At 34.4% G+C, this 61,521-nt stretch overlaps 2 protein-coding genes and 1 pseudogene across 7 annotated transcripts; 1 reads left to right on the top strand and 2 right to left on the bottom strand.

The window, feature by feature from the left end:
- Positions 1-22,662: 22,662 nt before the first annotated feature.
- On the bottom strand, positions 22,663-37,359 carry LOC142607942 (putative LRR receptor-like serine/threonine-protein kinase At1g06840). 4 transcript variants are annotated; one of them, XM_075779630.1, is made up of 21 exons: positions 37,262-37,359; positions 36,688-36,878; positions 36,169-36,319; positions 35,562-35,633; positions 35,324-35,395; positions 34,905-35,048; positions 34,753-34,824; positions 34,602-34,673; positions 34,311-34,385; positions 33,174-33,242; positions 32,931-32,999; positions 32,707-32,778; positions 32,418-32,504; positions 32,098-32,166; positions 31,396-31,907; positions 30,656-30,814; positions 26,108-26,391; positions 25,297-25,348; positions 24,788-25,062; positions 23,647-23,781; positions 22,663-23,234 (listed from the first exon to the last, which is right to left on the bottom strand). In XM_075779630.1, the coding sequence occupies exons 2-21, from the start codon at positions 36,791-36,793 to the stop codon at positions 22,893-22,895; spliced, it is 2,889 nt and encodes a 962-aa protein (XP_075635745.1). In that variant the 5' UTR covers positions 36,794-36,878; positions 37,262-37,359; the 3' UTR covers positions 22,663-22,892. The 4 variants fall into 4 exon arrangements, with proteins under 4 accessions (XP_075635745.1, XP_075635746.1, XP_075635747.1 ...); XM_075779631.1 differs by having other exon boundaries at positions 37,147-37,274; XM_075779632.1 differs by lacking the exon at positions 37,262-37,359 and adding an exon at positions 36,989-37,020.
- Positions 37,360-42,672: 5,313 nt separating this feature from the next.
- Positions 42,673-45,923, top strand: LOC142606233 (L10-interacting MYB domain-containing protein-like; annotated as a pseudogene).
- Positions 45,924-50,839: 4,916 nt separating this feature from the next.
- LOC142607941 (vacuolar protein-sorting-associated protein 37 homolog 1-like) lies at positions 50,840-53,992 on the bottom strand. Of its 3 annotated transcripts, none has more exons than XM_075779629.1 (7): positions 53,756-53,992; positions 53,508-53,656; positions 52,665-52,752; positions 51,785-51,824; positions 51,623-51,668; positions 51,374-51,494; positions 50,840-51,241 (listed from the first exon to the last, which is right to left on the bottom strand). In XM_075779629.1, exons 2-6 carry the CDS (start codon positions 53,549-53,551, stop codon positions 51,485-51,487), a joined length of 228 nt encoding a protein of 75 aa, XP_075635744.1. In that variant the 5' UTR covers positions 53,552-53,656; positions 53,756-53,992; the 3' UTR covers positions 50,840-51,241; positions 51,374-51,484. The 3 variants fall into 3 exon arrangements, with proteins under 3 accessions (XP_075635744.1, XP_075635742.1, XP_075635743.1); XM_075779627.1 differs by having other exon boundaries at positions 51,623-51,664; positions 53,756-53,981; XM_075779628.1 differs by lacking the exon at positions 53,756-53,992 and having other exon boundaries at positions 53,508-53,648.
- Positions 53,993-61,521: the final 7,529 nt, after the last annotated feature.

The following is a 61,521-nucleotide window of genomic DNA, read 5'->3' as shown; positions in this document are numbered from 1 at the left end:
TGGGTTTGTGCATTGAGATTAGAGTTTGGTATTGGTTTCTTTTGAATTGTGGGTTTGGGTATGATTTAGAGGTGGATCTGTGAATATGAGGTCATATGTTAGATATTTTTACTGATTTAGTAGACTATTGGTGGTGGGATTGGTATTGAACTTGGACTTGGTCTTAACCTTTTGGTATTTAACTCATGAAGACAATTTTAGGTTTTGCAAATAGGATAGGTTTATATAGTAGAAAGAAGATGAATTGAATCACAATGGTCTTTGAGATTACGTATTTGAAAGTTTAAGGGACATTAAGAAGAAGATTTGATTTTTTAATGATTTATTTCATGGTGGGTTTGTGCATTGAGATTAGAGTTTGGGATATTCTCTGCAAATTTGAAATTTATCATTGAGAATATATTGTGGGTTCAGTGAATTTGGGTCTACTTTAAAAGTAGTCTTGGTCTTAGGTTCTGTCCAAATAAAAAGGATTTATACCAGACAGCAGCAATGGCTACCACTACTGCATAAGATTGGTTTACAAAACTGAGGGGGCCATTGGAAGTTGTCATGGTTTTTAGTGCATAAGATTGTACATTCATGTTGCTAAACTCATCCGAATAGAGATTGTAGTAATGCATGTCAATGACTACATGATTGAAGTTTCCAGGAAATGAGAGTTGCTCCTTTGGATGAGCATTCCCTAACTGGTTTGAGAGGATCACATAATGTGTACTTTCTCACAGCATCATACCTAGATTTATAATAGTTTTTAAGGTTGTCTGGAGTGACTCCTGATGCATGAGGTTCATTCATTAACTCAATTGCTACAAGACTTGGATTGTGGGCATACCTGCACAAAAACAAGGTCTAATTTAGGATGTAGGGAACATTCAAAATTCATCAATTTCTCTTATTGGAGTGATCTATAATGCATATGTGGTCTGTCACTCTTAGACAACATTCTCAAACCATTTTATCGAAAAAAAAAAAAACATTAGCAGTTAATCAAAGATATGGTACTTTATAGTAAGAATAAAAGTTAAGTTTATTGAACCTTTTTGCTAGGAAGTCTATGACTGCCACAGTATCCTTTATATTGGAATCTACACATTCTTGAAATCCATCTCTTGTCCCACTGTGATCAATTCCATTATGTGATCCTCTAACTACATGCAGGTCAGCAATTACTTTCATCCCATATTTCATAAAATTTTCAAAGAAAACATCAATTTAAAGTAATTTGTTACAACCTTTGTTCTTAATAATTTGTGCATCGTGTATCTTAAAAGAGCTTAATTGGGATACAAGTAAAACTGTCTTTTAATATATATGGCAGGAAGTTAGAATATGGGAAGACTTCTGGATCATGGTCATAATTTCAAACAGATTGCTAAGATAGCTTAGTGGTTCAACAGCAAGTGGTGGTTAGTTTGCTAATTAATGCAATGAGAGGAGAGTGGGACTTGGCAAAGTTACATGACTTGTTTGATGTAGTTTCAATTTGTGCCATTGTTAAAATTGCTGTGAATAAGAAATACACCAGATAAGATTATGTGGATAACAAATTCTCAAGGGAGGTTTACTGTGAGGTTAGCATATTTTTTGCAACATGGGGTGATGTCAAGAATAGGGATCAATCTGGAAGAAGCAATGGAATTTGAAAATACTATGGAGAACAACTCAGAAAATTTTACCTACTAAATGCAGGTTACAAGAGTTGGGATCATTACTACTTAATATAAGCTAATCAAGATCTAACATTTTAGGTGGTTTTTCAGGATCATCAAGATCTATTATTGCTTAAGTTTTATAAATTTTTCCTGCTATTAGATAATGCAATTGGTCTGAATGATTGATAGGATGCTTTTAAACCCATATATAATGGCTGCATTATAATGATTTTTAGTTGTTTGAGTTCTGAAATTATCTACAAGTTAATTTGTAATTATTGAAATGATTAATGTTGGCAATGCTGTTGAATCTCAAAAAAAAAAAAAATGTTGGCGATGCTGTTTTATTTGTCAGAAAGGAATTGATATTGATATAATGCAGAAGAACATCAATACATGTTGTGCCAAAATTTTATCGCTCTGTGACCAGCAGCTGGATCAACCTACCATGCAATCACTTGAAAAAATTCAATAATTCAAGGCTTCATTAAATTCATTGACATTATAAGAGGGGAGGGGTTTGGCTTTTTGGTTCTTTGGATTTGAAGGAAAGAGGAAACATTTTGAAAATTAGCCTACTTATTAGCCTTAATAAATAGATAAATCATCAAATATTTAGAAACAAATTATAAGTTGCATGTAACTTTGCAATATGAACTAAACATTTCACTTGCATATCTCTCTTTCAACCACAAAGTGTACCAATAATGAGAAGCTCTATTTTGAAAGGGAACTTAACTGGGAAATAAATGTGCCTGTTAGAGGAGCAATGATTTATAATTTTTTTGCTTTCACAAGACTAGAATGGAATATATGAATATTAGGAATTAATCTTATAATTAAATAAATAAGTTCTTGATCATTTTTCTCAATTTTTCCGTGCATCGCACGGGTTAGTGACTAGTTTAGAATAAAGAGAGAAGATATTAGGTGAGAACCTAGGCAACTCAACTCAGTCATCATAGTAGATGTTGAAGCTTTGGTTGAGAAGAGCTGTTGATTTTGCCAGGAAACTTGGTCTCTCCTCAATTATTCTTGAGGGAGACTCTGAAGTGATCATTCACGATGCCCTTAGAATAGAGGCGACTTAATGCATTTGGGGGCCTAAAACGAAAAATTAATTATCTTGTTTTAGATGCAAAATTACTACTAACTAACATGAACCACATAATTTTTTTTTTTTGAAAGTCTATAGACACAAAAAATTTGACAAAATTTTTCACTCCTGTTGATGTTGCAGATTGATAGTAGCAAGTATAAGAGTTATGTTAATGGTGGATCTAGATAAGAACTAGTAAAAACGCAGGAAGACCAAATAAACTACTGACGTTCAAAATGAATTCTCGGGGTACAACCAAATAAAATGGCCGAGGAAGACCAAGAGAAAACTACTTTAATCACGAGCCAAGGGCTCTATTGCTACAAGGTAATGCCTTTTGGACTGAAAAACGCAGGAGCAACTTACCAGAGGCTAGTGAATAAAATGTTCAACAAGCAGATCGGGAGAAATATGGAAATATATGTGGATGACATGCTCGTCAAGAGCAAGGAAGAACTTGCTCATCTAGACGATCTTAAAGAAACATTTGCCACACTTAGACAGTACCAGATGAAGTTGAACCCCAGTAAGTGTGCCTTTGGAGTAGCCTTGGGAAAGTTCTTGGGGTTCATGGTGTCCCAAAGGGGGATAGAAGCAAACCCAGAGAAGGTGTGAGCCATACTCGACATGACATCGCCAAAGACCACCAAAGAAGTCCAAAAGCTGATTGGGTGGATAACGACACTTAACAGGTTCATCTCTAAGGTGACGGACAAATGCATACCCTTCTTCAAGACATTAAAGCAAGCCTTTGCCTGGACTGACGAATACATTTCAAGAACTTAAGCGTTACCTAAGCAATCCACCCCTCCTAAGCCCGTCCAAGCAAGTGGAAAACCTGTATTTGTATCTGGCAGTATCAACTATAGTTGTAAGTGCAGCCTTAATTCGAGAAGAGGACAAAAAATAGCTCCCATTTTACTACATCAGCCAAGCCTTCCAAGGGGCAGAAGCCAAATACCCAAGAATTGAGAAGATTGTATTCGCATTGATAGTAGCTTCGTGTAAGCTGCGATCGTATTTCCAGGCGAACCTTATCTTGGTAATGACGAACCAACCCATTAAAAAGTCCATGAACAAGCCCGAGGCAGCAAGGAGAATGGTCTAGTGGGCGATTGAGCTTAGCTAGTTTGACGTTGAGTACCACCCTAGGACAGGAATTAAAGCGTAGGCTTTGGCGGACTTCATTACCGAGTTTACCTTCCTAGATGAGGACAACCACCTCGACAAGATAGAACGTTGGATGATACAGGCTGATGGTTCATCAGCCTAAAAGAGGGGAGGAGTAGGGGTCGTCATCATTACCCTAGGCAGAGAAATGCTTAAATATGGAGTCCAGCTGAAATTCCCGGCCACCAATAATGAAGTAGAGTACGAAAGAATATTGATGGGGCTAAGGGTCGGGAAAGCACTAGGAGCAAAAAACTGCTCCTCCAGAGTGATTCTAGGCTGGTAATAGGGCAGATGAAGGAAGAATATAAAGCAAAGGAGGAAAGGATGCAAAAATACCTTAGGCTTACGAAGCACTTAACACAAGAGTTTGATAGGGTGGAATTCGCGCAGATCGCAAGAAGCTAGAACATGATAGCAAATGAGATCGCGAAGCTGGCATCGTCGGAAGAAGGATCAACAAGCATGGACTTTGAGATGGAAGTCCAGAAACACCCCAGCATTGAAGAAGTCTTTACATTTGCAATTTAGAGTACAAATAGCTGGATGACCCCGATCATATCCTTTCTCCAAGACGGACACCTCCCTCAAGAGGTCGAGGAGCCAGGAAGGTCAGGAAGAGAGCAGCCATATGCACGATCCTAAATGATACCTTGTACAAGAGAGGCTTTTCCATGCCCTACTTGAAGTGTGCTGATGAAGAAGAAGCTAAGTATATTCTGGAAGAGATCTATGAAGGGGTTTGCAGAGATCATGCAGGTCCCAAGTCCTTGGTAAGCAAAGTTATCTGAACAGGTTATTTCTGGCCTACTATGCAGGTAGACGCAAGGGAGCTTGCCATGAAGTGCGACAACTGCCAGAGATTCGGGAATGTCCAACGCCTTCCAGCCGAGAGACTGATGACGATATCCTCTTCGTGGCCATTTGCACAATGGGGAATTGACATTGTCAGTCCACTGCCATGAGGTAAGGAACAGGTAAAGTTTCTATAAGTCGCTATTGACTACTTCACAAAATGGGTTGAAGTAGAAGCATTGTTAACCATCACTGAAGCAAAAATTTGGAGCTTTGTATGGAAGAACATAATCTATAAATTTGGGATTCCACGGACGATCATATCAGACAACGGGCGGCAGTTCGATAGTCAAGGCTTTAGGGATTTTTGCTCAGGCTTAGGGATCAAGAACCAATACTCATCCCCAGGACACCCACAGGTGAACGGACAGGTGAAGGTGACCAACCAAACACTACTCAAGATCATCAAAGCTAGGTTGGATGACGCTAAGGGGGCCTGGCCGGAGGAGTTGCCCAATGCCTTGTGGGCTTACAGGACTACAGCAAGAACCCCGACAGGAAAGACCCCCTTCAGACTCACTTACGGCACTGAGGCGGTGATCCCGGTTGAGGTGGGAATAACCAGCATCAAATGAGAGACATTCCACGAAGAAAGTAATGATGATCAATTAAAGGATAACCTAGATTGCTTGGACGAGACCAGAGATGAAGCCTCCGACAGATTAACGAAGTATCAGCAGAAGATGGCTGAGTACTATAACAAAAGAGTGAAACTCAGACGACTTGATATAGGGGACCTCGTCTTACGCAAAGTCACCCCGGCAACCAAGGACCCAACCCAAGGGAAGCTCAGTCCAACTTGGGAAGGACCCTACCGGGTCGTCCATTATTTAAGACAAGGCAGTTACCACCTGGAGACTTTAGAAGAATAGAGACTTCCACGACCATGGAACATTGAGCACTTGAAGAAGTACCATCAATAGATGTAATAAACAACTGTCTTCATTTTTGAGAAGTAATAAAAGGATTATTTAGCCAATGACCTAATACGAGCAAACCTAGCAGCTTAAAAGCCCAAAAAATTGGCTAAGTAACAAGATTCCGCATAGACGGATGTAAGTTACTGACAAAGCCAAGAATGAAAAAATCTCTTAAATGGATGTAAGTCATAAGAAGAAAAATGGCTAAGTAACAAGATTCCACATAGATAGATGTAAGTTATTGACGAAGCCAAGAATGATAGAATCCTTTAAATGGGTGTAAGTCACAAAAAGAAAAATGGCTAAGTAATAAGATTATGCCTAGACGGATGTAAGTTACTGGCGAAGGAAAATGAACGACAAAATCCCTTAAAAAAGGGTAAATCACGAAGAATGACCAAATAACCCGTTTCCGCCTGGACAGAGATAAGATACTGATGGATCAAAACCCCTTCAATAAGAGTGCAAGGCATAAGGTACCAATGCAGAAAGAGTAACTAAAGGAATGAGACAAACAGAGATCACGCAAAAACAAGAGTACAGACAGGTAAGTATACAATTATAGATGTAAATAAAGGCCCAAAAACAACGAGCAACTACCATTGTTTTCATACTAAAATTAAAAGCCCATAAACACTAGGCTAAAAACATTGTTCTAAAATTAGAAATATTGTTTTGAAAATATAATCTAAAAGCCTAAAACACACTAGGCACCCAAAAAGCAAAAATAAAAAATATATATATGAAAGAAGCCATAAAGAAAAAGCAGGTTTAGACATCTGGAGGAGGCAAAGTGGCGTCCCCAAGAGCATCACCCTCAAGAGCAGTGGACTAAGAAGCTTCCTCAGTTGCCATCTCTTTATCCACCTCTTCAAGATCCAAGTTCTCTAAGTCCACTCCAGCTGGATGCCTGATGAGATACCGCCTCAGGAGCTCGAAGCCTTTGAATTACTAGCTGAAGAGGACAGTGTTGTACTCCTCTATCGTCTGGAAGGCTTCCACGAACTTCGCAGCAATTGTCTTGAGTTTTTCCTTCGCTGCCAAGAGTTGCTCATCCTTCTCCGAGACTAGTTGATTTTCCACCCTCAGCTCGTCGGAAAGTCCCTTAACTTGCTCCTTGACGGTGTTAGCCTCTCCCATAACAGTGATCAGATCCTTCTTTAGTTTGGAATTTTCTACCTCCAAAGCCTTCATCCGTGACACCGCTAATGACACCATTGCCTTCTGGGTAAGAAACTCCGAGGTAATGTGAAGGCTCTCCCCCAAAACCTACAAAAGAGGAGCCAGATTTCAAGATAATGTAAAAAGAAAAAGAAAAAAAAAAAGAGGATGAATTTGCACAAGTATACTACCTGGACGAGCTTGTGGAGGTGACAGCTCACAACCTCGTTGCGAGACGAGCTTGAGAATACTTTCATATCCTCAGTAGTAAAGGTCTCTTGTGCCTTCGCCAGCACGACTCCAACATCATCTTAGACACTGGACGAACAAGAGTGCTTTCTCCTTTCCCTTGTCATCAGTTCGCGGCCTTTTTCATTGGGGGATGATCTCTTCGACCGAGGTAGCTGGGGAGGTTGTCCTCGTCATCTCAATCCCAAGAGTGACTAGGGTACCTAAAGTGATGGAGGCCCCCTTATCCGTCACACGCACAGCCCTGGTCCTGATGTTAGAAAGGGGCTCGTTTTTCTTGGCCCTCATTCGTGCATACATCCCTTAATTAGACTTCGTCGTCATCCCTGCAGAAGGAAAACACTTGTAAAAAAAATGGAAGAAGAAGGATGAAAAAAGGTCAACATAGACGAACTCAAACAAACACATACTATTTTTCTGCTCGATTTCTATGTTTCGTAGGACAAAAGCAGACTGCTCTGGATTGAGGCAGTAAAAAGCTAGGGTCCTTGGATCAACCAGATTGTCAAAATCTTCGATCGTCCTCGCGTACTTGATGGCTTTCTCAAGCCGCTTCTTATACCCGCTCTTAAGCTTGAGCCGTCTTTTAACTACACGAGACAATGAATAGAAGAGTAAATGATGATAAAATGAACACGAAGATTAAAGGTCAAGAGGTTGGAAGAAATAACGGCGCACCTAAAATTGGGGTTCTCCACTAATAGAGCAACCTAGGGAGATCACCCCAAACTTCGTCCAAGGGAGTCTCCCAATCATCCCCGAACACAAAAAAGAACTGGGACTTTCAGTATCTAAATGACGAAGGTAGTTCCTGGACGATCCTAGTCCTCCTTTCCCAAGGTACCAGTTTGTAGTACCCATGCTTTTTAGATGGCTTTAAATGGTACAGGTAAACAAGCTCGTCCACCCTAATCATGTCCCTATCTATAGCAGCCAGCCATATCTCCATACAACTGACCACTATCCTCCACGAATTGGGCATAAGTTGCCCAGGAGCAATACCAAAATGTCTTAGAAGCTCCATAATAAAGGGGTGGTCGGGTAATCTAAGCCCACTCAGGAAGGCAGCTTCATAGAAGCACACCTCCCTAAGCGAGAAGTGGCAAGCTTGTTCCTCCTCATGAGGTAGACAAACCCTAACCCTATCTGGGAATTGCAATCTATCCTTAAATCTTGAGAGCGTCTCCCTGTCCAAACCACACACCTCCTCAAGGGCGTGAAAAGCCCTAACTACTTGAAGGACGGACACGGTGGTATTCCCCTCAACGGGGTCATCACTAGATGACAGTTCAGTCTCAAGTTCGCTCGATCTCACCTCAAACATTGCCCCTCTTTCACTCACCAAACTCTCAAACTAATTGATCAATTGACAAAGCACTGGGGATAACTCACCCAATACAACGCTTAAACCACTACCCTCAAAAACAAAATTCCCAACCAAAGGGAGAAAAGCACAGGAAGTACCTAAAGAAGCCCCCAAGCGTGCAAAAAAGAAGGAAACTGAGGGGCAAACTACCCTAACCTTAACACTATTGACCATGAAAACCAGAAAATGGAAGGAAAGAGATGAATCCTAAAAACCCCTAAAAACCAAAAATAAACACACGAAAAAGAGAGAAAAAGGAAAATCAGAAATTTGTCATAATCTATGTCCATGCTATAAGAGGGAAGAGAAGAAAAGCATACCTCCAAAGGAAAATGCAGAAAGCTTAGCCATAGAACGCACCGGCTCGGAGAAAATCACAGAGAAAAGTTGGAGAGAAAAAAGCTCAAAGCAATGATTGGGAGTTGGAGAAAGTGAAGGGGAAAGTGAAAAGAAGAGATGTTTAAAAACTAGGCACAAAAAAACTGAAACCCAGCGGAAAACCAAGAGTCACTTGATTGGCACATTAACTACACTGACCAGAACGCGCCACGTGGCCATGATGTGTGTGGCACCACCACTCTGCATTAAATGTGGAGCAAAACCCCAAAAGCTACGTCTAGTCAGAAAACCTTTCATGTTCCAATGGTTGTCCTGACACACCACGACGACCACGACACCTAAGGGGGCAGCTGATGGGACTGATGAGATATCTTCCCTTGGACAAGCTCATGAAACACCTTCGTCCACCCACAAAGCGGCATGGACGAGGACGAGGACATGCAAGTCATTAATAAGAGGATTCAATGCCATAGACAATTACAAACCAGCTGTCAAACCATTGGAGTCCCATCAAGACCTACAGTAATAAGCCCTAAGGCATTACAAGAATAGCATTAAAACCACAATCAAAGGCCCCAACGACTAGAAACCACAAAACTATATATACACACTCATTAGGAACACAGAAGGTACATAATTCCGACCAAAAGAAATACTTTTATGCTTCTCATTTTCTCTCAAAAGAATTCTACATACTAATTTAGGTATCGGAGACGTTGTGGCAAGCGCCACACTAGTGTCCATCTCAGGAAAGCCTTAGTCCTATTTTGCAGGAGCAGTGACGAGGTCCCAGAATCATCTGGACGAACCCACTCAACTGACGATTTAGACTTCATCATTCCTAATTTTGATTGAGGGTGTTCCTAATTTTTTTAAGAGTAAACAAATAAATTTTTTTAATTATTATATATATATAAAATAAAACAAAAAATTTCAGGTCAGGGTGTTCCTGGGAACACCTTGAGCTGCACATGGCGCCGCCACTGCTTGCTATCTTTCAAATTTAGGAAATAAAATAAAATTGAAAATAGAAACAAAAACCTCGTCTTCGGTTTTAGAGGTCCATTTGGATATAATTTATTTTGCTGAAAATTGAAAACAATGTAGCAAAATAATTTTTAAATGTGTGAATAGTATCGTGAGACCCATTTTTAATTTTTTTCTAAATAAAGTGCTTGTGGGTCCCATGAACAGTGTGTAAGTGCTGAACAATGCACTCTGTCGGAGAAAATTTAAAACACGTGAACAATACATAGGTGGAAAAGTCAAATTTTACGACTTAAAAAATTAAAAAAAAAAAAAAAAAAACGCAAACAGAGTAAACATGGACGTGGATCCAATCACATGCTAGATCACATACAATGCCTAGTTCCCACTTGGCAGAAATACAAGGGCGTTTGGATAGCACTTTTCTGCATCCACGTCCGTGTTTTGACTTTTTTTTTTTTTTTAAACCCAACCGCATATATTGACTTTCAGCTATGAAAAGTACACAAAATTACTGTTCATGGGTCCCACAAATTTCACTTTTCAGCCACTTTTTCATTAAAAATGGGTCCCACAATACTATTCACACATTTAAAAATTATTTTACTACAGTATTTTCAGTTTTCAGTTTTCAATTTCAGCAAAATAAGTTCTATCCAAACAGACCCTACATCTCCCATTCAATCACGTAATTATAGATAAGAAAGCCACGTCCAAGCTAAAAATAAAATATAATTAAAAAAAATAAAATAAAATAAATAAAAGCAGAAGAAGGTTTTCAGTGATTACCAAAAGAGTATTTGGAAATCAAAACCTATTAGTAAACTTAAGCGATACGTTTACATCCTTCAAGTCATGGCTGTGAAGTTTTTTTTTTTTTTTTTTTTTGAGAAACCAGACCGAAATTAATGACATTAAAGTCTGCCAGAGGAGCAATGTCTTCAGGCTGCTCCTCCCACCAGACCTGACAAGCAATAATGTTCTTAGCATTTTTAGCTAAAGCATCAGTCACAGAATTACTAGTATGGAAGGAACTAAACATCGAATATCATCCACAATGTTTCCAAACGAAGATAACACCGCATTCCTTTGAGAAACCGCGTTAGTTTAAGTTTGTTAGCTAGTATTTTTCTTTCTTTCTTTATTTTTTATTGGTGTTAGCTAGTATTTATTTATGAAACCAATGATTTAGGCGCAAATTAAAAGCCTCTGCCCACCTATAATTAAGTAAGTGGTAGCCAGCCTCTCTCTTTCTATTCAAACCCGCCTCTCTCTTCTCTCTCTCTCTTATCCCTCTTCCCAAACCAACAAGAGAATCCAGCCACCCACTGCACACACCTTCCTCCATTCCGCCCCATCCCTTCTCTCAATCCGTTAACAGCCTTCTGTCTCTTTGCCATTCCCATCCCCCACCCATCTCTTCGCCGCCAAGGACCACCGATCCTACCACCCATCTTTTCAAGGCTTCGGATTTTTCCAGGTTTGTTACCAAATCCCTCTGTATTTGAGATTATTTTGGTACGCTTTGTGTGATATATATGTGTTAGGACAAAAAATAAATATGTTCACATGTGTGAGCATGTGAGTCAAATTGTCTACCAAAGTATGACTTGAGGAAGTATGACTTGAGGGGTTGGATCTTGATTTTACATGGCCCAAATAAGCAAACTTGCAAGACCCGTTATAAAAGAAAATAACACAGTACACTCACAGCAGAAGTTTTGGAAGTCCACGTAACTGAAGGCTTTTGTAAAGTGAGCATATGAGTCAGTTATCCACTAAGTCAGAATACAATAGAAGTTACCAAAATATGAGGAAAGAGCAGTAACTGATTTTGTCTATTATAAATAAAGATTAAAGATATTATTAGGACACAACAAAAAATCTGACAAACTAGATTCACATACTCAGTCAACGGAAGGATAACTTCATGTTTGTAAGTGCGTTTGCCTCACATGAATTATCTAAGGATAGTTTTTGTTATTTAACTTAGGAGTTTGTGTGATTTGAATCTTTCTTATTTGTATGAACTTGAATTATGAGATAAAATATCTACATATTGTGATTACACTGCTTGTTCCCTTATTTTTCTTAGTTGAATATTTTGTACTTTTGAAGTCCTATTAATTTAGACAGTGGCAGAGCCCATCATTTTGGTGTGAAGTTTTGTCTTCCAAGTACTTATTTTTCAAGATAGTTTGTATTCTCACAAATAATATGGATGATTTAATTCTAGTTTTTGCTTGCTGTGATGACGTTAGGGTTTGGCCGCCGTCGATTCTGCCTCCCAAGCTCTTGCCGGTCTAAGTTTGCTAAGAAAACCAATGTGGAGGAGATGAGAGAGAGGCGTGAAGCTGTTACTGTGGGTTAGAGGTGTGTTTGAGGAGAAAGACTGTTTGGCTAATAATCATATCATATACTATTCTATAGAAAAAGCTGAGAGAAAGTTGATTCCTACAATTAAGGACAAATAGGTTAACTGTCTATCTAAAATTTAGACACATTCAACTTTAAAAAGCGAAAAATTATATTGTTTTGCAAGTTTAGCACCTTGGGCAGTGTTTTTTGCATTTTTTTTTTATAAAAAAAAATGGTTAAAATAAAATAACAAAAACGCTACAACTAAAAAAAAACCTAGCCATCTCTTCGGAGAAAATAGTAAAATAGGCATAACTTTCTAACTATATAATTAGTTGTTACGGTTTGCAAACTATATATTTTACTAGCATCTCGAGTCTAAGTGGCTCGATTTTGGGTCTAAAAATCGAGTTTTTGAAGGTCGATTTTTAATGTATGATGTGGCAATTTTTCCTACGTGGAGTCTACCTGGAAATCGAGTCTCTAACACTCGATTTACAAAGCAAAAAATATTAAATTCATCCACCATGACTGAGCAAAACTCACCACAAAAAAAAAAAAAAACCCAGTGCAAGTCCAGATCCAGGTCGCGCGACCTGGGCGCGACGCGGCCTGGGTCGCGCACTGCCTGGGTCAGCCTGGTTCGACGGCAGATCAACGTGGAGGAGGAAGAAAGGAAAAGATGAAGAGGTAGGGAGGAAGAAAGGAACAGATGGAGATGTAAAGAGAAGAGAGATGTGAAACGTAGAAAAAATAAGAAGGAAAAGAGGGAAGGTTTAGGATGTAAATCGAGTCTTAGAGACTCGATTTCCAAGTAGTCGCCACATGAAAAAAATGCCACATTAGACAGAATTAAACTATAAAAATCGACCATCAAAGACTCGATTTATAGCCCCAAAATCGAGCCTCTTAGACTCGAGATGCTAGTAAAATATATAGTTTACAAACCGTAACAACTAATTATATAGTTAGAAAGTTATGCCTATTTTACTATTTTCTCCCATCTCTTCTCATCACTCCTCTTTAACATTTTCTCTCTTTAAAAAAAAACCCCTACCGATACTGTGATAGAGAGAAAGGGAAGGAGAGAAAAAACCCTAGCTATCTCTTCACATCAGACTCTGCTTTATGATCCAGTGGAGTTCGTACGTCCCGGGAGTATTGAGATATAGAGATAGAGATCGACGCTACTCCGACGAAAGGTACGCATCAACTCTCTATGTTCGAACTTGAACTTGAATTGAAATTTGGATGTTCATTCTCTTTCTTTAGATGCTTTGTTGTGAATATTAATTCTTACGGCATGGACAAGAATGCCGAACCCTAGAATCATGAGAGACCTTCTATAAATTAGACCGACCTCTTATTTGAATTTGATTTGCATGTTAAGATTCTGTGGCAATCTATTTGGCCACTTGAAAAAAGGAGAATAAATTAATTGGGACATAATAATTATACATATCAATTTAATCCAAAATAAAATTTTAATTTAATACAAATAAAGATGAGATAAACAGGGAAAAAAAAAAAAAACAAATTTTACATGGATTATTATCAAAGTCAGGGCCCGTGGATACGAGGATATAGATGTGTATTTAGTGGTGGGGCTGTGGGGGTGGTATTGAAGAGCCTCTCAGCCAATTGCATGTCCAAGAAAAAAAAAATTACCTGTTATGTAATACTACCAATTGCCTCACATTTCTCATCCTTGAAATTTTTTGTTCATATTCATTGTTCATAAATAACTAAATCATTCAGGTTTATCATGGTATGAATTACACTTTGCCTTCTTCAAAATATCTATATTAAATTTGTTCCCCTGCTTAATTGTCTAGGGTTCTTCTTTTACCCTTTTTAAAAAATAGATTGGTTAATTCTCTTTATTTGGATGCTTTGGTTTGGTTTTTTAATTTTGGTAACATTAAGGACTTATCCTTTGATTTATTATAGTCAAAAGTAAAAATTTCACCTTGGATTGTTTAAAATCTTTATATATAAGACGAAAACAAACTTTCCAATTCAAGTTTGTGCCAAAAAGTGTTACTCTTTGATGTTAATCTTGCTTTAAGTATTTATTTTATATATCCTTTTCTAATGGAAGCCAAATCCTTAGCCATCATCATATGAGAAATAGCTAACAGATTGTTAAAAACTAAAACAATCTTTCATATTTTTGCAACTCAAACTATATTACAATGTTTTCTTCCACTTCTTTTGTAGTCTCTCTTTCATCTATCTTTGCTGTGATTTTAAAAAAACTTCTTAACCTGTCATTTTGTTGAATACTGAGTTCTTTGCTAGGTACAACATGGGTATTTTGCAAGAAGAGTTGCTGTATCAAACTAAGAGGTTTGGATAGCCTGATTTTCCCTTTATATATCTCATAATTTGAATCAAATTTTCTCCGTTAATCTGTTTGGTTTTAATTTGGCTCTGAATTGCATATTTTAATCTGCTTTGATCTTCATTTTTTTTAATTCAATGAATTCTTATTTTGTATTCTACTGAACTGTAAAACAATTATGATTTTTTCTTTTTTTTTGCTATGCTTTTAAGGGCCTGCATTTGGCACCTCCACCATATTCACGCATTGGACTGACTTGATATAAAAACTGTTTCACACCAAGGTCAGCATTTTGTTACTTGATGTGTTATACTCTTTATTTTGATGCTTTCCTCTTGATTTATTATAATCCAGTTTTTTTGTGGGTTGTGGGTTGCATTATGGGGTTTAGCCCTTGAGTATGTTTAGGAAAAAACATGTATGCCATTCAATAATGGTTGAAAAGTCATGTTTGTGCTAAAAAGTCATGTTTTTCGTTTGATTGTATATTTGTTTAAAGGAATGTATAATTGTTTTAAAGAATGGATGAATCTTTTTTGGCTGAAAATTATGTTTCTTTTCCATTTATTGAATTTGATTAAATCGCTAGCATATTGCTTAAAATTATGTCGTTGAATATTTAGGGACTATTTACTAAAGATTGTTCTGTTGTGTACACATTAATGTTTCAATTAGTTTGTTAATCTTTAGAAAAAGCTTTTTATTTTAAAACCCAATAAAATATTATGCAAATGTCTTTAATTCTTGGTTCCACCTGAATGACCAAAGAACAACAATATTCTACATACTTCTATTGATCCACTAATTCTCTAATTGTCTTCTATTAATGTTTTTGATTAATCCATGGATCTTTATTATTATGTTTGCTCTGTTTGGTCATGGTCACAATCTGGAGACTGACACAGCAGCTGTTTGTTTCAACTTTCAACAGTTTTTTTTCTTTTTCTTTTCACCAAAAAAAAAAAAAAACTTTCAACAACTTTTAATTTCTTTTCAGTTTTTTTTTTCACCCCTAAGCATCAATGAACAGTATTTTTTTTCCCCCTAAACATCAATGATCCCCCCTAAAAAAAAAAAAATCAAGCACTAGAACCCCAAAGCTATAGACATCTACTTTTTCAGTTAGTCTTCCTTGAGCAAGGTATTCAGGAGCCATGTAACCTCTTTGAAGCATTAACAAGAGAGAGTTTTTGTTAGTTCTAAATACCCGACTAGAGGTTATAAAGAATAAGAAGAGTACTATTAAATAAGCACACTTACAGTGTGCCAACAATGGCAGTGCTGATTTGTTTCTTTGGATTGCTGTTTTTTTTTTTTTTTCCTTTTTAAATTTTATTACTATCTCTTTTGTGTTGTGGATTTGTTTTTAGTATTTGGAGTGAATCTTATTCTCTGTGATTTCAACGACTATGTTTGACTCTAATTTCTTCATGTAGTGTTGTGGTGTGGTAAATTGTTATGTTGCCTTTTTTTCCTACTTGATTTTTTTAGGATGTTCACAACTAGATTACGAAACTAATTTATCACCGTGCTGGGCATGAGTAGATGGAATACACCAAATGTTATGTAGTTTATTAAAGTCTATTGGACTGTTCATTTTCTACAAAATACTGACGTTGATTTCAGAAAAATTTATAAAGGGTAGCTTTGTGCAAATAATTGCAGGTTCTTCTAAAAATATTAGAACTGTTAGTTGTGTTCTAATTTGGTCTTAATGTTGGCATTTTTCTGTTATTTTCAAAACAGATGTTCGGCAAGTGATCTCTGTTATGCAATCTTCTAATTCCAAAATTTTAAGCTATGGACTTTTAGCTTCTGCTATTTTAATATTTTATGCTCTTTCTAACTCCAAATTTTAAAGCTATGGACTTGTAGTTGCCTCCTATTTTAATATTTTATGTTCTGTTGCCAGGATTGCATTAGTTGAAATTCAATTTCATTCCAGCCAAGCTAAATAGGTTGCTGCAATGTTAGCTAATTGGGCAGGATGAGGTTATCTTCATTTTCATGATTTCTCTTTTATGTACATTGTTACAACTTACAACATTGTGTTCAAAATCCTAAAGTCCTTGATGTCCATCTCTCTGTTTTCGTGTCATTGCTTTGGTTTTTTTAAATTTTTTTCATAATAATCATGATTTTTGTTTGGTTACTAAGAAATTGTAGGAATCAAATAATGAATAATTTTGGGGTTTAATTTAGTGTGTTTGGGATTCAAGAATCTTTATATAGCTGTTTTATTTGTTTTATTAGTTGGTTGGTGTCAATTTTTATTACTGTTTGGTCATGGTCACAATCTGAAGACTAACACAGCAGCAGTCTGTTTCAACTTTCAACAGCTTTTTTTTTTCTTTTTCTTCTAAAAAAAAAAAAAAAACTTTCAACGGCTTTTAATTTCTTTTCAGTTTTTTTTTTCACCCCTAATCATCAATGAACAATATTTTTTTTCCCCTAAACATCAATGATCCCCCCTAAAAAAAAAAAAAATCAATGATCAATGAACAAGAGAACAACCTAACATGCAATATATAATAAATAATTGGGACACTAGACAGTGTGTGTGTATGAGTGTGTGTGTGTGTGTGTATATACTATTCTTCACATCGCTGACTATTTCAAGCACTAGAACCCCAAAGCTATAAACATCTACTTTTTCAGTTAGTCTTCCTTGAGCAAGGTATTTAGGAGCCATGTAACCTCTTTTAAGCATTAACAAGAGAGCGTTTTTGTTAGTATAGTGAATGATTCAAAAGAATTCAAGTTCTAAATACCCGACTAGAAGTTATGAAGAATAAGAAGAGTACTATTAAATAAGCACACTTACAGTGTGCCAACAATGGCAGTGCTGATTTGTTTCTTTAGATTGCTGTTTTTTTTTTTTTTTTTTTCCTTTTTAAATTTTATTCCTATCTCTTTTGTGTTGTGGGTTTGTTTTTAGTATTTGGAGTGAATCTTATCCTCTGTGATTTCAATGACTATGTTTGACTCTGATTTCTTAGTGTAGTGCTGTGGTGTGGTAAATTGTTATGTTGCCTTTTTTTTCTACTTGATTTTTTTAGGATGTTCACAGCTAGATTACGAAACTAACTTATCACCGAGCTAGGCATGAGTAGATGGAATACACCAACTGTTATATAGTTTATTAAAGTATATTGGGCTGTTCATTTTCTGCAAAATACTGACGTTGTTGATTTCAGAAAAATTTATAAAGGGTAGCTTTGTGCAAATACTTGCAGGTTCTTCTAAAAATATTAGAACTGTTAGTTGTGTCCTAATTTGGTCTTAATATTTTATGGTCTTTCTAACTCAAAATTTTAAAGCTATGGACTTTTAGTTGCTCTTATTTTAATATTTTATGCTTTGTTGCCAGGATTGCATTAGTTGAAATTCAATTTCATTCCAGCCAAGCTAAATAGATTGTTGTAATGTTAGCTAATTGCGCAGGATGAGGTTATCTTCATTTTCGTGATTTCTCTTTTATGTACATTGTTACAACTTACAACATTATGTTCAAAATCCTAAATTCCTTGATGCCTATCTCTCTGTTTTTATGTCATTGCTTTGGTTTTTTTAAATTTTTTTCAATTTAGTGTGTTTGGGGTTCAAGAATCTTTATATAGCTGTTTTATTTGTTTTATTAGTTGGTTGGTGTCAATTTTTATTACTATTCAGTGTAGCTCAATTCTCCCTTCTAATTATTTCACATCCTCAGCGCTACTTTTTGTTATTTGAATTTGAATTAAAATCCGGATGTTTATTTTCTCTCTTTCAATGTTTTGGCCTCAACTTATAATCTTTGTTTTTCCTGCTTTACTAACATTATAATCTTTTCCAAATTGGAATTATTATATTCTTTGATTATTTACTGCCTTCTTGATTTATCATAATCCATTTTTAATGGGGGTGGCATCATGGGATTTAGCCCTTGAATATGTGTAGAAAAAAACATGTTTGTCGTTCAATAATGTTTGATTTCTTAGCATTTTATTTTTTCCAATGTTTGTAGGTTTTGGTGTTTTGGGCTGCTCTGAATAAGTATATGATTCCTAAAGTATTTTATTGGTGTTTGTAGGTTTTAGTTCTTGAGTTTTTATTGAAAATTTTGCTTCGCAACCCAATGAAGAGAGAAAAAGAAGGTAGTGGGCTGATTTTCTATTGATGAGTAATGGAATCTTAGGGATGTGCTTTAACAATACAACATTTTGAATCAAAAGGAGTAAAATATTAGGTTTTACTTACTCTACTATTAGTGGTTATATTTATTATATGTGTCCATTAAGTGTTGATTTCCTTAATAGGTTGTAGCTTTCTTTTAAGACTTTCTTAAATACTGTTTTGCTGCATTACTCAATCAAGGATTAAGGTTTGACTAACTTTTTCCCTAATTTCCTTTTGTTGATGACTACATGCTATATGCTATAAGAGATTACTAAATCAAAGTTTTTTTTTTTTTTTTTTTTATTTCAGTTTATCTAAAGTCTTTAACTTCTCATTCCCAATTACTTAATGCTACAAATGGTCCTCTCACTGATAAGACCATTTATTATACTTCAATAAGAGTTACTGAATTAATTTGAAAGGTCAAATTCTGCTTTCATTTTTACATAAGTGCCTATAGAGTGCAGAGTGACATGATTTGGAGGTAATAGGTTGTAGCTTAAGGGTTGATTTTCTTAATAGATTGTAGCTTTCTTTTAAGATTTTTTGTGTTGGCCTGTAATGATTTTTCCTAAGGGAATCTTGGCCTATATATATATATATTTTAATTATCAATATATATTTTCTGCTTCAATTTCGGAGTTTGGTGGGCTTAGACATCCCCAACTATAGAATTTGATGCTCTGAAAAACACTTTTATGGTGACATAGTACTTAATATTTAAAAATGCTTTTATTTGGTTCTCTTTTAAAAAAGCGCTTTGTTATTTCCTATTGGCTTTTCTTTCATATATGGCTGTTAGAGCCAATTTTGTGGTGCCATCTCTAATCACCTATGTTTTGTATTCTACGTTTTGTTAATAGTCATATTTGTAAGATGGATGTTTTAAAATCTGAATGTTTGGGGAGTACAGTTATTTTGTAATTTTTTGTAAATAAAATTTTTGGTTTTAAATGTTAATTACTGAGTTTTTGCAGATTGAACTGCATTTTCTCTGATCGCCTTTGTTGTTTTTCTTCTTGATATTTAATTTTACTATTCAGATGCCTCTATTTGTACTTTGCAAGTAAACTAAAATCTTTATTCATTAAGGAAGCAATTTTTTCCTTTTTTACTTGGCAAGTAAACTGAAATCTTGACTGTTTCTGCAGAAGTTTTCACTGTGGCATGCCACTTAGTACTTACCACACATAGGATATGTACTCTCACTTTTGCTGATTGGTATAGCTTTGAGTGTTATCTCAAAGCATAGCTAATATATGATCTGTCAATGTAGGTCTGTTAGCTAATGTATGAGCATAGCTAATGTTTTAAAAGTGTATCTCGAAATGTGAAGTTGTATATCTATTGTACAATTTTGTTATAATTTCCCTTTGACACTTGATTTGCTGTCATCTTTAACAGCATAATCTAATAACTTTTTTTTGGGGACCTAAATTCGAAGCAAAGAAATAGAAAGAGAATGTGTAATACAACTGTTAGAGAGAATAAGAAGGAAGAATAGCAACTACAGAATTCAATTTAATTTTCAGTTACTGTTTTCCATCCTACTTGTACTGCTGTTTTTGAAGAGTGATTGAAAATGTTGATCTTTGAAATCTGAAAGTGTAATGTTTTTTATACATTTAAACTTTTATTTTAATGGTAGATAAATGGTAGTAATCATTATTATTATTATTATTATTATTATTATTATTATTATTATTGTTGTTGTTGTTGTTGTTGTAATGACTAGACTCCGACCCACAGCCCACGATCGATAGATGAGGGCCCAACAAGCCTAACAACAATATATTTTGTAGAGAGTGGATTTTACAAGAGAGCGACTTAGCAAAACAAATACGAGGTTGGATTGACAAGATGCAAGCCAGTAAGAAAATACAATGTAAGAATTACACTTCTCTATCAAGTCCGAGGATCAAGTGTTCTTTTATTCACTCAAGTTTTTCTAAGTACAAGGTGTTCTTCCTTTTCTCTCAGATTAGATGCCCCATTTTTTGTGAGGGCCCTTTCCTTATATAGTCTTCTTCCTTTATCCCAACCTTACACTAGTTGATCTTATAGGTGATCTATTAGATGTTTGTCCCATCCAAAACCTCCTGGAAGCTTTGTGAATAGCTGTAAACTGAGATATCACTGTTTTAGATGTCATTTCCACATAAATGTGGCCAATTGGTTAGGTGTAGAGCATTTAATGTGGTGGTAGTTGTCTTCTTCTCAGAAATTTCTTCCTTTATTGTTGGCTTCTTTCCCTAAAGCTTATCCTCCAAAGAATGTTTACATCTTGCACACTATTCTCTAGGCGGCCGGGCTCCAACCTTCCACAATACTTTCCCGAGGAAGCTCGGATCATCGGGAGATACCACCAGCTCATTATTATCTTTCCTTATCCTTGGCCCATTGACCCCAACATTTTTTAATCCTTTTGATCATCCTCAGGCTCCTATATATCCTCGAGCGAGGCCCAAGGCCCAACACTCCTGCTCGGCTCAATTATTATTATTATTATTATTAGAACTTTCCAAGTGATTAGTTTAATGCAAGTAAGGATCACAATGGAGTAGGATAAGGTTGGATCAAGGTGCCCTACCCTATTGAGATGAAATGGGTTTGAGGTATTTTGTCATCCTTGACAAAGTAATTTTGATATTAATGAGGTAAAAAATGAAGGGAATGTGCAGTCATAAAAGTACTAAAAGTTATAGAAAATATCTTTTAAGGAATGGTAATAGAATATGTAATGTACCCAAAAAAAAAGTATAAATAAGATGTGTAAAAATATATATATTGAGCTCTAGTTAGCTCTAGGATTGCAAACAAGTAGAGTCAAAGGGGACTATTAAAAGTTTAGGATTCTTCATTTAATTTTATTTCAATCATGAGTCGAGTTCAAGTTCAATATCAATTGAGATTACATGTTCAATCTTAGTTCATTTTCTTCTAATTAAAGTAGTTTTTGACCCTTAAAGTTTCGGATTATTTCCATTTTGGCCTTTTATATTTCAAAATCTTCATTTTTCCCTTTTTATGTTTCATTTTGTTTTCTTATTAGTCTTGCATTTCATTTTCATTAGTGTTTTTTTTTTCCTATAATTGGAAGCTCATTCTCATTAGTAATATGATTGTTAAGTTCCCTCTATGTTTAACTATTTCATGAAATATTAGCTCTAAAATGTTGTGGGAATACACGGTTAGATAACTAATGAAAATGAGCAATATGTCCAACATGAAAAAAAAATCAAACATAAATGGTTAAAAAGAAAATTGTGAAACTTAAAAAACAAAAATGAAAATAATCATAAACTATAAAAGCCAAAAGTATATGTTATCTACATTTTATTTTATCAAACAAGATCGAACTTATTCATGAACTACTTAAATTAACTTACTCACTTCCCATATAAGAAACAAAAAAAACAAAAAAACATTACCTTAATTTTTTTCCAATTTATAAGAGAATGCTAATAACTAACAATTATGTTATAGTTAAAATTATATTATTTGAGTTAATTAGATAAAATCACATTCATTTATGAACTTATAAAAGTTCCATTCACCAACCTCCTACTGCTAAAAGTGGGGTGGGACTCAATTTGTCCCACCACTTTCAGGTTTGAATATACACTACTGTTAATTTATTTAAGTACTTCTCCCCTATTCCCGTGTGTGTGTTAAAATACTTAATATTTTCAACAAAAAAAAAATTGTCCCACTCTTGGGTTGTTCCCAAGCTCGTCCATAACCCTAGGCTTAAATGGGCCTTATTATTCTAATCTAACCAGCCCATTCTTAGAACCGGGCCCAATCATGTATTTGATGGCCTTTGAGGATCCATAGCTGTTCAATGCTAACTGAGTGACCACTGACCACCACCCCTAATCATACCAGAGTGTATGAAGCCAGCAAAAGCATTTCAATCAAATCTTCTTTTTTTCTTGTAGCTTTAAGACTGCTCAGTGTCCCATAAAGTTTATGTTTATATTGAATCAGACAGCACATACTCTATAAAGTTTACGCTTCTTATCAATGTATTTTAAAATTTCACTATCAACAACTTCATTGTTGAACAGTACATACGTTTTTACAGTGACATTGTTACACCATCTACAGCTCTAACTAATTAGTTTACCAAAAAAAATAAAAATGTAGTGAATAATGAAGAGTGAGACTTTACACAACATCAAGATCATAGCATCTCAGGTTCTAATACAATCTATTTTAGAAATGTTTTCTATCTAGGCACGATAGATGGAACGACTCCACTAACTAGTTCAATGCCAGATATCTCTGATGCATAAGAATCCTTCACTGTAGAGGATGATGATGGTGGAGTTGCAACCTTTTCAGCATTAGTGACCATAGGACCTACTGATATAATGTCGGAATCAGGCATCATATGCCATATACTTTCAAGTTCTCTAACCACCTCTGCCATTGAAGGTCTAGCATCTGTCTCATCTCCGCAACACTTGAGAGCCAAATTCAAAAATTTCACCACACATTTAGGAGGATAAGATCCCATTCGTCCATCAATGACCGAAAAGATCATGTCAGATTTACTCGCAACATTAACCTGAAACAAATAGAAACCATATAAAAACTATAAGAAACCATTTTATTACCCAAATTTAAGCAGCTGCATCTACAGGATTAAATAATATGATCATTATGCCAAAATGATCATAAATGTTATACAAGTAAATGAATGTTTCGCATAAGGACAGAAGTGAAGTTTTTTTTTTAATATTTCAGGGTTTGAAGTTAAAACTGATACTTGCAAATGAGGATATCTCTCATCTTTACGTCTAGAATAAAATGACATATGACAAGAAGAAGAGAAGAGAGAGAGACTAACTAAAAGCTGTCATCTTTATTCTACACAATAAAACAAATCACGGAAGAACAATTTTCCCTTTCATGCCTAAGCACCTGATGCACCATTAGGCCCCATCAAATCCAAGACAAACAAGTCTATAAGGTTTTACCTCTCTAACAATGTTTTTTCCATGTGAGATTGGTTGCTTCCCAGTCAAGAGTTCAAGAAAAACAACACCAAGGCTATAAACATCACTCTTGTCTGTCAATTTACGAGTTAAGAAATACTCCGGATCAAGGTAACCCTGCAAATTTAATCCAAAGAATGAAAGAAAAAGAAAATAGGCATCAGTTACATCTCAAACAACATACTACTAAGTCTATTTCACAGAGTTTGAGTTACATTTTTTTTTTTTTAATAATAAAAAAGGTATAAATTTACAATTTAAAAAAAATGGTTAGTTCCAAAAAAACCACCCTAAATTATGGGGATTGCCGATGACCTATAGCTCAACTGGCAGTTCCGTGTCCCACAATAATGAGATGGAAGGTGAGGTTGTGGATTCAAGACTTATTGGGACCGTGTAACTTACCAATATATATATCTATATATATATATATATATATATATATATATATATATATATTATATATATGGGGAATCTTGCGCTTTGCACCCTGTTAAAGAGTTTATATTGTATAGGTGGTACCCTTGCATTGTGTTGAATCCTTCCAGATTAGTCTGAAGTATCCCTCACCAGCTATCATATTGTCTAGAATATTCTCTATTCCTTGTAACCAACTCTCACATATATAGGATTCAAAAAAAAAAAAAACTCATATACATACATATATATATATATATATATATATATATATGGAATATAGTGGATGAAGGCTATAAAAGATTTTTAGCTTTTCTTTTTGAACCTCTCTCATTTAATTCATTTCTAATACTTCCCTAACATGGAATCAAGCTATCAGTTCCTCTTTTTGGCACAGTAGTTTCAACCAAATTTTCAAAGTTTGTGATGTGCAAGTATCCCATAGTTTAGGGTGGTTTTCTGCAATCTACCCTTACACAAAAATGGAAATGAACAACACTATTATCAATTCATTTTTATTGTTTTTCCAAGAAGAGTCAGTAGCCCAGGCTAGATTGTCAAGTGTTGAATCATATGAAACTTATAGGCAGTTAAAATGTGGCACTTGTGCCACAACTAGAGAACACTGATAAGAATTCACTCATCAACCTAGAAAAATATGAAGTTTATAATTCTATTAGTTAAACATCAACTATAAGAGTCTTACTGGTGTCCCCTTAACAACTGTTGATACATGAGTAGGCACCGTCCCTTCAATATCTGGAACTGGGGCAAGTCGTGAAAGTCCAAAATCAGCAACTTTTGCCATATACTTGGAGTCCAATAATATGTTGCTGGCCTTGATATCTCGGTGAAATACTGGAGGATCAGCTTCAGTATGTAGGTAGAGGATGCCCTTAGCCGATCCTAGGGCGATTCTCAATCTCATAGCAAAACTCAGAGGTTCTTTACACTTGGCTGTATTATTGCACACACGAACCCCTAATAAGCTCATTAGAATGGATATAGAATTTGAAAGTAAAAAAGTTACATTTAGCTATAAAATATATAAATAAAACGGAATTTGTTTTTTTGGTGGTGGTGGTGGTGGTGGGGAGGGGGAGAAAGTGTATTGTTGCAAGTTATATATTGCAATCATTCGCAATGAGGAACACCTAGAAAATACTATAGTGAGATCAATAAAAGGCAAGTTTAGAGAATGATTATAAGGTGTACCAGAAAGGTGATCCCTCAGAGTACCATTTGACATAAACTCATAGACCAACATCTGCATGCAAAACAATACTTACATGAAGCTCCTCCGAAGAAAAATTTTCAAAACAAATTAAGCAATAGTGAGAAAGAAAAGCTAGTCCCCAGGGTGTGAAAGCCAAACAATTTTGCAGGAGCAACAGACCGCTCATGAAGAAGAAAAACTATATTCTCCCAAGTTCACTACGAAATCAGATATTTAAGTCTTTTATGCATTTCTTAGAGCCAAAATAATCCTTACTTTATGAAGAACTGTCTATGCTTCTACATTATTAAGCAACTAATTTGGCAGAATCTCATTTGTAATGTCTCTAAACCGAATTTGATTTCTTCCATTGTTTGCATATTCAAAGCAGCTATGTACACGGTTTTACATCTTTCACTTCTTCTTTTTAACTCTTACAGCTCATTTGGCGTAATTGCATCAACTTCCTAAGTAGATGGGAATCATCTCCTTGTGTATCCAAGAAGATTGGTGGATAATCCAATCTTTTATTCATTATGTATATGGGTTAGGTTCAAGTTATATCTAGTGTAACTTTAACTCTTTAAGCAATCCTACACCACTCAATATTTATTTCATTTGATGCGAATTTTGACAAATCCGCCATTAGATTACTAGATGTTTAAATTTCAAGTTTTTGTATATTAAAATTATGCATAAAAGATGAGTTTACAAATCGAATAGAAAATAACATCCAATTGGCTTGAAATTTGAAATAAGTGTTAAGAACATAGAAAACATGTATATATAAATTCAAGATTAGAAAAGTACTTGTTCACCGTCTTCATCACAATACCCAATCAAAGACACAAGGTTTCGATGATGTAATCTTGATAACAATTTTATCTCTGTCAAGAACTCTTTTTCACCCTGTAAAGATCCCTCTTGTGCACGTTTTATGGCCACAACTACACCATCAGGTAGAATGCCTTTATAAACCTTACCATACCCTCCTTGGCCAACCTCAGTGGAGTTGTCAAAATTGTTTGTAGCTACAGCCATTTCTCTATAAGTGAAATCCTTTACACCATCAATTTTTATGGAGCTCATAGAGGCTGCATATTTAATAAGACCAATGTTAAAAATAAAAACATAGAGATAAGTGCTACATAAAAAGGTGCAGTGCCATTTAAAAAAAAAATACCTGATAGAATTATGTATTGATTATCATAGGATTTTATTTATACTCACACAGACACACACACACATACTATTGCATCTTACTAGTCAACTAAAATGCACGAACACAGGTACAGATATAGGTGCGGGTATCACATGATAACACCACAATTTTTGAAAAACTAAGACACGGGTTCGACGGAACATGTCTATTAAATAATTATTAAATATATTTTTATTATTAAGCATATATTTTTCATATAATGTTAAATATATATCAAATTAAGAGTAATCTATCTATATATTACTAAGGCTGCGTTTGTTTCGGTGTAAATTAATTTCCGAGTGTAAAATAATTTCAGGAAAAGAAAATATTTTCTAGTGTTTGGTTGCATTTTAAAAATTATATTAGAAAATAATTTCAAGTGTTTGGTAACATTATGAAAATGCAAATTTTCTACTAATTTCTCACATTTTCTAAGTCATTTTCCCAACTTCCAAACAAATTTTATAATATAAAATTGCAATACATCAACTGTTAGGCAAAAAAAAATAAAAAACACTATTCCCACATAAATCATTCAGTCAAACTAAGAGAGGGAGGAGGAAGAGATCTCACATCGAAAATCTGGTCCGATCTCACAGCGCGATCTCACAGCGCGATCTCACGGCGCGAGTTCTATGGCGCCTCGATCTCGCCAGTGCGCAGTTGACGGTGCGATCTCGCGCCTCGATCTCATTCACGCAAGCTTGACGACGTGAGTTCTATGGCGCCTCGATCTCGCTGGTGTGCAGTCGACAGCGCGATCTCGTGGGCACCAGCTCGACGGCGGGGCTTTGGGTTGAGGACGACGATCTAAGCTTCACCGGCGTGATCTGACCGGAGTCAACGATCTCCCTCTAGCTCTCTCTCTCTCTTTTCTGATGTGACTACCGTTGCTCTCTCTCTCTCTCCTTTTCTATTTTCAATCTGGAAAATTGTATTTGAAGGTAAAATAGAAACGGAAATTGATTTACAGCTGGGGAGGGTTATTTTTCGGTCAACGTGGAAGTGATTTTTAGTTTGACCAAATTTTCCGTTGAACCAAACATACGCAAATGCGGAAAATATTTTTTGAAATTGATTTACCGTCCAACCAAACGCAGCCTAAAAGTTAAAGCGTAGCGTATAATGCTACTGTGCTCACGTTGAGCCACGTCAACGTCCACGTCCACATAATTAATTTTTTCTTTCCATTTTCTTACAATTATTTTTTATTTTTTTATTTCATATTTATACTTCTCCAACCTTTCTCCCTCCCATACATTTTCATCTTTCCACTACTTCTCCAACATTTCTCCTTCCCTCACCTTCTCATCTCCCCACTACCCTCCACATTAATATCATTCTTCATCTTTCTCTTCATCTCCTCTATTTTTGTCTCTTCTTATTCATACCCTCTTACTATAAATTTGTCACTATCTATTTCATTCTATGCATAGTTTTTCCTTAAAAAAAAAAAGGTTCTCTCTCTCTCTCTCTCTCACACTCAATTTTTGGATGGATTTTTTTTTTTTTTTTCTTGCATCTTCGCTTTAGGTTAATAATTTTTTATATTCTTTAATTTACTTTAGTTTAATGCTATTCAATTTTGTTTTTTTTTTAATTGTTGTGTTTTTTTTTCTCTCTTTGATTGTTAAATGTTATCCTATTGCATTATAAAGGATTAAATATAAAAATATTGTGGGGGGTAAGATTTATAAAATAAACAAATGGGTCGTGGGTTTGATCAATTGGTACCAGTTTGTTTTTGTCATTGGGCCCCTAAGCCCACGGGTCAGCCTACACTACAGACATCCGAGGAACCGTCCGAGGATGAATGTCTCCTCGAATTGGCCCGGCGAACACCCTGGGATTTGCCAAGAAGATTAAAGGCAGAGTTCTGGAAAAACGATTGGGTAAGAGGGGATCCAAGTACCCTCTAGATGCAACGGTGTGATAGAAATATCTGAGAAAAAGGCTTCTACCTCCACATTAAAGACTCTGTACCTACCTCCCTGGCTGCATTAATGGGGAAATGACCCCTGAACAGTAGAATTCAACTTTCTTGTTATTATTTAAAGACTTCAAGAAGGTGGTGGAAGAGGGAGGTATCAAAAGGATCAGATTTGTGTACACATGGAATAATAGGGAAGAAGGAGTATTTAAGAAGAGAAGAGAGGAAAGAAAAGGGGGTTGGTCGGTTAGCTAAAAAAGAAGAAAGAACTGTAATTTTTGGCATAGAAAGAGAAGCAATATACAAATCGTCATCGGCTTACGTTCGAGGAGGTTCCCTTGTCATATTTGTTTATCATTTGCAAAGATTGTGACATTCTAGCCTGCTTATCAAGTTTCCAATACCCCTAAACTAGATTTGAAACCCACACTCTACAAATCTTATTGTTTAAGACTCGTTGGGCCTGAGCCCACGTCTATCTTTGGGTCCAGGTGCAATTGTGCGCTTACAAATATAATATTATCTTACTATATAGCATGATTTGGATAATTTAATTTGATAGTTATTATAATTTGAAAGCATGATTTTTATAGTGATCAATTTAGATGTTAAACTATGAGACTTTAATCATTTGTTTATTTTTTAATCCTTTGTTGTGAACAAAGTAATCTTAATAATTGTATTAGAAGTACTCTATAATGCCATTTATTTAGAGAAAAGTAAAGGTTGGCTAAACAATAATTATTGGATGAGAGACAAATTTTATCTTTCACAATTTTACTTTAATTATTATTATTATTATTATTATTATTATTATTATTATTATACAACGATGCATAAAAATTTAATTCTTAGATTTTGCTAATAATTGTTTATTTGATAATATGTTTTGGATGGCCAAAATTACAATTTCTACAAAGAAAATAACCTTAGTAGATTATAAATAACAAATTGTTTTCCTAATTGGTCCAATTAATCATAGCTAAGTTTTATTAATTTTTTTAGTTACTTTTTTCAGTGTTTTGGATTGTAGGCAGAAAAAATAAGTATGAGAAAGTTTGTTTAAAACTAAAATAATAATTTTCAAATTTTATATTCTTTTTAATGATTCACAAAATGTTATAAATAAATTTTATTAAAAAATAAATATTTTTGTTAATTTGCCTTTTGAATTTCTGAGAAAAATTGTATTTTTTTCATTTTAGTATGAGAAAAATTATTGAATTTATAATTTATGATTGTTTCTATATTACATTTATGATTATTTTTTATAATAAATAAAAATATAATTACAAAATACATTACTCTTTATTAAATTAGTTTAAATTGTATAAAAAATTTAATAAAACTACCATAAAAATAATTATCATGCGCAACGCGCAGGTTCGCGGCTAGTAATGGATAATATTGAAAATCCATGACCATTAAAGGATGTTTAGAAATTAGAATTCAAATCAAGAATAAAGATATTTATTAATTTTCAAATGCACTAGTGCTGTTCAAAGCATAAATTCTCTCTTTGTTTTGTGAAAGAGTATTTGATTCCTCTTGTTCTTGTGTCTCAGCCATGTGCTTCATTTTTTAAGGGATACTGCTGGGACACACATGCAAAAGTGCCCCACACAATGCAAGTGTCCTACACAAGTACTGCATTCCAAATGAAGTGCCTAGTCAACAACATTTTTAACATTGTGATGATGTCCCAATTCAATTGATTGTGTGATATGTGTGGGTGTGTGATGAGTCCCACATTAGACATATACTAGGTTAAACTGGGCTTTATTAACAACAAGAAGGAGCCTCAATTGTGACTAGTCCTTTTGAGGTATAGTGCAGATGTGGCTAGCGCAAATGTAACTAGCACTTTTCATTGGGTCGTTACAAACATAGTTGCTAACTGGATTTTCTTCAACTTAAACATGGTTTGAGCCAGTATGCAACCATGTCCTATGCTAATTTATCTTTAACCTTTTTTCAACTCTATATGATGCTTCTAATCACAGGCCAGTCCAAAATTGACTGAATCTCGCCCAACATCATTAGCTGAGATAGGGCTAAGATATTGACCAAGCTCAGGCTGAGGCCTCTGTAATTGGACTAGTATCACCCCGGCCCAATTGACAGGCCTAAATTCAGGGTGTACGATAAAAACAATTACAGGAAAAGTAAAAAATCGTGACATATCTACCGGGTACCCCTAACTTCATAAAAATAAGATACTCACAATGGCGTCTTCTTGAAAACGCATGGTAATTCCTCACATGCATTCTCAGTATCAGAAGAGTAACAACTGCAGACAATGCAACTGCACCTGCAATGATTCCCAATACTAGGCCAGCCAATGCACCTTTGCTTAAACCAGAACTTGGAGAGTTGGCATCATCTGTGACATTAGTGAGAACTATCAGCACAAACAAAATCAAAGCTTTGCAACAAAATTCATCTCATATATGAATACACAAAATAAGGCTTGTGACTGAGTTATAGTTCATCCATCTTTGGGGTCAAGTCATAAGTGATGGTGTGAATTTGAAGCTGGCTTCTTGATCAATATAGAACACAACTTAATTGCCAGGAAAATTAACAATCATCTTGATCCGAGCATTGAAGCTATTTACTTATGTGCTAATCAACTATATCTGTTATTCCACAGAACTTAGCATCACCATGGTGAAAGCATTAAACTGGAGACCAAGCCTTTCTTCAACATTGTTCACAACAAAAGAAAAGGTGATCTCCACTCAAATGTGCCCCCCACAGATATTCCCACAAGTTACTCAGACAAATCAACAACAGAGAATAATGCCACAAGCTTAAGTGGTCTTCAAGTATAGAAGACTTCAAGGTGTAGGTCAAATACATTAGAGAAGAAAGCTGTACATTACTCAACAGCTAAATAAGCATTAGTTCCCACTCAAGAAAGCTCTGTTGCAAAAAATATCAAATAAGGGTTTTGAGACGAACCATATTTATAGAAGCCCAGTATAGGAAAGCTGATAAGTTCAGCAGGTCCAAAAAGGTCATTATTGTGAATTTTCCATGATGTGAATACATCAAAGATTCGCTGAACCTCGCTCTTATTGAAGGTAGGAGCATTGTTTACAGAATCAGATAAAGGAAAGAACTTCAATTGCATTCCCAATCGAGGTCCTTCTTCCCATGTAAATGAATCAATGTACAGCTGATAAAGAGATAACTCAAGACGAGATGTCAGGAACTCCTCAAAATCATTTCTGTACGGACGAAAATCTGAGAATGTGGGACTTTTCAACCGATATCCAACAAACAAAGGAAGAGCACAGAAACAAACTACTGGAGATGTAGGGGAATATTCGTAAGAGGATGGGCATGCTTGAGCCAGAACCGGACAAACAGAAGTGGTATTTGTTGAACTCTGACTGTTTTTGTCTTCCTCAATTTCAGGTCTACAGAACTGGGCTAGGTTGGAGTTCAAGCATAAGGGATTCTCTTGAAGCCTGAGAGTTAAAAATGAGAATTAATCACATCAATGTGCTATGTAGGTTACACGTTGCAAAACTAAAATTAAAAAGATCACATCCACAATCCTTTACCAAGTATTTACATTTTGAAGATGCATTTCATCACACATGATGTTCTATATGAAACTAATCAGGAAGCAAAAATTGGGGAGGTATAGAAGCAAACCAGACAGAAACATTTGGAGGTAGATAAGTAGTGCCACTGATATTTGCAAGATTATTATTCTGCAACTCCCTGTAGTACCAAAGGGAAAAAGGCAATATCTTAGACAATCCAGTATGAGAGTAAATTTAATAGTCAACCCGGGAGGTTAAACTTTGAATTTTACAAAAGGCCATGCTGTAATCAGAAAAAGGAATCAACTTTTTTTTTTTTACCATTACAAGGAAAAGATGGTTGAGAGAATGAACAGATGCACACAACCATACCAAAATATGATGACACTTCTAAACAAGGAAATAGCAACATTGTCATTCAGGTCTTACACTGTAAATTTCCCCATTCCATTAAAAGTCCTATTTTGCCAAATGAAGGATGGAACAGAGCCACTTAATGAATTGTTTGCAATCGACCTGCCATGGGGAATAATTTACCAAATAAATCCAATTATTTTATTGACAGTTTAATTTATTGACTGATATTAACTAGTAACTTTAAAATATAATGGTTGAGATAAGTGGAAACTCAAATTTAAATTAATACAAAATAATTTACAATAACAATGAACCATAGAACTAAACACAAAAGGAGGAATAAGCAAGGGAGACTACTCACAGTCTTTGGAGACGAGGAAGATAAGAAAAGTTGGTGGGAATTGTTCCAGAAATATGGTTGTGGGATAACAAGCTGAATATTGCTCAAATAGTAGACAACAAAAGTCAAGGGAATTGCTGTTATAAGTTGTCTTGAAATATTTCGCAATAACTAGGAATTAAATTCAAACAACGTGAAAAAAAAATACAAAATTTGACATCTCATTCAGAAGATAAAAATCTTACATAGTCGTGATATTCTCAAAAAACCTATCTGAAGGTATGGTTCCATTTAGCTGATTTGAACTGAGGTCTCTGAAATTTATGCAAAGTAAAACATAAAGAAAGTATAAGTAGCTATCGGAGTTTTTAGATAAAGAAAAGAGAAAATTCCATACAGCCTGGTCCATCTATTTTTCAGATTTAAAAGCCATAAGTGATCATCCCAGAATGACTCTTAAAAGGACAAATAAAAATAAAGAAACTTACAGATAATAAAGGCTTGGTATTTGGCTAAAATCAGGAATTGGTCCTTGCAAACTGCAGTTCCTAAGGCTCCTGGAAAATCCAACCAAAACACAAATATAATAAATCTTGAATATCACGCAACATGTGAATGTGTTTACTCCTTAATTGCCATCTTGTAAGCATATAAAGCTTCTAAGTTAATGAAAGTTCTGTGATATCTAATTAAGATAATCTAGCTTCTTTACAACTTGAGAAATGCAAAGAAGTACATTCATGCCACCTTAGTTGGATTAAACCAACAACACTTCTAAGTTGAGTAACTTCCCGTTTGTATTCCATTTCAATTTCCAATGAGCCATAGCTCAACTGGCACTTTCTTCTCTCCTAATATTGGGCTGGAGGGTGAAGTTGTAAATTCAAGACCAACCGTGTGTGTGTGTTAGTGTCAATAATTTTAAAAAAAAAAAAAAAAAGCAAATTACAACTTACTCACTTGTGGTTTGGCCAAAATTTAAGTTGCCTATTTGTGGTCTAAAATTTAACACTTTACCTACCTAAGGTTAACTCAGTTAGAGTTCTATGACCCACTTTTGTTAAAAACATGGCTAAATATGTAATTTTACTCCACTTTTATGTCTATCTCCTCCAAAAACACAAAAAACATAAAATACAAAATCCAATAAGATCAAAAAGAATCCAACGGAACACTTGCATCATGGGATTTCACACCACAGGTAGGCAACTTAAATTTCAGCCAAACCTTAGAGGGGTAAAGTGTCAAATTTCAAGTAACAGGTAAGCAACTTAAATTTCAGTCAAATCACGGGTCTGTAAGTTGTAATTTATGCTAAAAAAAAAGTATTCCTTTTCAATCAATGTTAAAATAATTTATGTATTTTCCCAACAAAATGCAAACTACTCTGTCTATTTTATAGTACTTCTTATCTTGTTGGTATTTTCCTCTTTATTATAGTTTTGCATTTTAGGTGGAGGGAAGAGCTTCTTTAATCATTAGCCAAACATTGATAGAGTAGTTTACATTGATCCTTACACTCACTCTCTCTCTCTCTCTCTCTCTCTCTCTCTCTCTCTCTAGCACCTTGCCCACATTTACTTAAGGAACATAGTTACAAACATACAATAATAATATGAACTTACAACTTCAGCAATTTAGACATCTTGCTATAAGAAGCTGGAATTGTAGTCCCATTGAAGTTATTGTTATCAAATTGACTGCGAAACAAAGTAAATGAAAGTATCAAGAAACTTGAAACAAGATTACTAGAGTAATGTCACACTGTAGAGAAAGGAAAATTTAGAAATTATAGCCTTGTTCAAGATGAAAAGCAAAAGAAAAAGAAAAGGAAAATATATTCACAAACTTTAAATGTAAAGAAAATTATGTGTAAACATAAATATATTTATGTTCTAGGAAAGTGAAAACCATACAGTATCTGCAAATTTGGCAGTTCGGAGAACTCTGGTGGAAGATACCCTGATAAGTTGTTATTATCAAGAAGGCTGCAGGTGCCAAGTTGAAGGTCTTCAATGGTCATACAGATGACTCGTATGAAATTTAAGAAAATGACCAAATACTTACAAGTGAATAAGACTCGGTAATCTGGATAGCTCAGGCGGGATTTGCCCACTGATCGAATTGTTGTTCATGTGACTGCTCATAAAAAAGAGAAGTAGAAGGGTTAGTTATTGTAGAACTGATTTTAGACAGTATAGCATCAGAAGCACACTCACAAGTGCTTTGTTTTGTTCAAGTTTGCAAATGATTTAGGTACTGGTCCTGATATATGGTTTTCGTCAATTTGTATTCTGTCCAAGTTTGGAAAATAACCAAGCTCTTCAGGTAAGGAACCTGTTAATTGGTTTCCATTTAAAAGCCTGGAAACACAGAATATTATAAATGGAATTAGAGACAAAGAAATTGTACTGCAGCTTTACAATATTAAAATATCATGTATTCAGAAAAGCACCAAAATATAAAGTAAATTAGTTCCGAATCTTCAGATACAAGGATTATCTCTTGTATCAGAATTCAAAGGATCTAAAATGCACAAACTTGTAGCATATCTGCATTTCTTAATGCTGTAAGCATGTAATCCTGTGATAACAATATTGAGTGTCTAACCTATCCAACAGAGAACTGCTCAACTTACAAGAGTTCCAAAGTCATAATATTGCCTATCTCCTTAGGTATACTCCCACTTATGTTATTCCACATAAAATCCCTTCAACAGAGTAGACAGAAAAATATATCAGTAGGATAAGTAAATAGTAATATAGAATGCTACCATGGGATTCCAGAATATTGAGTGAAAGAGGTCTCCGGAAACTGTGATACAGATAAAGATATTTGTATCACAAAAATTATTCTTCAGATATCCTTTGCCTTACAATATTGTCAAATTTGATAAGCGGCCAATCTCTGGTGATAAAGTTCCTGACAAATTCATACTTAGTAGTTGCCTGCAGAGAAGCAGCCCAAAACAAAATTATTAAAGCACCATTGCTAAGTCTTCATAAGAAGAGCCTACATGCAATTAATAGCCAAGTCTTGTCAAAGCTTGATAGTTTTATATGCGAACTTGTGACTAGCGACAAAATCTATTATAATGCTAAGCATGAGATAACAATTGTGTTTGTAGGCAATAAATAATAATAAATTAATAGTTATTAATTTTCTTCACAAATGAAAAGAACATGAAGATAGATTTTAAACTCATTAGGAGATACGGGTGACCATTGGGAAACATGTGGATAATAGATCCCATCCTAATAAATTTCTTTTAATTTCAAACGAACAATATAATCAAGGAAGTTTGTTCCATGCACCAAATAAAATGAGTAGATATCAAAGTGGAATAATATTCATCTCATCATATGCAGGGGACAAAATAAACGAAGTGAAAAAAGTGTTCTAAGTGAAAGAAAATATGCAGCATTATTCATGTCAATAGTGCTTTCTGATAAAAATAAAAATCAGTAAAGGTTAAAATCATACAATCGTTGAACGTGTAGATATCCATCGTCTAAAGGTGTATTGTTGCAGAAAACTCCGGTCCAAGTTGATGTACATGGGTCTTCTTGATCCCAATCACTCAGATTCCCATTGGGATCTATCAAACTGCTCTTGATGGCCTGCAAAGCCTTCACTGCAAATTAATACAAATGTTAATCACCATTTCATCAACATGATTGCTGGTCCTTCTGTTTCTATAATTCTAGAATCAGGGTATCTGCATACTGCATTAAAGGAACGCAATGCTATCTTAAAAACATGCATCAAAGTTATTAACAGCCTCAAGTTTTGAGCACACCCAATTGATGAATCAAACAATAACTCCAACCTAACTATATGCAATACTAACCACTCCTAACTTGGGGGAAGCGAACATGAGTAATTGTTTCAGAAAGCACGCATGTGAGAAATCTAAACAAGCATCCTCCTGAGCACTTAATTTTGCAAAAGAAGCTTGTGAATCATGAAATGCAAAAGAACAGAAAACTAAAGCAAAATCACCTTCTTCGGGGCTGGTAACCGGTTCCTGAGCTCCAATAAGCAGTGAAGAACAACACAACCATGCAACAATAAATAATCCACACGTCCAGACTCTTGAAAGATGCATCCCACTAACACAAGGAACCCCAGAACTCTAAAAATCCTCCAAGTACCCAATACTACAAATTGTGGGAAATATCCAAGTACTCCACCTGATAATAAAAAACAACCATCAAAGTTCACACATTTAAAATTCTAAAGCAGTTCAATATATCCAAAACAAACAACCCAAGAGAAGAATAAAATAGCATAAGAGAATTACTCAAGATTGAGATGAAACAAAGAAGACAGCAAATTGAGCAATTTAAGGTTGACCCAATATATATATATATATATATATATATATATATATATATATATATATATAGAGAGAGAGAGAGAGAGAGAGAGAGAGAGAGAGAGAGAGGTATATGTCCGTACCAGATACTAGATTAAGATAGAATCGGTTGAAAAAATCAGAACAAGGCAAGTAGACAAGAAAGAAAAGCTGCAACTGAATAATAACCAGAGAATACACATGTTTGAAAAAGGAAACCTTGACATTAGTAGCGGTAGCTTCTTCCTGACCAGGTCGCCATGATAAGGAACACCCAAGTTGTTGGTGACGTTGGTGATCACACCCATCTCTTTCACAAACCGAGATTTTTAAGTTTTTGGGTTGTTGAATTTAAATATAGACCCAAAAGAGGAAGGTCACTGACTATGACTCGGCAACAGAGAGAGGTCCCATTGCAGTTGTGGGGACTATAAAAAATAATTTTTTTTTAAAAAAAAAAGCCAGCAATCTCAGTCATCAAAGTGGTTGAGGCCGCAATGCACCGTCACAGAGCAGAATCCATCACCATCAAAAGTTTCCTTTTTTGCTTTTCAAGGTAATGGTGGAGTGATGGGGGACGAGACTTTGAGCTCGATCATGAATGGGTTTAGCCACTTAAACCCATTCAAGATCGATTAGTAAAGTAAGTATTTGTTTAGTAATTGTGATTTTCAGGATTTTTTTTTTTTTTTTTTTTTTTTTGCTTTCCCAGAAAACAACAGTAAAAAACGAGAGGGAAAGTGATTTTTTTTTAAAGAAGATTTTAAGTTTTATAACAAGGTGAAAAATACATTTGTGTCCCTAAAAATCAAAAATAAAAATTCATTATCAATCGAGTAAGTCTTTGTGCCCATAAAGTTGCACAATAAATGTCACATCTCGCCCATATAACCTGCACCAAGTCACTTAATGAGTGAGTTGTGACATTTATTAGGTTACTTGACGTAGTACAAGATTTATTCTTATCAATCTAGCATTTTACCGTGATGATGTCATCTTAGTATGGAAAATTATTTATACGGCACATAAAATGCACAGGTGCCACGTTAGACTCTGAGGTGACCATTAAGATGATAACTAATGAATTTATCTAGTATTTTAAAATTTTCAGGTCAGTATCTTTTATTTTAGCCAATTTATCCATGTACCAAATTAGTACTTCAATTTGTCAGCTGTTAATAAACTAATAGAATACTCACGTGACACGCACGTGAGCATTAAAATCACCCAGTTCAATCACCTGAGACCCATAGTGATGAAAGAGAACAATTTTGATAGAGAGAAACTTAGGAGAGAGACGATCCACATGGTCAAGTCAAGTGTCCATTTGAATCCTAGGAGAGAGAGACGATCATGGTCCTGCCACTAATCTTAAAGTGGAGGTTAGATTTGGGTTTAAATCTGAGAGGCTAAAGCTTGAGAATTTCTGATATGGAGGCTAAGGTTTTGGCCACAGAGAGAAAGAAATTACTAGAGAGAAGTTAGCGAAGAGACCCGTAGTGGCAATTAAGGTATTGAGTTAGCCATGGTGGCTGATTTGATTGTTGGTTTAGAGAAAGAAGTTGTAAAAGAGGAGCTTTAGTTTGGGTTTGAAAACCACCCTTATAACTATTTTTTGGGAATCTGTACGTGTATTTATAATTGTTACACAGATTACAATTTATTTGAATATGCAAATAACAATTGATTACAATTTATTTGATAGTTTGATTTGATCTGGTATGCTCTTGTGCTTCAGCTTTATCTGCAGTGGGAGATAAGGATGACTGGATGAGGCCACCTTTTTTTTTTTTTAGTTCTTCTCTTGCCCCCTCCCAAATGGTATAGAGGTTTGTTTTTTGTTTTTTGTTGTTTTTTTTTTTTAATTTTAAAGATAGTTCTGTTAGAGCATTCACAGCAGTGGAGCTAAATAGCTATATTGTTATTTTAGCTCCACTCAAACCCCAAAAACCCACATGCAGCAGTGGAGGCAAAGCTAAAAAATTTTAGCTTTGCGCTACAGTGCTCATGTATCAGTACATGAGCACTGTAGCTGAAAGTTATAAAAAAAAAATAATTTTTTATTCGGGCACTGAAGCTACTCTCTCCATTTCCATTTCACTCTCTCCTCTCCTCTCCATTTTCATTTCACTCTCTCCTCTCCATTTCCATTTCACAATCACACTCTGAAGCTCACCCACGCTGACGCCGATCAGCTGAGACCCACGCCGACGCCGATCAGCTGAGACCCACGCAAGCTCACCGCCGATCAGACCCACGCCGATTCAGCTCCACGCAAGCTCGCCGCCGATCAGACCCACGCCGATTCAGCTCCACGCAAGCTCGCCGCCGATTCAGCTCCACGCAAGCTCGCCGCCGATCAGACCCACGCCGACATTGTCCTCCTCACCGAAGCCCAGCTCTATGATTGATGATTTTTATTTTGTTTATAATTGGTGATTTTGTTTGGTCTGGGTTGAGGAAAAAGATTGGAGATTTCGGTTGGTTTTTTTTTTTTTTTTGCTGCTGTGGACTGGTGGTGGTGGTGGTGGTGGTGGTGGTGGTTGTGACTGTGGCTGATGGTAAAGGTGGTTGTGGTTGGTTGTATGAATGTTTTTTGAGTTGTGGGATATATTATTTTATTGTAGGAGATATATTATTTTATTGTGATGTTTATATTATTTTATTGTGTTGAAAGCTAAAATAGATCCACTGCTGCAGCATATGTGTAGATATGTATAGGTAAAATAGATAAAGTAACCTTTGGTGAAGATAAAAAGTTAATTTTTTAGCTCCACTGCTGTGGATGCTCTTAGTCATTTGACAGTTTAGCTAAAAGATGGTCCTATTTGGCATATATGCAAAGTTAAATAACAAATTGACTAAAATAAAAGCTCAGAGTGTGTAATGGTCATTACGTTAAAATTTAGGGGGTGTTTAGCATTTTTTTTCCTAATTTTGTCAAGGTACAAGTATATTTTAGCACATTTTCTGCAAATTAGCATATTACCAATCACAAAAAAGTAATTTACACATTCATTAATTAGATTTATGAAATTCATCAATTATAGCTATTGTCACATCATATTGTGAACAATTAGTAGTACTTTTAGGGCATTTTTTTCTTTTCATTTCTATCAAGACTCCCAAAGTATAAGACCAAAAGAAGCCTAACCAGATTGAAAGCCTAAAATATTTCAAAAAAATGTTGCAAATGTATTAAATCATCAATTATAAATTAATCTCTCATAATAGTTAGAGATTTTAATTTTTGTAAACCGATATCCTACAAAGTCACATACCAAATAATATATATCTCTATCTCTCTTAAAATCAAGATATAAAATTTAAAATTAATTTACAAATTTACTTAACTATGCATTGTTATATATCTAGAATAAAGTATCTTTTTAATCATAATATATTTTTATTTATTTTTATTAAAAATTTTGGTTCAATCATGATATTTAATTCTCTATATGAAATTGAAATTAGTATAGTTGGTATTATTCATGAAATTATATATTTAATGTATCAAATTAACCTTGATGAGATTAGTATTAAATATGTTTTTAGCTAATATTTACATATAAAATGTCACACATAAATTTTTTGCCTTAAGTTTCAAATTATGTTGGGCCGCTTCTGGCCACATTTATTTTATTAGAGAGATTTAATGGATGTTGGCAAAAAGACTAATAATGATCACTTAAGTTTGATAGGGACTAAAAGTGATCACTTTAAAATTAAAGTACTAAAGTATCTCTAGCAATAGTTCATAATCTACTACTATATTTTTTTACCTTTAAAAAAAGTTTGTCAACTCGGAAACAATATCTCCTTGTGGGCATCCCAAACATCAAAGAGAGTGAAGAGACATTGGGAGAGTGTTTGGGAATGAGCAAAAAAAAAAATTGTTTCTTATTTTGCAAATAATCTAATCTTTTTATTTTTTTATATATAAAAAAAAAAGTTAGCTTTCATTTTCTTATTACACATGTAACATAAAAATTACCAAAAACTATGAATTTTAATAAACACAATGAAAATAAACCACTTAAAATTGTAGAGTACCCAAACAAGCACTAACGAGACGTTTGTCTATTAAAAAAAATATATCTAATTCTCTCAGTTAAAAGGTGTATCAAATTGGGGAGAATGAATAGAGAATACAACGTTGGGGAGAGTATTAATTTTTAAGCCGCCTAACTTGAAACTTTTTGAAAGTTATAGCTAAATTATGACTTTACTATCTATTCTTCTTCAATAAACTATCTATTCTGTCATTCCTCAAAAAAAAAAAAAAAAAAAAAAAATCTATTTCATTTCGTTTTCAACAATCAATTTTTAAATATTTGTTCTTTTCCCAAAAGTCTTTCTTTTGATCTTTCGTGACTTTCCATATATCCTCTCCTCATGCCGCATCTTCCTTCTGCTTTGACTTTTTATTTTTCCCGTTTGAGTTTTTACTACTCACTTATCCATTACACACTATTCATTCCCATAATTTGGGGATGATTACAAAGTTTTAAAATTTTCAATTAGAACCCCTTCTTTTTAAAAAAAAATTCAATTTGCCCCTTTGATAGTCATAGCTAGTTTAAAATCACCACCAAAAAAAAAATATATATATATATATATATATATAAAGTAAATTGCATACTTATCTCTATCTGGAGTTCTGGACACTAAAACCCGTCATATGAACACTAGGTGGTATTTTATTTTATAATTAAAAAAGTCACAAAATAGTCACATCTTCATTAAAATTCATCTGCTACGATTTTTCTAAGGGTTTTTTTTTTTTTACTCTCCAAAATATATTGCACTTAAAGCAATTTTTGTTTACATAGGTTTTACTTAGAGTATGTTAGTACACTGAATTTGGATTACAATAGGAATGGTAATCTTTATTACCGAGAATAAAATGTGTTGCAATGGAATAATTAAACCTATTCATTAGTTTGGTTATGAGTTGGAATATTAGAATAAAACTTATGATCTATTTTAGGAAATATCTTATTCATACAATTATATTTCCTAGAAAATAATATATTTTAAATTTTAGAGAGATGAGTTTTTTTTATGAATTTTCATTTCCATAATTGTTAGGTGGATATGAAAAGTTTATTTATTTGGAAATATATTAATGTTAGAAGTTATTATATCTACTAAGGAATAGCTATTACAACTCTTTTAGAGAGGAATAGTTAGAGAGCGTTTGGATAGAGATTATTCCTGCGTCTGCGCGTTTGCGTTTGTGATATGCAGGACAAAAACGCGCTGAGGGAAACGCGAAGAAGAAAAGAAAAGAGCTGAAAGCTGAAAGCGTTTCATAATTTTAAAACCACGCGTTCCTTCAACTGTTCATGGACCTTCTAAAAACTACTCAGCCGAGACGCACCGTTTCACTTAAACCTCCAAGGCATGCGTGAGGAGCTGAGATGCACCGTTTCACTTAAACCTCCAACGCATGCGTGATAAGCCCAGCTCCATCTCAATGCTCCATCCTCTGATGACAACGGTGCGCACCCCTGAAGCCATCTGATCGCACAAGCCCAGCTCCATCTCATCAAAACGATGCGCTCCTCCTCGTTCAACGGATATTTTTCTCTTCAGCTTTCTTCTTTTCTCCCAACTACCCTGGCAGAATGCGTTCAATCCTCTTCAATGCTCCGTCCGAATCATCTTCAATGAACTCACCAACCAGAAAACCATCAAAACAGAGCAATGCACAGGGTAGAAGAAAGCCCATTACGCGGAACTCTCTCAAAAGACCCCCTCTGCTCTTCCTTCGCGCGAGCAAACCTACTCGGAGCTTGGGACATCGTTGCTGCCATTGTCTAGCTCTGCATTCACGGGTAAGTTGCCTCTAATTTCTCATGCTCTCTCATCTGTTGGTGTGGTTATAATTTGATCCATGAGGCTTCATCAATCTGTGGTTTTGTTTTTCTTTTTTTGTGTTCATCGGTTGTGTGTGGTGTTTCTGTTCAACGTTTGTGTGTGGCTGTTTTGTGTTTTCCATGACACTATTATAATGTGGGTTTCTTGATCCTTCGTGTAATACCGCATGTAAATTGTCTTCCTACCTCTGTTGTATATAAATGTATATGTGAGTTCAGTTTGCATTTTATAGAAGGTATGCCTAACTGATTATATGACATGCACATGAACTGGTTGTTGAAATGCCTCAATGAGTATAGAAGGAAGTTGTAGCAAAAATGGTTAGGGAGAAATCGAAGGACGGTGCTAGTAATGATCCGAGAGCTGACTGGAAAGACATTAAGGAACTACAAGCTTTTTGTGAGTTCTGTGCTGTTCAAGTCCTAGAAGGCCGGAGGAGCGGAGGATTTCTAACCAAAATTGGGGTTGATGCAGTGATTCAGCAGTTGGATAACCATTTTGGAAAAGTGGTGACTTTCCTGCAGATTAAAAACAAATGGGATCATTTGAAAAAAGGGTGGAAGCAGTATAACGAGTGTTTTGACAATGAGAGTGGGTTGGGTTATGATGCTAGCACTGGACTGCTTCAGGCCCCTGATGAGTGGTGGACCCGAAAGATTACGGTTTGTCTCTATTTCTCTCCCATTATTTATTATTGTTCAAAAAATTTATCACAATCTTTGTTCAGTTCCAATTTTTTTATATCATTTTTTTTCTCTATGCAAATGTTAATGCTTTGTTATTCACTGGAATTGTTTTAGGGACCCATGAAATATCTCCAGTCCACAATTCAAATATTACATTTTGGCCAAACTTCTACTTCTCTTATTGTGTTTGCTGTTTTTATATTCAATTCATATTCTTATTGATTTCTTCTAAAGAAAAACCCATATATATATGTACTGTCCTATTATTTGAGCTACACTTATTGATTTCATCCATGACACGCTTCCATTATGATATTATTGCCACCTTTACTGTTTCAATACTTTCGAATGAAGCAGATGGTCCTTTCTTTTCATATTTATTTCCACACCTAAATAAACACTCTCATATGCCTTTTTTATGTTTTCTTTAATAGGACTCTATTATGTGCTTAATACTACACTTGGCCTTGTCAAACTAGGAGAGCACTCTTTATCTTTAGGATTCAATTATGTCTGAAAATGTTGCTTTCCTTCACCCAATATCTAACTTCTGTTCCTTATCAAAACAATTTTTTTTTAATCCATATTATATTTTTCCCACAATACTCATAAGACCTTGGCCAAGAGAATATCTTAGTCTTAAAAATATCCGAGAGCCTTGTTTGCAATACATTTACGTAAAATTTTTTAAAATATCACATTTTCAAAATACAAATATATCTACATAATTTTAGCAAAAATTTAATTAAGTTAATTCCAAACGCTTGCATAACTTAGTAAACAAAGCTTTTAAAATATTTTTTTCAGTTTATTTGGTCCAATATAAATCTGTTAGCAAATGAAAATTTTTAAATATCTGTTGGGTTTTTTTTATTGGAAAGGTTACTTATCACACCACTTGTACTCTAGAGGATGCTCAAATTCCCTAAACCTCCAAAATAACCAACACAACAGAACTTGTTCCACATACATCCCATCAAGAGATTACCTAGAAGTCTTAAGGCCATGGCTCATAATGACAATGCTAATGTTAAACAAAGCTTTTGAATGGATTGATAATCATCTCGAACGAAGTATCTTTTGTCTGGTTCTAGTAACTTTGTTTAGTGCATCACTAGTATACATGTGGATATTCCACTTAAGAATAACAGCCATTGCTAATGAGATATAGGACAATAGATTGAGCCAAAAAAAGAAAAGGAAATTGAAAGACTCACGCTCACTTGACTTGAGCATCCAATTGATGTAATCAATAGTTAGTCTAACACTACTCATATTGCCAAAAGACTTTTTCCAAGTGATTCTGACGTGGTTCTGAAGCAATAAAATATTCTAAGAGCAAGAATGTTAAAAAGTTTATTTGGTGATTCCTCACCTTCATCATTTTAATCCTAGTCTTGCTGAACTGTTTATATATTGGATTACTTCGAAATTCATCAATCATGACATGTTTAGGGATCCTAAGCTTAAACCTAGGAAGCTAAATGGTTGGTCAACCTGTGACATATTCCCCTGTTGTTTAAATCAGTTCCGGTTAATTAGTTTGAATGCAATACTGAAAATGTTCTCCTCAATAGAAGAAACAAGAATATGCAAATATGAAATTTGTCTATAATTTAATGCCAATCTCTCTCTATATATTATTGTGTTCTAACTACTGGTTCTCCACATGTAGGCATGTCCCAGTGTAAAATCCTTCAAAAATAAACGTTTGCCGAATCGTGAGGCGATGAACATCATGTTTGGAGGTACAGTTGCAACGGGAAAAAATGCATTCTGCACAAGTGGTCAAATGCCAAAGGAAACCACCGAAGGTTCTGGGGACTCTGCTGATAGCACACAATTTGTTGATCCCCAATGTGAACCTTTTCTGAATGTTGACGCAATGGAGGTTCAAGGTCCATCATCGTCGAGGGCAGGACCGACAATGACTAAGGGGAAAGGCTTGGCAACCAATGTCCACCTTTTCAAGCCAATTTGCAAGAAATCAAAAAAAAAAAAAAGCGTTCAGTTGCGCAAGAGATGTCCGACTCTTTGAAGAGCATCTCAGAGGTTTTTATTGAAAGTAGGAGTGTAGGTACCCGTACACCATTTGCTTCCACAAAGCAATCGCTCAGGTTAAAACAATTCTGGACATGGTGTTGAGTCTTCCCGGGGTGCACTCAGGTCATTACCTTCATCTATTCAGCACCGTCTACTTCATGGAAAAAGAGAAGGGTAGGCACATGTTCGCAGCGCTTTGCGATGACAAGGACATCCAGCTGAAGTGGCTAGAAAATGAGTACCAAAGGCACCCTGATTATCATTTTTAGTGAAGCAAAGGGGATTGTCTCGATAGGATTGGTGTTGTAATCGGATTTTCAATGTTGTACTTCTTGCACTATGTGAATTTTGTTTTGTTTTGATTGGTAGAAACTAAAATGCTTACCAAGGGTGTGTATGTAAGACAATGGTTACCAATTAATTGTCATGAATATCTACGTATGCTTACTTGTTCCGTTTTCTTATGCTTACCTATTGCTTTAATTTTTTATTTTTTATTTTTCATATGTCCTAATATTAAGAACCTCTCAGACATTTCTTTTTGGGCATAGTTAAGTTCTCAAAGCTTCATCCTTCCCACAGCGGCATGACTTGTGACCACATGGAAGGTATGTACTTTTATACTTGCATGGCATCCTTTATACTTGAGCTGATACATACTGTTTTCCAATCATGAAGTAACTACTCTACTTGAATTTTATTATTCTGATACATCAATACTGTCGAATTTGGAAGGAAAGTGACGGAAACTGTTTTTTTTTTTTTTTTTTGGGAACCAAACAAAGCTGGATCTTTCTTAATTTTCTAAATTCATTTTTTGTTTCAGTTATCTGATATTGAAATTGGAATATTTATATTCTGTGCAGGATCGTAAGGCCAAAAATTCTTGGACTAATAAGAGTTTTGCTTCAGAGATCTCTGCTTGAACGTGCATAAATGCAATTCTCTGCATAACTTCCTCCTTGCCTCTCTCAGCTTTTTGCTTGCATTGGGTCACTTCTCTCTCTCTCTCTCTCTCTCTCTCTCTCTCTCTCTCTCTCTCTCTCTCTTCATCATAATTCTAGGCCCTGTTCGGATACTGAGAAAAACAGAGGAAAAGAAGAAGAAAAAAATCCAGGAATTTTGAGATTTCGGGTCCATACATATTCATTGTTTGTGATCCGAAGGGAAAAAAAGAACTTAAGTTGAAAGCAGGTTTAATAACTTTTGAATTTTTGCTTGCAGATAAAATATATGAAAATTAAAGGAAAGGAAAAAAAATCCTTCAAATTTGAGAAAAATATAAGAATCTCTGCTCTGCTTGAGATAGTTTTGCAAATTTTGGTATACTGTGAGATTACAAACAGGAAATATATAAGATTTGAGATTCTAACTTGTTTTGTTTTCCTTAGCTTTCTTGTAGTTTACAATAAAAAAAAATGAAAACTTTCTTGTAGCTTATAGTTGCTTTGTTGGTTAAGGAATCTTGAGGACTTGTGTTTGCTTGTTCAGAAACATGGAAACATGTTGGGGAGGACCTTTTTTGTGGTTTGTTAATTATTTTCTTGGAGTTTTGGGAAGTTGTTTAGACTATATAGATATGATTTATATTATTTGTATTAGGTATTGGGGGATCCTATAGCAATAGCAGCTATGTATTGTAGGTGTTGTTTGATAGCCAAATCGGAGAGATCCTTTGGGAAGAAACCCTGCTGTTCATTTGTAGTGCTTGCAGGAGCGTATTTGCGCGCTCTTGTGCTTTTGATCTAGGAAAAGTTCAAGGCTAAATGGAAGGCTCTAGCGTAAGGGAAAAGAAATTTTTATTTTTCCTTCTTTTTTAGTTTGCATAGAAAATAGAAATGAAAAAACCTGTGGCTTAAATTGGGAATATTTAGCTGAGGCAATGATTGTTCTCAATTTTTTTTTCTTTTTTTTTAATTTCAAATGCTAGAGTGAGAGTTGAGTTGATACTTGGTTTTAATCAACTTTGTGGTTAAAACCTGAGTTGCAACAGAGCAGAGTCTGCCTTCGTGTTTAAATAATAAACCCACACCAATGGGTGAACCATCACAGGGGCTGAGAAGTCATGGTATATATGCGAGGACACAGTCAAGCATGATTTCAAGCTCCAGCTAATTATGAGTTACCCAGTAATTAGGGAGTGTATCAATAATTCAAAATTTTCAACTCTGGTTGCTAAAAAAGTCCACTAATCTTCCTTGTACGCATGGATGACCTATGGTTTTGACAGAATTGAGAGCAATCTTAGCCACAAATTCATAATTGTTGACTTAAATAAAAACATGCTTTCCTCGTGATATGCTTAGAAAATTATATTTGCCCATCAAAAAAAGGAAAGTTATGTGTGATGTTTAACCAAAGCTAACTGTGGAGCTCGTTGACATAATAAAAAAGTCTCTTCTCGATGATTTTGTAATGTTTCTGACTTTACTCGTGCAGGCATACCTCTTAGATGGTGTAGGTTTGACAAAAATTTTGATAATGAAACAATTACTTAAAAAATGTTTTTAAAATATATTTTACAATGAAAGAAATAGAGCCGCAGTGTTTATAGATTAGATACACACCTAAAGTAAAATATACCATTATATATATATATATATATATATATATGTAATTGTTTGAAATAAAAATAATGGGTATATCTTAGCATAAATTTTATGGACTATTTAATAAAATAGGTGTATTCTTCTTGAATCTCTATCATAGTTATCAATTACCTTGATTTTGAAAATTTTCTCAACAATCAACCAATAGAGGAAAAAAAAAAACAAGAAGATTAGTTTTCTCTATTATCTTAAAATATATTAGTAAAACCACTGCTTATATTATTTTCTGATTTTCAGGTTTTCTTGTTTTTGTAGCATTAGGTATAGTTCGTATCTCAAGGCTCTGAATTTTAAGATCGATATCTTTTAGATCATTGTTCAATACCTATAAAGCAGTCTCAAGGTATACAAAAGGATGGATTTGCTAAACGACTCATCTGATACCCAGCACCAGTGAGTTTTTGTAGTGTCCTTTGTCGATGTGAATATTCAATTTGTATAAATCTTGGATACGATTTGGATTGTTAATTAACAATTTTTTTTTTAGTATTTGTACATGCAATTAAAGTCGGTAAAAAATATGCAGGGACAATGACTTCGACATGAACGACGACATTGAACTCGTAGCATATCTAGCCGGGTGCGCATGTGCAGTTTACGTGGAGACCTATATGACCAAAGTACCATTGCATACGAATATACAAACAGGGTATGAATGGGTATTGTATACATTAACTGGAAATCCTGAAAAATGTCGAAGGAATTTTAGAATGTCAAGCCATGTGTTTCAACAATTGTGTAATACATTGCGCCAGTATGGATATAACGGTACCAGAAGAGTTTGCTTGGAAGAGTCTCTAGCAATGACATTGGTGGTACTTGGTCATGCTGAGGGTAACAGATTAGTGCAGGATAGATTTCAGCACTCAGGTGAGACAGTGCATCGACACGTGGTTAAGGTAGTTACATTGTTAGCCACTGTTATGGCAGCGGACATTATCAAGCCTGATGATCATACATTTCGGGACGTGCCAGAGCATATTCAACATTCAAGTCGATATTGGCCACATTTTAAGGTACCTTGTGAATTTCGTATCTTGACTTTATTTTATTAAAATTATCTTCATGTTCATACCACGTATTTCATTTCACATGGATTAATTTTTGTGACAATGGTTAGGGTTGCATTGGTGCGATTGATGGGGTCCACGTCCCCGTGGTCGTACCAGTTGATAAGCAACACCCGTACTATGGCAGGAAGGGGATCACCACAACAAATTGTATGTGCGCATGTGACTTTGACATGAAGTTCACATTCGCATGTGTTGGATGGGAAGGGTCAGCGCATGACACGAGGATTTTTTTTAGCTGCCTTAACAATGAGAGTTCCAACTTCCCAAAAGCTCCAGCTGGTTTGTAAATATGTAATTTAATTATAGTATTAAAGTATGTATTAATGTAGTGAAAATGCTTATGTATTAAACGTGTTCATTTGCAGGAAAGTATTATCTAGTTGACTCAGGGTACCCTATGAAGAAAGGGTTCCTTGCACCATATAAGGGGGAGAGGTACCACATCCCCGAATTTCAGCCTCATGAAGTCCTGCATCGTCCAGAGGAGAGATTTAATTATCTCCATTCATCACTCCGTTCTGTCATAGAACGAACTTTTGGAGTTTGGAAGAATAAGTGGAAAATTTTGAGAAGTATGCCACAATTTCATATACGCACTCAATCGTACATCATTGTTGCTACAATGGTTCTTCACAATTTCATTAGAGCACATGAGATAAACAATGACGGCGAACGTTTCAGATCTACAGGGGGCACATCTGGACCTAGTGAGAGTGGTCATTACGATCCCGTGGCACATATGATCTCAAGCTTGGACGAACCTGAGATGAAAGAGGTTCGTGACAGTATCACAGCATCGATATGTGCGGACCATAACTGATTATGGTGACTATTATTTTTGTCACAATTAGTATTTTTGGTGTGGTTGAAAATACCATTAACAGTATGGAAATTTTTTTGTGCGGACCATAAGTGAAGCCGCCCGAACTTCTTTTATGTAATACCAGTTGTTTTTGTATTGTACGTAGGTAGAACTGAGCTAATCACACATGACAAACAAAAATGAAATTCTAAAGTCTAAACCAACAAAATCTAAGGGTCTGTTTGGGTAAGCTGTTTGAAAATGTGAGTTTTTAGAAATAGCGTGTTTAAAATGTGCGTTTGAAAAACAAAATTTTGAAAATTACAATAAAACGTTTAGTAAATTAATAATAAAACGTTCGGTAAAAACGTTTACGTTTTGGTGCAAATTACCAAAAAGGACTAAAAGACTTAATTTTGATGTTGATGTTATTCTATCATTTTTTAAGTAGCTCATCAATTAGCTCATCAATTACCACACCTGTGATATTACAAGTTTAAATTATCTTCTATCAATTTTTTTTTCTCCATATAGCATAGGAAATAATGCAGAAGTTCCGCACGACACAATATATCACAAGCTGCAGTCAAGCCTCCATGAAAGATCACCTGATTCTATACTATAACAATTAGCAAAGTGTCACAGAACATCAAGTCGGTAATAAATGCGCGAAGTGAAAGATTGAACATAGCACTTGCACATACGAACAATGAAGTTATTGTTTTTTTTTTTTTTTTTGATAATCAACAATGAAGTTATTGTTAACCACAATAATGGCTATGATTTGATATGGATTGGCATAATGACATAGCCTAAAAAAGACTGACATGATATACAAAACGAACTTATACCAACAAAACAAAATTATACCAATATCATACAATAAAACATGAGGCAACGTTCCTCAATATGAAATTATACAACGTCTGCTATATCAATTCATCCAATCGAAGACGTTTTGGCTGAAAGGTGAATAAGTGCTCGCCTATGGTAAGTGGTACGAAGCTTCTTGTATTTCTGCACAAAGGTCCCAAGGTCCACATCCCTATCTAAGAGCTGTTTGTGCAGGTTTTTGGATTCCTCCTCCGTCTTATTCATTGCATCTGAAACAACAAAAAATTAATTCACATCTCCATAACATATAACTCTAAAATAAAATCAAGCTTAAGCCAATGTAATGAATAACCAAAGTTGGCCTATTCTATAGAACCACGAGTTGTCATGATGAAGGATACCTTGAAGCCTTTGGAGAAGGGATTGAGGGGAATATAATCTCAACGTCTCTTCCTTTTTTCTCTCAAGCTCATTGAGTTTCTCCTGAGCAGCAGCCAACTCTGTTGTCCGAATTATTCTACACTGTACCATAGAATCAAAGGAGGAAAAAGTTCTTCAATCAGTTGACTAATCTCAAAGCAAGGAAAAAATTTATTCAATCAGTTGACTAATCTTAAATCAACAAATGAAAGATGAGCATACAAACTAACCTGGTTTCTAAGCTCCATAATCCGTGGTTCCTTTTCCAGGTTCTCCCTTGATATAAAAGAAAGTGTTAGGAAGTCCCCCCAAGTGTAGTATTATAGTGCAACTACCTAAACCACATGCTAAAAAAGTAGATACATTGCGTGGGGAAAAGGAAAAGCACTCACTTGCAAGTTCTAGAGTCTCCTTACGAAGTTCATCTCTTAACTGATAAGCCATAAATGAACAGAGGGGAAAAAGATTAGAAAGACATGGAAACTCAAATATCATATACTAAAGAAATTCAACATGTGGTGCATGTGTGTGCACACATTCTTGCATTTGCAGTTTGCAGATGTCTCTTTATATATTATACCATACATTAAACCTCAACCATGCAAGCTATGACTACAATCAATTAATGTCATTCGCGCTTACACAATTGATTGTAATTGATGCCCCAACTAAATACGAGTAACCAAAGGCCAGACCAGCAAACAGCAAGCTAGAGACTCATGACCCAATCAATCGGAGACATCTCTGTCCTTCCAGCAAACAGTTCTCTCTCTCTTTCTCTCTCTCTCTCTCTCTCACACACACACACACACACACACACACACACACACATATAATCCCAAACACATCTAAGCAGCTAACATTTTTTCCCTAAGTATCTATAATTCCATGTGTCATACATTCCCTTTCTTTCATTTACTTCTGAATCAAATATGGACATATAGATAATCTGTAGACCAAATCAGTGAATCACAGCAGACAAGATTCTATCAAAGCACCACATATCCTTTACAAACTTTGGGTGGGAGGTGATAGCACCAAAGGATTACCAGTTTTCAGTAATCCTCTATGAGAACGTCTCTTATTACAGCCATTGTCAAACTATTGCATTTCCAAAGAAAAGGTGCCACAACTAAGAAATTTTTTAGTAAAACAGTTCGGCAAACCAGAGCAAGCAACATGCAACAATTCTATTCTATATTTGAGAATATTAGATGAGAGAGAGAGAGAGAGAGAGAGAGAGAGAGAGAGAGAGCATAATCCGCAACTTACATTGTTTTGAAGTTTCACTTGATCAAGTGAGAGTAAGAAATGATGGTATGCATCCTTGTCAGACAAAAGCTTCCGTAATTCATCAACACTAAAGAAATTTATCAAGAAAACAAGAGATGATTAGAAACTACAAAAGTGAAGTTAGAAATCTCATAACATAATACAGGAGAGTTAATTATCTTTATTGGCACTACTGAAGTGACTAAGACACACATGCATTAAATGAATGCACTCCAAAGAGGAATGACTCAGATTTTCAATCACTTACTAAATAACTTAATATCTAGTAATAAGCTTTACAATTTGGCCAAAATATAATCAACATTAAAAAATATTGTATTGGAATACAACCTCAAACAAACAAAAGAAAAATGCTGTGAAAACTTAGTAGGCAATTTAGAATCCATACATAAATGATACAATAGAAACAACATTAATAGGAAGCACGACTAAATTCCTTGTTGACAATCTTTAGACTGTTGCAACATAAACGTCCATGATGAGATTTGATACTAAATGCCCATTGGATGGTGAAATTAATATTAGAAAATAACAAATTACAAGGAGAGATTGAAGCATTCAATTTTAGCTTCCTACAGTCAAATGTATTTGGAAATTTCAATAAATGACAGGGTGGTGCTTGACAAGCCAAAGGTGTAGTCCTAATTCTTAACAAGATTTCCCACACCCATATTGCAAGCCATCTAAAGAAACATAGAGAATCAATAAAGAAATAGTAATCTTAGTAATAACGATAAGAACAATGTCCTTAGCACCCTAGATTAAGAACTAATAATTATTTAATTTCAAGAATTAAATTAACAAGGAATCTGAGAAGTAAACCACTCCATAACATGAATTGGGGATTTGACCAACTCCAAAGCCATCTCCACTATCACAGTCACGGCCGGTGTACTTGAGCTGGCAAGTGTCGAAACCGGGACGGCGGCGGAAGAGGTTGTGTATTTGAAGCATTAGGCGTGACTGAAACCCTAGAAATGAAACAGAGAAATAGAAAGCTGAAAACAAATCAAAACAGCTTCGAAAGAAACAAACACAGAGATCTGAAGAAAAGGAAAGAGAAGACTGACCTCCGGAGCTGCGGCGACCCATGGATTACGATAAGACGGCGGAGTGATCGGAATAGATGAGAGCTTCTCACGAGCGCAGAGAGAGAGAGACAGATAGAGATGCTACGCTGTGGAGTTCTGAGAAGTGATAGAAGAAGGAAGGAAGAGATTGAAGTTTGCTCGGAGGATTTCTGAGCTTGTGGATTTCTGAGAACGAGAGGCTACGGTGTGTGCATCTCTGAGAAGTGAGAGAAGAAGGAAGGGGAAAAAAAAATATGTTGTATTTATATGCTACAGTAATTTCAGCTGAGCTACAGTATAAATTATAATCCACGTTTTTTCACTTATTTGCTACAGTGTTTTCAGTTTTCAGTTTTCAGTTTCAGCAAAATAAGTTCTATCCAAACAGACCCATAGTGTTTCAAAAATCAATTAAATGGCACATGTAATAACATCATTGCATCAGACTAAAAATAAAAAAGAATTGAAGGCAGTCATGAAAGCTTAGGTATCATATCATACAATTATTTTTCAAAATTTTAAAATAATGGAACGACTTTACAGTTATGACTTATGACTTATGAAAAATGTTGTATATGTAAAATTAAATTTTAACTTCAAAAAACATATTCTTCTAAAAAAAAAAACTTCAATAAATATATCCAAACCAAATACTACTATAATTTATTTATTAAAAACAATAGAATGCGTTAGAAGTTGTATTTTGGTCACATTACCTAATTTTCTCTAATTAAAGAAAAAAAATTAATAATTGATATTTATAAAAATAGGGAAGTGAGATTTTAACCCTAATTATGCTAGTAAAAGAGAGTAGGTTGTACCACGGAAATGATGAGGTGCAAAGCTTTTGGTTAAAAAAAATAGTTTGAATCCTCTCTATCCCGCTTATTGGTAAAAAAATAAAAATAAAAATAAAATACTCTTTTACTGTAAAAAGAAAATCTGTGTAATATACATATAAAATACATATTATTTTATGATAAAAATATGTATAAATATCTTTCTTTTTCTAGGATAAAGAGTCACGATTCATATATATATACACACATATTCAATAGCGCAAGTTCAAGAAAACTGAAAAATTAGCAACAGATACTATCTTTTTTTTCTTTTTTTTTGGTTGAAAGGCATGATATATTAACAACAAAAGGAATTACAAACTTGACCACCGAGGCCAAAGTAGTGGCAACCCACCTATAACAGTACAATCCATTAACATCATATATATCTAATTCATTTGAGGGGGAAGTTTCAAATATAACAAAATCCTCCCTCATGTAGCATCCTTTCTTGGCCAAAAAATCAGCACACTTGTTCACTTCTCTATATATATGAGCTACCTGAACCTGTGTGAATCTTGCTATGAGGCAGGGGCGGAGGGAGGGGGGGCAGGTGCCCCCCTGAAATTTCAATTTTTTTTTACTAGGAAATACCATATTTGCCCCCCCCCCCTACCAAAAAAAAAAAAAAAAAAAAAAAAAAAAAAAGCTAGAAAGGAAAAGTAACTTGACTTAATTGAGTTCTTTTTTTTTTTTTTTGACAGAAGTGATAAAACCTTTCTTGCTTTCCTAGTAGTAGTAGACTTCTACCCCTAGAAGTAGTACAATTCTAATGATCTCTATAACAACTTTGCTACACCTACCCGGATTAGAAGTCAGTAGAACTCTGAAAAAAAAAAGTATATATAATGCAAACAAGGTACGCCTCCCATCACAACGAAAAATTTTCTTTTCAATCTAGTTTCTTTGTTTGGATCTCGTAATTCTTTGTGCAGTTTTTAAAAGCATTCAAGTTGGGTTTTTAAGTTACATTCAAATATTTATAGCTATGCATACTCTTAATACTTTTGCTTTGATTTATTTATTTATTTTTTTTAAAGAATCAAATTATATGTTTAAACTGTTTATATTTAGATGGATCTCTTAATTTGACTATTCTTAACCATAAATCTATAATTCAAATTATATGTTTAAACTATTTGTATTTATAATGATCTCCTCATTTGATTATTCTTAATCATAGATTGTAATTTTTTTTCTTTATTTTAATGATATGACATATATATTTGTGGTTAATTGAGATTATGGAGAATCTTGATCATAATAATGAGTCCGGATCAAATCCTAAACGAACTCGTATCGAAGTGGATGTTGCAAATCTTCCCACGGATCCTGGTTTAAGAATAAAAATTTGTAACTATCATCCTAATGAAAGAGATCAAATTAGAAGGCATTATCTACAAAATAAACCTTATCAACCAGTTGATCATGATTTTCCAATCTTGTCTTTTAATTTTGCCCCCCCTGACCTAAATTCCTGGCTCCGCCACTGCTATGAGGAATCTACAATAAAAAAGCAATGGAGAGAATTTTATGTTAGCACTATTGGCACTGTCAGCATTGTTTAACATCTCCACAATAACCTTGGCATCAAGCTCCACTTCCAAGCACCCAATTCCCAACTAAGCAGCAAGCTTTAAACCATTTCTACTATCACGTTGAAAGTTAATAAAATACACATTAAATACTCGTTTGGATTTAGCTTATCAGCGTCCAACGTCTATGATTTTTTTTTTTTTTATTTGAAGTGTGTTTCTCTGGCTCTAGGACACTGTTCAGTGGGTCTCGTGCACTGTTTACGGAACTCACAAACCTTTTTTTCAACAAAACTTTCATAAAAAATAGTTCTCACGACACTATTCACACATTTAAAAATTATTTTACTACAGTATTTTCAGTTTTCAGCAAAATAAACTGTATCCAAACCCTAAGTTTTTTGTTTTCCTTAAAATATTAGCATTCAACATGGGTCTACTATCATGTTGAAAGTTTTTGGATCAGATGGACCTTTGGCTATGAGTGATTTGCAGGAGATACAGGGGCAGAGATGAAATTTAATTATTGTGTAAACTTATAGTAGTAGGTTTGAAGATTTGAATTAGAAAAAAAATAAATAAATAATATGAGGATTTAATTTTGAAGAGAAGGACAATGAGTGACGTCAGATTTTGCCATATACAATGCGACGTGAAGACAAGTCCCTTATTTATTTTTTAGCTAAAACTTATTACCGAGCATCAGTGCCAAAAATTTAGTAATTTGGTTGGCACCACAAATAGAATTTTATTTATTTTACTATTTTATTTTATAAAACACTTAATATTAGTGGTTTTATTCAAGCATTCAATATAATAAAATAATATAAACAACACAATAAAATATAATATTTACTACAATAAACAACAACCACCACCACTAACATAATAAAATAAAATATATCATTTAATAATTTTTTTTACTATCTTAGTTACGGTGCATAGCCATTTTTGGCTATGCACTATAGCTCAATAGCAAGAAAATATAGATTTGGCTCCACTGATGCAGCCCACTTTTTCTATATTATGATGGTAAATTTAGCATTTTAGTAAAATCCCTCCACCAATACTAATGCTCTACACAGTATTTATTATTATTATTATTTTTTTTTAGAAACAAAACTTATTACACATGTGCCTAGACACACATGTTTTATAACTAAAAATGTGGGCTCAACCCACGATTTCAAATTTGAAATTTTTTTTTTTTTAGAAACAAACACACACGCACACATAAAGGAGAGAGAAAGTGGTTCTAACACAAAGGCACACCACAATTCCGCTCAAAAACTATGGTAACTTTTAAAGGAGGGTGGAGCAAGTTATACTACACACAACACATTCTTTTAAGCTATGTGGGACAATTATCCATTCTTTTTTTTAGAAACAAACACACACACACACACAAGGGAGAGGGAAAGGGGTTCTAACATAAAGGCACACCACAACTCAACTCAAAAGCCATAGTAACTTTTAATGTGGGACAATTATCCATTCTTTTTTTTTTTAGAAACAAACACACACACACACACACATACAAGGAAGAGGGAAAAGGGTTCTAACACAAAGGCACACCACAACTCCACTCAAAAGCCATGGTAACTTTTAAGAAAGGGTGGAGAAATTTATACTACACATAACACACTCCCTTAAGCAATGTGGGACAAACAATACTCATTGGCTTTTTGAAAAAAAAAATACAAGATAGAAATTCTACTTTAACCTAACTTAAGTGTATATGTGTGTGAAACTCCCTCCTGAAGACTTGAATCCCAGCCCTTGCTCCCTACACCCCATAAGTACTTATACTTATGGAGTGACCACCACATCAAAAGTGGTCAATAATTAATATGATACTTCAACTTCTAGGCAGTGGCTCAATAAATGAAGCAATTAGTACTCAAAAATCAAACAAGACGATATGAATGATATGTAGTTCAATCCACCATTAATGTAAGGTTAAATATATATATATATATAGAGAGAGAGAGAGAGAGAGAGAGAGAGAGAGAGAGAGAGAGAGAGAGAGAGAGAGAGAGAAATCTTACAAAATCTTCAGGAGGGAGTTTCAAAATCTTACAAAATGTAGCAACCACATCATCCCTTGCAAAATCTTACAAAAGACAAAAAGTAACTTATTTTACACATTTTAACAAAAAAAACACTCATATCAGTGGGTGTAAAATTATGCATAAATGCATAGGTGCTACAGTAACCATGCATATATGCATGGTTACTGTAACAGTTCTATACATTATTTTAGTATTATTTCTCTCCCCTCACATACTCTCTTCCACCTCCTCTCTCTTTCTCTCTTTTCAACTCATATAAATATTATTTATATAAAATATAGTATATAATAGATGAACTGATGTGGGTGTTTTGTAAAAATGATGGTGTAAAATAGAAACAGTAAGTTTTTTGTGTAAAATAGACAGAATCTATTAGAAGAGCCGATGCAGTTGCTCTAGATAAGTAAAATTGTTAATTTGCATATGATTAGTTTATTTATTTTAAAGTAAGACAAAAAGCGATTTTGAGTAAATAAGTTGAATTATTTGAAATTTTTTAATTTATTTGTTTAAACTCATTAATTATTTCACCTTTAAATAAATATGTTTAGTCAAACACATAGTCGCCATGCGTGACTTTGACATCTTATGAAGATTTAAAAAAAAAAGTAGTTTACATTGTGATATTACATTGTTATTATTAGTATAATGTAAATCTATAATTACACTTTTTTCCAAATAAAATAATAAAAAAGGCACCTTAATCACACACAAATGAACAAACACCACTTAAATAATTATAAATCAAGACCTTCAAACACACACCCTTACTAGTTAAGCTTCATTCTCTTCTCTCAATCTTCAAACTCCCAATTCCAAGGAGTTTCAACTTTGAATCCTATATATTGATCGTATTTGGTCAATTTGTTTGCTTAATGATAACCTAAAGATTTTCAGCATAATCCAAAGAGTGTCGTAATTGAGTAAAGTAGATATCATATGGCTCTATTTGGTTCACGCTAAAAGGTACATTCTCATCTAGTCATCTTTAATCTTATCAATTAATTATTATTGCTTTACTATTTAAAAATAATGATTATTAATTTGATGTCGAAGAATTTGTTGTTGGTCAATAATCGAGGAGCCCGTGTGGGTGAAAAAGTATGTAAAAATACGTATAATATTGTTTAAAAACTGAAAACTGTTATTTAAGTACATGTACCAAACATCCCCCAATTTTCACACCTCCATGAGTTGTGCTAGGCCACGACAAATAACATTTTCTCAATAACTAACGTGTCAACCCCTCGTAGATCAAAATAAAATAATAGAATATTAGATTGGGTGTTGTAAAATTTTACTGTGTTAATAATATTTCTATTTTATCTCATGTAGCAGTTATATGGATCGAGTCAAACAGGCTCTGAGTCTCTCTCAAACACGGGATCCACACCATGTGATAGTCTGGTATAAGGAAGAAGCAACTAAATGCGCCATAGGCAAGAAACTGATATCAATTTTGACATTTTCAAGAGACCCATTGGGCTTACGGTTAGTGTGAAAGAAGAAATTTGCAATTAGCTAGCCTGAAGCAAGCAATCTATCTATATATCATTAAAAGTTGAAGCATAGCTTTTAATGTTGCTGCACTCACATTGCATTTCTATCTTTTCTAGCCTGATAAACATTTATTAATTAGATTTATGAAATTCATCAATTATAGTTATTGTTACATCATATTGTGAATAGTTTGTAATGCTTTTAGGGCATTTTTTTTCTTTTCATTTCTATCAAGACTCCTAAAGTATGAGACCAAAAGAAACCTAACCAAATTGAAAGCCTAAAGTATTTCAAAAAAATGTTGCAAATGTATTAAATCATCAATACATTTAATGTTGCTGCACTCACATTGCATTTCTATCTTTTCTAGCCTGATAAACATTTATTAATTAGATTTATGAAATTCATCAATTATAGTTATTGTTACATCATATTGTGAACAGTTTGTAATGCTTTTAGGGCATTTTTTTTCTTTTCATTTCTATCAAGACTCCTAAAGTATGAGACCAAAAGAAACCTAACCAAATTGAAAGCCTAAAATATTTCAAAAAAATGTTGCAAATGTATTAAATCATCAATTATAAATTAATCTCCCATAATAGTTTGAGATTTTAGTTTTTGTAAATCCATATCCTACAAAGTCACATACCAAATAATATCTATCTCTATCTCTCTTAAAATCAAGATATAAAATTTAAAATTAATTTACAACTTTACTTAACTATGCACTATTATATATCTAAAATAACGTATCTTTTTTAATCCTAATATATTTTTATTAAAATTTATGGTTCAATCATGATATTCAATTCTCTATATGAAATTGAAATTAGTATAGTTGGTATTATTCATCAAATTATATATTTAATGTATCAAATTAACATTGATGAGATTAGTATTAAATATTTTTTTAACTAATATTTACATATAGATGGTCACACTTAAATTTTTCGCCTTAAGTTTCAAATTATGTTGGGCCGCTTCTGGCCACATTTATTTTATTACAGAGATTTAATGGATGTTGACAAAAAGACTAAAAATGATCACTTAAGTTTGATAGGAACTAAAAGTGATCACTTTAAATTAAAGTACTAAAGTATCTCTAGCAATAGTTCATAATCTACTACCATATATAAACAATATCTCCTTGTGGGCATCCCAAACATCAAAGAGAGCGAAGAGACATTGTTTGGGAATGAGCAAAAAAAAAATTGTTTCTTATCTTGCAAATAATTTAATCTTTTTATTTTTTTTTATTAAAAAAAGAAGAAGTTAGCTTTCATTTTCTTATTACACATGTTAACAAAAAAATTACCAAAAACTATGAATTTTAATAAACACAATGAAAACAAACCACTTAAAATTGCAGAGTACCCAAACAAGCACTAAAGAGACATTTGTCTATTAAAAAAATATATCTAATTCTCTTAGTTAAGAGGTATATCAAATTGGGGAGAGTGATAGAGAATACAACGATGGAGAGACTATTAATTTTTAAGCCGCCTAACTTGAAACTTTTTGAAAGTTCTAGCTAAATTATGACCTTACTATCTATTCTTCTTTAATAAACTATCTATTCTGTCATTCCTCAAAAAAAAAAAAAAAAAAAAAATCTATTTCATTTTATTTTCAATAATCAATTTTTAAATATTTTTTCTTTCTCTTTACCCAAAAGTCTTTCTTTTGATCTTCTTGACTTTTCATATATCCTCTCCTCATGCCGCATCTTCCCTCTGCTTTGACTTTTTGATTTTCGCGTTTGAGTGCTTACTGCCCACTTATCCATTACACCCTATTCATTCCCATAGTTTGGGGATGAT

Source organism: Castanea sativa, chromosome 8 (genome assembly GCF_040712315.1).
Source record: "Castanea sativa cultivar Marrone di Chiusa Pesio chromosome 8, ASM4071231v1".
In the NCBI taxonomy this organism is placed as follows: Eukaryota; Viridiplantae; Streptophyta; class Magnoliopsida; order Fagales; family Fagaceae; genus Castanea; species Castanea sativa.
Note: the sequence above shows the minus strand (reverse complement) of the source record. Positions and strands in the feature narration are given on the sequence as shown.

Bases quoted from the DNA above. Each gene is read 5' to 3' on its own strand.
- LOC142607942 (XM_075779630.1), bottom strand. From the start codon at position 36,793: ATGCATCTTTCAAGAGTCTGGACGTGTGGATTATTTATTGTTGCATGG. The intron at 25,349-26,107 runs GTACTTTTCTAA...TTTTGCATGCAG, and splicing joins GTGATGAAGACGGTGAACAA to ATGTTGGTCTATGAGTTTAT. The intron at 25,063-25,296 runs GTACACCTTATA...TGAGCTTATTAG, and splicing joins TCTGAGGGATCACCTTTCTG to GGGTTCGTGTGTGCAATAAT.
- LOC142607941 (XM_075779627.1), bottom strand. The intron at 51,242-51,373 runs GTATCCTTCATC...TTGTTGTTTCAG, and splicing joins CCTTCTCCAAAGGCTTCAAG to ATGCAATGAATAAGACGGAG.